Source organism: Schistocerca serialis, chromosome 8 (assembly GCF_023864345.2).
Source record: "Schistocerca serialis cubense isolate TAMUIC-IGC-003099 chromosome 8, iqSchSeri2.2, whole genome shotgun sequence".
NCBI lineage: Eukaryota > Metazoa > Arthropoda > Insecta > Orthoptera > Acrididae > Schistocerca > Schistocerca serialis.
Window position 1 is genome coordinate 192,939,443 of NC_064645.1, and position 72,089 is coordinate 193,011,531.

The following is a 72,089-nucleotide window of genomic DNA, read 5'->3' on the forward strand; positions in this document are numbered from 1 at the left end:
ACGGTCGCAGGGTCGAGTCCTGCCTCGGGCATGGATGTGTTTGATGTCCTTAGGTTAGTTAGGTTTAAGTAGCTCCAAGTCTACGGGAATGGTGACCTCACAGGTTAAGTCCCATAGTGCTTAGAGCCATCTGAACCATTATGGATTTGCTGCTAATTCTGACTGTTATGGCTAAGCAGGTCATTATCAGAACATTGCCAGACTTCTTAGGAACCATCTTCTGGTGTACTTTATTCCATCATACTGCAGCCGAATAACTGGGGCTTGGACTCTAGTTTTTACTACAGGCCCTTCTAGTACACAAAACAGTACCTTTCGCCTTGTAACACATATTCCTTACGTGTGAGATCCCAGACAGTTTCTTATTCTTGGTAAGGTCCAGATATTTCACTGTCCCCTCTACTGATAGAGTTTCGTAGAAGAGTTTTAGAGTGCGTGTTTCGTATATTCTTCCTCTTAACTCCGATGAATTAGTTTTCTTGAGACTGAACCTCATATTCTCTTTCCTGCTACAGTTGTGCACAATGTTCAGTGCGCATTGTGCCGTTGTTCAAATTCTACTAGGAAATTTTCCAAGTGTTAAAACAACTAAGTTGTTTGTGTACCCTTGGTAAAAGTAACCTCAAGTATTTAACTCTTGCTGAGCTCTTTCACTGTTAGATTCCAAATAAGTGCAGACGGAACTGCTCCTTGCGGACTCTTTCCTGCCATGGATTCGAAGATTGTACTGCTAAAAACCCCTTCGATGTTCAGTAAGATGCGGAGAGCAGTTTCCTGAAAGTGTAGTGGTTTTCTCACCTTCCCAGAAAGTTGAAAGATACATACAACAGAGTAAATAAAAGTCTATATCACTAACAGTGGAGGCGAGTTGTTCAATGGAGCTGTTATAGTTACGGCACATCAGGAAAAACTAAGTGGGCACACAGCCGAAGCGTTGATGGGCGGTTACAAGCGTGGTCTTCGACATTTGAAAGGCCCAGGTGAAGCAGCCTCATTACGCCTTACTGAGGTTGAGGCTATGCATCCTGTATTCACGCGTAATTTGTGATCTGCAAACATTTGTCCAAGGACATGGCCGACATTCTACTGCAATTTCGGCAATACTGGCTTTTTCTACGTGTCTTAATGATCTCCATCATCGGCATATGAAACACAGATCTTCTGTTTATCCTTTCGAAGGTCAAGGAAAATTTTTATTTAAAAATATAAATTTATCCATTGACTTACGGCAGCATCTATAGTGGATATAATCTAAAAGCACGGTGGCGGAACTTATCAATACATTGACGAACTTCTCGGAGGACGTCCTTGTGAAATACATTAGTAATGAATTTCTGTACGTTATAGTCAGGCAAGCAAAATTTACACGCAAAGTATTCACTCTTTCTAACTATTGCGTATCAGGGAGTTTTAACAATTTAGAAACGTAGAGGAGCACTTTGTTAAAGTCCAGTTCCAAAAAACAAGAAATATTCAGTAAAAGACTTATATCCCCTCAGTCAGGGCAAGATAAAAAAATCATTACAATAAACGACTGGAACAGGTTGTTGAATAGCGCGGAGTACGACGTGTTCCGTACTTCCACCATGCGACCAGCAGCCTGTTCTTATCGCCTGTTGATTACACGACGGCCCTCCAGGTGCCTGGCCGAATCCATCCCGCCCGCTTGCTTGTTTGTACCTCTTGGTCCGCACTGATATTCGTGGCTCTGTAGTACTGCCAGTACTATACTCGTCACTCTATCCGTCGTGTGCCTCATTCTCTTTCGCCGTGCCTAGCTGGTCTCGCACGCCGATTCACACGATCGTGCAGCAGGTACGATCGCTCAAAGCGATCTCATGGAGTCGCGCCGAAACAACCGCAGCTCTATTTGGTTTTGAAACTGTACCTCTCAAAATGAACTTGTCCTCTCCTCCACGTCGCGTGCACATCGATTAGAAAACATAACAATACTGGAAACGGATCTCGATATTGCCCATGATCGACTAAATATTTATTTATGTACGTAATGAACGGTATCGTAAACATGATAATTATATGCCTCCACGGCTGAATAATATAAATGTTGATAAAAAAAACCGTGTCTGTGTTTCAGGTGAGATCAGTCGGTTTCGATCCAAATGAACTTCTTTAGGTGACTTACAATGTGGCAGACGTCTGCTACTTCGTGAGAATTAGTGACCTTCAGATGTTCATTTAGACAGAAACAGGCTGTGGCGTAGTTAACGCTCCTGAAATATATCTGTGATGGTTTTTCTTAACATCTCATACGGAGTGTGTCGCCAGATTAAAATTGCTTCCGAAAACACTAATTATTTGTCGTGTTGGTATGTGAGTTCTGAACGCTTACCACCTTCCTGGTGCCTCGCGAAAGTCTTTTGATCCACATGACATTCGTAATACTCAAGCGTTCACTATGCACAGACTATGTAAATAACAACAAACGAATAACAGCTGTGCTTTGTCTTGCTGCAAAGGTATTAACGATCACAGTGAGAATATGTAGGGGAGAAAGTCCAAAATTATATCATTTATGAGGTTTTGTTTGATATATCCTGAACACTCAATTACAAAATTACTTAAACATTGCCATCGTCAAATGTAGGATGATGTTCTAGGCATCTGATTCAAAGAATGGAAATTCTCAGAAAACTTAACACTCTACACGTAATTTTCTAAACGACACCAAGGGGTAAAAATTACGAATCTGGTTTCCTAAATTTTGGCGGTGAGTTCATAATTTGTACAACACTGACAAAATATGTTCCTGAGGTTAAAGACATCTGCAGGTCTAAGTTTAAGGAGTAGTTCCATATTATAGTTCTCACATCATATTCCGCCGCCATTGGAACGTAAGTTTTTCCTCATCTTTTCCCGCCCCTACAAACTATCCGTAAATCAGCATTTTCAGTTCCATGCATCTCCCCATTTCCTCCATTCCATCTTCCGCGCACAACTTGCTACACCAGTACTTTGTTCTGAGGATGAAATCCTGTGGTGTCGTTCCGGCAGAATTTTCAAAACAACTTCTTTTGTGAGATATAGCGGTGATTGTAGACTTCTTCTCCCTCGCTTCGCCTTACTTTTCTTTGCATGGGATGATTGTCAGCATATAGGCTCCTTGGCTACGTCTTGAAGTTTTGCTTGGAGCTTTAATCTCCCTATCCCACAGATTTTGGCGATATTTCTTGGATGGGCAACTTCATCCCACGTTTTGCCATGGCTTCTTCGGCGATGAAATTCTGTGGCAAACCGGTTTTCTTTTCTTTTTTTTTTTCATCAGTCTACTGACTGGTTTGATGCGGCCCGCCACAAATTCCTTTCCTGTGCTAACCTCTTCATCTCAGAGTAGCACTTGCAACCTACGTCCTCAATTATTTGCTTGACGTATTCCAATATCTGCCTTCCTCTACAGTTTTTGCCCTCTACAGCTCCCTCTAGTACCATGGAAGTCATTCCCTCATGTCTTAGCAGATGTCCTATCATCCTGTCCCTTCTCCTTATCAACGTTTTCCACATATTCCTTTCCTCTCCGATTCTGCGTAGAACCTCCTCATTCCTTACCTTATCAGTCCACCTAATATTCAACATTCGTCTATAGCACCACATCTCAAATGCTTCGATTCTCTTCTCTTCCGGTTTTCCCACAGTCCATGTTTCACTACCATACAATGCTGTACTCCAGACGTACATCCTCAGAAATTTCTTCCTCATATTAAGGCCGGTATTTGATATTAGTAGACCTCTCTTGGCCAGAAATGCCTTTTTTGCCATAGTGAGTCTGCTTTTGATGTCCTCCTTGCTCCGTCCGTCATTGGTTATTTTACTGCCTAGGTAGCAGAATTCCTTAACTTCATTGACTTCGTGACCATCAATCCTGATGTTAAGTTTCTCGCTGTTCTCATTTCTACTACTTCTCATTACGTTCGTCTTTCTCCGATTTACTCTCAAACCATACTGTGTACTCATTCGACTGTTCATTCCGTTCAGCAGATCATTTAATTCTTCTTCACTTTCACTAAGGATAGCAATGTCATCAGCGAATCGTATCATTGATATCCTTTCACCTTGTATTTTAATTCCACTCCTGAAGCTTTCTTTTATTTCCATCATTGCTTCCTCGATGTACAGATTGAAGAGTAGGGGCGAAAGGCTACAACCATGTCTTCCACCCTTCTTAATACGAGCACTTCGTTCTTGATCGTCCACTCTTATTATTCCCTCTTGGTTGTTGTACATATTGTATATGACCCGTCTCTCCCTACAGCTTATCCCTACTTTTTTCAGAAACTTGAACAGCTTGCACCATTTTATACTGTCGAACTCTTTTTCCAGGTCGACAAATCCTATGAAAGTGTCTTGATTTTTCTTTAGCCTTGCTTCCATTATTAGCCGTAACGTCAGAATTGCCTCTCTCGTCCCTTTACTTTTCCTAAAGCCAAACTGATCGTCACCTAGATCATTCCCAATTTTCTTTTCCATTCTTCTGTATATTATTCTTGTAAGCAGCTTCGATGCATGAGATGTTAAGCTGAATGTGCGATAATTCTCGCACTTGTCAGCTCTTGCCGTCTTCGGAATTGTGTGGATGATGCTTTTCCGAAAGTCAGATGGTATATCGCCAGACTCACATATACTACACACCAACGTGAATAGTAGTTTTGTTGCCACTTTCCCCAATAATTTTAGAAATTCTGATGGAATGTTATCTATCGCTTCTGCCTTATTTGACCGTAAGTCCTCCAAAGCTCTTTTAAATTCCGATTCTAATACTGGATACCCTATCTCTTCTAAATCGACTCCTGTTTCTTCTTCTATCACATCAGACAAATCTTCACCCTCATAGAGGCTTTCACTGTATTCTTTCCACCTATCTGCTCTCTCCTTTGCATTTAACAGTGGAATTCCAGTTGCACTCTTAATGTTACCACCGTTGCTTTTAATGTCATCAAAGGTTGTTTTGACTTTCCTGTATGCTGAGTCTGTCCTTCCGACAATCATATCTTTTTCGATGTCTTCACATTTTTCCTGCAGCCATTTCGTCTTAGCTTCCCTGCACTTCCTATTTATTTCATTCCTCAGCGACTTGTATTTCTGTATTCCTGATTTTCCCGGAACGTGTTTGTACTTCCTCCTTTCATCAAGCAACTGAAGTATTTCTTCTGTTACCCATGGTTTCTTCGCAGCTAACTTCTTTGTACCTATGTTTTCCTTCCCAACTTCTGTGATGGCCCTTTTTAGAGATGTCCATTCCTCTTCAACTGTACTGCCTACTGTGCTATTCCTTATTGCTGTATCTATAGCGTTAGAGAACTTCAAACGTATCTCGTCATTCCTTAGTACTTCCGTATCCCACTTCTTTGCGTATTGATTCTTCCTGACTAATGTCTTGAACTTCAGCCTACTTTTCATCATTACTATATTGTGATCTGAGTCTATATCTGCTCCTGGGTACGCCTTACAATCCTGCATCTGATTTCGGAATATCTGTCTGACCATGATGTAATCTAATTGAAATCTTCCCGTATCTCCCGGTCTTTTCCAAGTATACCGCCTCCTCTTGTGATTCTTGAACAGGGTATTCGCTATTACTAGCTGAAACTTGTTACAGAACTCAATTAGTCTTTCTCCTCTTTCATTCCTTGTCCCAAGCCCATATACTCCTGTAACCTTTTCTTCTACTCCTTCCCCTACAACTGCTTTCCAGTCGCCCTTGACCATTAGATTTTCGTCCCCCTTCACATACTGCATTACCCTTTCAATATCCTGATACACTTTCTCTATCTGTTCATCTTCAGCTTGCGACGTCGGCATTTATACCTGAGCTATTGTTGTCGGTGTTGGTCTGTTGTCGATTCTGATTAGAACAACCCGGTCACTGAACTGTTCACAGTAACACACCCTCTGCCCTACCTTCCTATTCATAACGAATCCTACACCTGTTATACCATTTTCTGCTGTTGTTGATATTACCCGATACTCATCTGACCAGAAATCGTTGTCTTCCTTCCACTTCACTTCACTGACCCCTACTATATCTAGATTGAGCCTTTACATTTCCCTTTTCAGATTTTCTAGTTTCCCTACCACGTTCAAGCTTCTGACATTCCACACCCCGATTCGTAGAACGTTATCCTTTCGTTGATTATTCAATCGTTTTCTCATGGTAACCTCCCCCTTGCCAGTCCCCTCCCGGAGATCCGAATGGGGGACTATTCCGGAATCTTTTGCCAATGGAGAGATTCTGCAATACCGAACGCAAATTTTCTCATTTTCGACAAGCTTAAACAAAATTCCATCTCTTCTGATGTAAGAATGTGACCTTCCAATTCCTTTTCAAGTTTATAACTACATCTCCATATTCATTTACATGTATACTCCGCCAGCCACAGTATGGTGCATAGTGGAGGACACGCTATTCCACATTATTAATGATTTCATTTCTTGCTGCACCCACAAATACAGCGAGGGAAAGACGACTGTCTATGCGCCTCCGTATAAGCCCTAATTTCCGTTGTCTTTTATTCGTGGTCCTTATGCGAAACGTATGTTGACAGCGGTAGAATCGTTCTGCAGTCAGCTTCAAATGCTGGCTCTATAAATTTACTAAATAGTCTTCCACGAAAGGAACATCGCCTTCCCTCCAGCGATTCCCATTTAAGTTCCAGAAGTATCTCTGTAACACTTGCGTATTGTTCGAACCTACCAGCAAGAAACCTAGAAGCCCGCCTCTGAATTGCATCGATGCCTTTCTTTAATCGGACCTGGTACAGATCCCAAACAGTCGAGCAGTACTCAAGAACAAGCCACTCTATTGTCCTATGTGCTGTCTCCCTTATACATGAATCACACGCCTTAAAAGTCTCCAAAAAGTCTAAGTCGACTATTCGTCATTCCTACCACATTACATGATTGTTCCATTTCATATGGCTTTCCAACGTTATGTACACATACTGAAACGACGTGGCTGTGTCAAGCAAGACACTACTAACGCTGAATCCTAACATTACGGATTTATATTTCCTATTAATCGAAGTAATTGACATTTTTTCTATATTTTAAATTACCGGTTGTTCATCACACCAACTAGAAATTTTGTCTATGTCATCGTGCATCTTGCTACAGACACTCAGCTTCCCGTACACGCAGTTTCAACAGGAAATAACCACAGATTGCTACCCACCCTGTTCGCCAGATCGTTTATGTACATAGGAAATAAAAGTAGCCTGTCATCCTTCCCTGGAGCACTGCTGGCGCTAACCTTGTCTCTGACGAACACTCGCCAACGAGGCTAACATATTGGGTTTTACTACTTAAGAAGTCTTCGAGCCGCTAACATATTCATCACAACCATAGGTGGAAGCATAAGCGAGCAAAGACACGCAAGCCCCTGCATATCAGCAACGTTGACTGGAAATTACCAGCTGCTACTAGAGCCGACCAACAAGCGACGGCACGGAACTGACGAGCTCGCCCACCGACGTACAAACAAATCGCCAACATTACCCTACACTGTGCATCCGATATGTGACCTATCGGACACAAAAACGATGATAAACATAACTGTTGCAGACGCTGATCGAGAGTTCAACACCGGAACCCAGCGGCGGCCGCCGAGCAACAGCACCGCGCAGCGTCAAAGGTATCGACCTGCATGATACCCACTACTAACAAATCCTACCCTTGCAAGATCTATCGCAGGCAGCAGGACATCCGTTACCGATCTTACCACCCGACATAACAATCGCAGAGGTCTTTTTCCCTTGGCTTTTGCCTTGGCGCTTCTTTTCCTCTGCCCTTCAAACCGCTACCCTTCGTTCGACTTCGACCCAATCTATCTCCAGATGAGCGCGTATTAATGCTTAACCTTATCCAGACGTACGCAAACATCGCAGTACTCACATCCTACAACACCTCACTCTAGTGAAAACTAACCCCTATGCAGGGATGACAGTAGAAATTTTCAGTTGGCCATCATGGAGGTGTGGGCGTGGAGGGGCTCCAACTATGTTTTAGTATCGTATCCACTCGTTAAGCATTATCGTCATCACCGTAATCCTCATGTACATATTCCGCACAGTCGAGCTTATAAGGCTCCACACATTCCACTAACTCATCTTCTACATCTACATCTACATCTACATTGATACTCCGCAAGCCACCCAACGGTGTGTGGCGGAGGGCACTTTACGTACCACTGTCATTACCTCCCTTTCCTGTTCCAGTCGCGTATGGTTCGCGGGAATAACGACTGTCTGAAAGCCTCCGTGCGCGCTCTAATCTCTCTAATTTTACATTCGTGATCTCCTCGGGAAGTATAAGTAGGGGGAAGCAATATATTCGATACCTCATCCAGAAACGCACCCTCTCGAAACCTGGCGAGCAAGCTACACCGCGATGCAGAGCGCCTCTCTTGCAGAGTCTGCCACTTGAGTTTATTAAACATCTCCGTAACGCTCAGCAACGTTGACTGGAAATTACCAGCTGCTACTAGAGCCGACCAACAAGCGACGGCACGGAAACTGTCTTGCTGAGAAGCTAATATTTGATCTGTCTCTTCTCCTTTCTGAGGAAATACCAACATCGGCAACTGTTGTAGTAGATGTAATGAAATTTTTTCTTTGTCTGTCGTTGCCATTGTTCTGCTTCCTATGAACACCAGCAGCACTCTAACACTACTGTGAGTTAACCGTCGAATAAGACGCTCAACTATGCTTCGTAGCCTCATGATGTGCTCATCAGTCCCGCCCCCTGTTGCCCTGTTGCCATTGGTGGCAACAGGAACCAAGTACTTCATCATCCTTGTAGGATAGGGAACACCAAATCCCGTCTTCAGTGAAGCGTAGTAAAGGACAATCGTTGTAACAGGAGCGGGTAGTAAACATATTTAGATACATAGAAGTTCGTCCGCAATATAGTAAAAGGCATAATTATGAACAGACTTCGAAAAAGTCTGCAGCAGTACGATCGTGTAGTTCATGAGAAAAGCTACAGATATTCATGGGAGGACAGCGCTCACTTGTTACAAAAACAGGAGTTTGCACGTTTCAAGGATGCTCGATACAATTTACACGCTGTGCATGGTGGTGACGTACAAAGTTATGCACATCAAACTCTGTGCGACATTGACTACAGTGATTTCACGCGAAGCAGTTGATGGTTGCGTAACTTCAAACAGTGCTACAGAATTCGAAGACGTAAGATAGGGAAATTTCAAACAAAGCGTCAACTTACGATGCACACCAAACTGCGGATTGGGTACGAAAATTTGTAGATGAGATAAATAACGTTATCCCATCCTTGTGTAAGGAATTTGTTTTTAACTCTGACCGGGGTTCAACGAGGAAATGCATATGGCAGGAGCTCTGGAAATCAGTGGTACCAAGATAGTTGTGTCAAGATCAACTAACATCAGTGCCTTAACGCATCCGTATAAAATAATGCCGCGGTTAGTCTATATGATAAATTTGCAGGAAATTTATTTATTTAGCGGTGAGGAGCTGCAGGTGCTGTGCCCCCTACGGTTCTTTGTCGTGTGCTTGATTTTGTAAGGTCGATATGGAATATTTACGTCAGATCAAGCAAGAGTGGAACATTGGACGTAAGAGAACTACAACGGTAGCACGAGCACTGCTTTTGGCCAATAGCTGATAAAAACTGTGGTGTCACCGCCAGACGCCACACTTGCTAGGTGGTAGCCTTTAAATCGGCCGCGATCCATTAGTATACGCCGGACCCGCGTGTCGCCACTGTCAGTGATCGCAGACCGAGCGCCACCACACGGCAGGTCTAGAGAGACGTACTGGCACTCGCCCCAGTTGTACAGCCGACTTTGCAAGGAAAGGTTCACTGACAACTACGCTCTCATTTGCCGAGACGATAGTTAGCATAGCCTTCAGCTACATTTGCTACGACCTAGCAAGGCGCCGTATTCAATTGATAATTAATATTATGAAGCATGTACCGTAACGAGAGATGTTCTACAATTGTGGATTAAAGTTAAGTATTACATCATCTACGTACTTTATTTATAATTCTCAAGATATTGTCCTGTTCCAGACCTCACGCCAGTCAGCGTGTAATTAAACGCGTGCATTTCGGCCTCCTCTAGAAAAACAGTGTTGGCTCTTCTGCCAACACTACAAAAACAAGTAGCTTTTGCTTTTTCCGGGTCTGCGTATAGAAATCTTACTACTTTAAGATAAACTGTCTGTCCAGAATAGTGTATGACACTTCGTTTCCTACCGCCTGGAACCACTGGATAAATTCATCCTCTAGGTATTTGTTTTTTCCATGCCTGTAAACACATTATCTCAGCTTAAAGGATAGCCAGTTTCACGACTGTGTTTCGCATTCTCTTGCATGCTATTACATTTCATCAGTTCTCATCACCCCGTTACACCAAACGCCAATACGGTTCTATACACATTTTTTAAGAATGGATACCTGGCTGAACATAGTGCATGGTTTCTAACTCCCAAGGAGTTCGCCTTCGACCTTTGTGACTCAATCTTTGTGCTCACTGTGAGGCACTATTTTTTCATTCAGTGTTCATAGTAGAAGTTAATGGTTAGTTTCGATCACTTCTCGAATGTCAACCATGTCCATTTTGAGAAATGTAATACATATAGCGCATAGGAAGGTGATCTCTGCACCTCCCGGACACTCAGTTTCTGTCGCCCTCCTGATGCACACTGTGAATTATCAGCAGCTAGTATTTTTCCTGCCATAATTGTTAACACAACAATTCCAAATGAGCCTTATTAAAGACTCGGATTGCGATCTCGCACTCAAAGGGTTCCTTTTAGGTAATGGGAACAATGCCGTAGATTACTCTTTATAAAATCGAATTGGAGTTTCACCCGGAACTGGCGGATTTTTTTGTTTTTAACTATTTCAGTAGTTTCTCTACGCCAGGGATGCATACCACTATGTCGTCCATACGGGAGTCTGTTCGATCGCCAAACGACGGTATGTTTGTACGATTGTTGGCGTGAACGATTTCTTAAACGCATGCATGTGAGTGTCATTATGAGATTTTATTTAGAATAACGTCATCCCAGTAGCTCTTGCACCTCAGTTTACGGTGCAATTAGTCAATTTCTTCCGATATAAAATAGTGAGCAGCTGAGTACGTTCATATCCTTAACACTTTAAATATTTTGCATATCTTGCACTAAACTTACCGGGTAATTGTCAGCTTCAGATGCACCTCTGCAAAGTCTATTAAGTTTCGCTGCTCCTCTTAGCCCGACACCCATATTTACAACGCCTCAGTGCCATAGTTCCGCCTGGAACAATATAACGACTGAGTATACAGTTACGAATTCCCTGTGGATAATTGTGCTCCTATGGCAATATGGACGACTTTGGTAGATGCTTGGTGGGCAGCAAAGCGTATTCTGTTTTTTGGTCGAAACTCGATTGTAGAGTGGCGCTGTATAGGGGCCCTGCTCTCTGGTCACTTTCGATGGAGGGATAAACCCCGGTTTCATGGGGGGAGTTCGTCGTTGCTCGGTGGGAGCTTGGTAACATCGGTTTCTCTAACAGTATGAATTTAAATTAAATGTATTTCTTGGCTCATGTTTTGATCTTCGTCCATATATGCCAACGGTTTTATTTATTCCGCATGTGAAAATCGAGGGAGCAGCATATCTTTCCTAGCCACGTGTGGTCGTTGTAGTGGGGCTTTGCTCTTTTTCCTTTCTCCTCTGTGCGGACCTCATAAACTGCAAGTGGGTGTTAAGTGCGTCTATTGTTAACCTATCATTTGAATATTCCCGTTCTATGAAACACTAGTGAACTCCGAACTAAGGTTTAGGATTATGGGACCATATGTGTAGAGTGTTTCAAAATTACACCGACCAACTTCGAGGTGTTGGAGAAACTGTCTTACGGAACAAAGTGAGCATTGGGACCTATGTTCCGAAACGACATGGAACGACTCTACAGTGCGTCCAAGTTATGGGCGCCGGTATATATGGACATCAAGGATGATTCCGTGATTACGTAGCAAATTTTCAGGGAAGCAGGAGGAGAATAACGGTATCAATTTGAGTTTAGGGACCCTGGTCCGGAAAAGAATGAGTCGAAAGTTGTAAGCGAAAATCGCTCCAACACCTCTCAATACCTCTGTCAGTGGAATACATGGACCGGTACTGCAATTGCAAAGATTGAAGTATACGCTAGTTGCACAGGTTCTCGTGAAGACCAAAACATATATTCGACTGACAGAAAAATCAGAACAATTTTCGGTCATAAGTTTCGAGTCGTTCGTTTCCTGTCAGGGTTCCTTACCACAAACTGATACATTTATCCCTCTCCACCATCCCTGAAAGCCTGTAAAGTCATTATGAAAATGCTCTGTATAGTGCATACATAAATATACGTGCGCCGGTTCCTGTAAGATCGACTCTCTTCAAATGGTTCAAAAGGCTCTGAGCGCTATGGGACTTAACATCTGAGGTCATCAGTCATTTAGATTTAGAAATACTTAAAGCTAACTGGCCTAAGGACAACACACACATCCATGCTCGAGGCAGGAGTCGAACCTCAGACCGTAGCCGCAGCGTTGTTCCGGACTGAAGCACCTAGAACCGCTCGGCCACAGGGGTCCGCCAATTCGACTCTCTGCGGCGTCGTTGGAAGACATGTCCAGACACAAGTTCCTGTGCTCATTCTCATCCTCAAGACACCTTCTACATACCCTCGAAATTTACGGTATATTAAACACCAGCAACGGAAACGTTTTATTATATTCAAAAATGTCTTTAGTTCAGTTACCGAAGTCAGTAAAATTTCATTATTAGGCGTAATTGTATTAAGACATTCATGATAGAAATTCGTCCCACGCCCCATCCACTCTGATTCAGGGCGCATTCTAAAGCACTTCCTTTTGCAGTAATCGAATACAGACCACAATGTTTTAATGAATTACGGATTATTTAAATCATCCCCATGTGAAATAGGTTTGATCTTAGATTTTTAGATGCACGACCTTAACTACCAAACCTGAGCCAAGACCATTAAAGGCTGCAGCCGCGGTCATTAAGTGAATAAATTTCCGCTACGTACGGGACCTAGTAGTAACAGCACTGATCATTCTGTTTCCCTATTTAACATTACAATTCCTTACATCCATCATACCAACGTTCTACTTCTGGTGACATACAAGTTTATATCCCTGTTTGTATTTTTGTTGTTATTTCCAGCATATATTTTTATGCATGCACATACATTTAACCAATGATCCCCACTTAGCTGTACTGTTACAGCTAAAAGCAATGCATCAGCCTTCCACATTCCATAAAGTCTTTCTGTTGCCGTACTGTAAGAGAAAATATTATTTAATTAATAACTTAGGATAAGCCACCATAAAATCGTCACATATTTTCTAAACAGTATTTTGCACTAGTAACGGTAAAAACATCTTCAAAGCTTGGTATACAAGCAATTTTCATATACTCTTCCGGCACAGCAACTGAATCTTACAGCGATACACAATAAGCAACGTCACAATTTTCTCTTTGTCAGTTTCATTCTAACCACAACGCATATGGATTCATGACTGTCTGAAAACTGACAGAGGGAGGCCACGACGTTCGGATCACGGATTTACTTTGTAGTCCATTAGGATAACATGATGTGCTAATAGTAAAGCGTAATGCTTAGGCGATTTCGCGAAAATCGGAAGAGAGGTTTTACGTGTCAGTGATGTGTGGGTGCGTTGCGATCCAGAACCGTGGATGGTGGCAGTCATTTGGTTAGCGTTCAAGCTCCGTAATTCGTCGACATTGCATCAAACCGGGCACATGGTTCATTTTAACTAGCAGTTCTTCAACACTAGTCACATTGTAAACATTACATTTGAAAGATGTGCCATGAAAGGGTGCGTGCATTTGAATTTCCATTGTTATTTGGTTGTTTGCTAGTTTTTATTACAACAAATGTTATGTTTATAACTATCGCCAAGAAAACGACCAAACGCATAAAGAATTCCTGAAGATGTATACCTGAAATCAGGTAAGGTATCGTGATCTGCTTGGCATCGGTGCGCTTCGATCTGCAGACACAGGTTTCAAGGATGAGGGGCAGGTTTGGAAGGTCCAAGTAATCAATAAACAAAGGTATAAACAACTTTATTCTGTAATACAATGACTTGCAATACACCAGAATCTGAGGATAACGTACGATTAATCGTCGGATGCGCTTTCGACATTAAAAGTTTCAGGACTATATTTTTCATACAGGAATGGAAAACATCAATTAAAATGACATCTACTATATACAAAGGTCGCAGTATTCGCACACGCGCAAGGAATCTTCAGAGTTTCTAAAGAAAGACCAAGTTAATTGTGATTTTGAAAAATTCACCTTTATTCCGAAATTGGGATGCAAACCATTTACATATATTTCAGTGCCGACAACTGGCGATGTATGACTGAAACCGTATTAATAGCATCTTCACGAGAAGCAGTCACTCTTTCGTTGTAAATCAAATACGAATACGTTTGAAAGCTCATGACAGGTTTTTAACTTCCCTATACAGATAAAGGTCGCATAGGAGTTGCAAAGCACAGGAAAGACAGGGAGCCCAAACTTTGCTACCTTACTAGATCAGGATCTGTATAAGACTTTGAAGGGGCTGAAAAGTCTACAGATTGGTATAACTTACACGAGGATGAGAAATTTGATAGTGCCAACTATTTATCTGTAGCTCGTACAAAATAGATACGTGTTTCAAGGTTTTACTGACCTTCAAAGTAGTCACCAGCATTGTGTATAACGCGATGCCAGCGATGTGGAAGTCGTGGAATACTCTTAGCAGTGCCAGTAGTGTTGACATTTCTAGCGGCGCGCTATATTGCCCTACGAATTTGTAGCAGTTCTGAAGACAATGTCGTGAAGTGTTTCCTTCAGCCGGCCTTCTAGGCGCTACAGTCTGGAATCGCGCGACCTCTACGGTCGCAGGTTCGAATCCTGCCTCGGGCATGAGTGAGTGTCATGTCCGTAGGTTAGTTAGGTTTAAGTAATCCTAAGTTCGAGGGGACTGATGACCTCAGAACTTAAGTCCCATAGTGCTCAGAGCCATTTTTTTTCCTTTAGTTTAGAAATTGAGTTAAACTGACAATGACTTAAGTCACGGGAGAGCAGTAGGTTGTCTAGCACTTAGCAGCCCCATCAGTCAAACAAATCAGTAACAGCTTGCACTGTACGCCCTTGGGCATTGTCCTGCAAAATGATGGTCAGGTCCTGGAGAAAGTATCATCACAGCCGGCTCTGTGCTGTTCATTTTTGGAGCACAACCTACGACCAGCTTGGAGACGGAAGTGATGACACTTTCTGCAGGACCTGACCATCATTTTGCAGGACAATGCTCAAGCATGTACAGTGCAAGCTGTTACTGATTTGTTTGACTGATTGGGTTGCTAAGTGCTATACCACCTACTGCACTCCCGTGATTTAGGCCCTCGTGAGTTCAACTCGATTTCTAAACTGAAGGAAACACTTACGGCATTCTCTTCAGAACTGCTACAAATTCGCTGTGCCATAGACCGCGCCGCTCGAACTGTCAACAGAACTGACACTGCTAAGACTATTTTACTACGACTTCCACATCGCTGGCAACTGGTTAAACACAATGCTGGTGACTACTTTGAAGGTCAGTAAAACTTTGAAACATGCATCTATTTAGTACGAGCTGTAAATCAATAGTTCCCACTATTAAAGTTTCAACCCTCATATATTCCTGAGTTCCACATGTAGGCAACTTGCAATTAAATTGTTATAGCATGGAACATATTGAAGCAAATATTTGACCTAAACCTTAACGATGCAGAAACAGAAATAGAAAAACAGTGTTCGCATTTTCGTCCCCATAAAAATTCCAAAAAATACAATTATTTTAAATGTATTTTTCCATTATAACATTGTCATACACTTTCGATATACTACTTGTAAGAACAATGTTTTCAATTTATTTTCAATCTTCTAAACAGGTTACATGTGAATTTGTGTATCCTGGCAGATGAGGAACATGTTTCGTAATAACAAAACAATGCGTTTTCTGAAACGAGACAATTTCCCTGCGATTGCTTTTTTCAGTAGCAGTAACTAAAATAATATCTCTAAATAGGAAATAACTTGAATTATTAACGACAGTTGCAAATTTCGTCCCCGGAACGACAATCGAACTGCAAGGGGGACTAAATTACGATTATCTTCAGGTTTAATATAATGGCCTGATAGAGAAAGACAGGGCAAGACGTTGACATTAACGATCACTCTCCAGAAACTACAGCACACTACTGAAATAAAGCCTAATATTTGAACACAAACCAGTGTTAACAGTAGGAGTTGCAGACTATTGATTTTGCTGCTGCAGTAGCTCGCCTGGGGGTTAAAGACGAATTCCCTCGTACAGGGAAATTAAACGTGCTGCGCACAGGAGACCATATTACGGAAAGTATAGACTGAAGTCACGCTTGCACGCACAGTTAAGCATTTCTTACACACTGTGGAAACCAGAAATTGCTTGGGGGACAAAGTTAGGAGCAGGGCCCGTTTCATTACATCACTGACATATGAAACGGCTCTTTCAGTTTTCCCGAAATCGCCTAAATATCACTCCCTGCTACTTGTACGTTGTGTTGCCCTAATGGAATTAATAGTGCACGATGTTTGAAGTAAATCAGTGATCAGCACGTCGTGGTCACCGTTTGAAAGATTATTTCGTTTATATTCATCCACAAATAAAACATAACGTTGCAACTGCCCTTTTGAGAGTAATTCCCCTAGCTACGTAGATAAACGCTTTTGTAAAGCCTTGTCGTCAGTTTTATAAAGCCCTTGTCACTACTGCTGTGGAGGCCGAGTTGCCACACTTACGATAGGCCGAGTTTGTGAGTTAGTGAAACGGCTTCGGGTGCAGTATACCGCTAAGACGATTTCTCCCCGCCACTGTTACTCGGCTATGTCCTAGGTCATGTAACGGGGTAGGAGAACGAAGGCTCTACAGCACTTTAACAAATTAGTAACAAAGTCAAACAAATGAATTAAAAATGTTTCCTTATATTTTGACTTGTTGAATAATTATGTCTGCAACACTGCTTGTAATATAACACAAAAAGGTCCACAATGGTTAAGTGCAAAAACACGTAGGTAAGCAGTACATAGCAAATACAATAACAACAACTGTCTGTTCAATTCTAAGAGTTTACTGAATGAGGTTCCCTGTCTGAGTCAGCACTGGACGATGATCTGTAACCAAGTGGGGGAGAGCTGCTCTTCTGTCTTCCGAGTAGGCTTCTGCCCGTTGTCATCCGGTCATTGGCGAATTGTACTCGGCCACCAATTGGCCGAGGCGAAGTCGATATCTTCATCCTCAGCGCCGCCCGTGGCGCTGGTGGAACTCGCGCAAGTGTCGAGTCTCTATGGCACTGGCAAAAGCTCTCATGTTTGCGCCTATGGTGCTTCTGCCCTGACTGTGTGTTGTTCGGACGACACAGTAAAACGTTTGGTGAAAACAAATAAAAAATTATCGCTGCCTTCAGACGCTATGTTCCTCAACACTCAGAGCTGGAAGATGACAATATGGCTCCAATAAGCACTTACGTAACCCTGACCTGACTAAGCACAAAGTGCGCGATGTTTTTAGTGAATTTTGGACGTGAGCATACAGTGTAACACCCCAAATATAGAGCCTATAACAACCACCCTTTTGTTGCAAAAGAAAGAGCAAAATTAGTCATCCTCTCAGTGACGGCAGCTACTGACAACAGAATTTACACTCTTGTCAATTTGATTAACCGGGATGTTACATAAATAGTAATGATTATCACAAAGGAAGGACTGAATAAAAGAATACCATGTGAAACAAAACAGAAACGTTAAGAAAATAATTCAAAAACTATGATTTACGAAGGCTAAAGCCCGGACCATAAATCGAGCAAAGATAGCATTTATCCTAGAAGAGAGTTGCAGCCGCATCGAACTGTAAGTTCGCTGTGACTACAATATAACTCGGCAGTGGAGATGTCCACTTCTCTCATGTATTCTGCAACAGCAGTACTCATGTTAAGCGCTGCTAGATTGTTTTAAAACTGACTTGAAGTTTAAAATTTTGCGATATAGCCGGGTAATATTTCTCAGAAGTCGGAATAAAGTAAAATCATCTTTAGCGTTAGACAAATAACGGGATTTTGAGGTATGTGACAGAAAAGTGATGGAACTTAGCCTTCGTGGTACTTAATAGTCGTGAACTTCAAATGACACAGAAAGAAACTGATCGCCGACATAAACTCGATTATTAGACTTGAGTAGGCCACAACTAAACGCAATCACAAAGAGACTACAATTTCGCCGTATGGTCAGAAGCTATCGTCAAAGTCAGGGTTATTGATGTTAACGGATATAATTCCCTAAATGACATATCGGCGAGTGTGCTGAGCGTGGGGACACACGGTAATTACGAAGAACAATAAATCTTAGTTTAACTTTAATTCTCCGTGTCGCCTACATCATTTCATAGACATTCAAAGGGTATTTGTGAAATTAACTAATTATTCTGGTAACTTAAAAGTGCCAAGTGAATTAGTGATAATTTAAAGGTGGAAAGCAATAACTTTACACAAAAATTATGACGCATTCTGAACATTACTCAAGGGTATGTTAACTCTGGAGTCACGTAGTGCAGTTGTTGAATACGCGAAGCAGTGACGCCTTGGCGACGGAATAATAATTAACAGCTTAATATCCTTGCAAAATTCACAATGTGGTCTCGGATTGGGTGATGGAATGATGATTCAAGACACTATTTGTTAACGTTTGAGTAATCGTTCTCAAACCGGGCATAAGATCTATAGTCAGCAAGATAGCATAAACTGAAGGGTCTATCGCTAACACGCAAGGGACTTTTGGTTATTTCAGGTCAATGGAGGCATCGCGTTATCGATTGGTGCAGTTGCTACATTTATAAGTGAAGAAATTCGACAGACAACGAACACAATTGCTTTCGTTACAAGCAAGGGCGGCGCACACATCCCGGCGTGCTAGTCCATGGAGACAGTGATATTATTTTCGAGATACAGTATCTGAAAGTAACCAAACCAGGCAAGGAGTTTTTCATAATAGTTAGATATTGCCCTTGTCGTGATCGACGGACGCCGTTCCACGTCATCTCGACTGGGACACCCATCACCATCGAGCCGAGAGACAACAGCACCGCAAAAGCCATCTTAGCTGTCATGACGGTACGAATGGAAGGACAACATAACACCCAGTTTCTGAGCGTAGCCGCGCGGGATTAGCCGAGCGGTCTCGGGCGCTGCAGTCATGGACCGTGCTGCTAGTCCCGACAGAGGTTCGAGTCCTCCATCGGGCATGGGTGTGTGTGTTTGTTCTTAGGATAATTTAGGTTAAGTAGTGTGTAAGCTTAGGGACTCATGACCTTTGCAGTTAAGTCCCATAAAATTTCACACAAATTTGAATTTTTTTTTCCTGAGCGTAGAGAATTTCCGACCCTTCTTGCAATCTTACCTGGGCTCCGTTGGATAGCAGCTCGCCGAACTGGTCGCCCAGTTGTGGAAAGTCAGTTGTAAGAACAAGAACGTACGGACAAAACACCCATTTCCTGAGCGGAGAAAATCTCCGACCCCTGAGGGAATCGACCCTGGGCCCCTTTGGTTAGTAACCCGCCGTCCAGATTGCCCTGCTACCGAGGCGGACAAGGCGTGTATAGTATAGAAGTGGTACAGTTTAGGTGCGGTACGATGTAGGCGTCTCTCCCCGGACGTATGTGCACAGCATGAACTCGAACGTGGAGATGGTTGACTGTTGCGGAGTATTTCCTGGAGGTCGCATCCGCTCTGTATTTCACGTCACGAATGCCGTATCCGTGACGACAACCGGCCGCTGACACTTTCGCCCCTGCAGCGGCCGGCAGACGCAGCGCGCTGCCCGAACCAAATCATTAGCTCCGGCGCCCGCGTTCGCCAGGAAACAGTAATTTCGTTCGCAAATTGAGCGTGTCCGATGCGCGGGGCGACCGGATCACGCACGCTATTTTGTCTGCGAATTAGTTTTAGAGCCGGGACGCCGTTCGGCTGCTGGTCGCCGGGCCGGGCCAGCGCGCCCCCATCAGCACGGCTTGTAATTAACGCGGAAAGGTTGCCCCGGGCCGGCGTAATGGGAAACGCCACAGTCCGTTGTGTCGTGTCCCGTCGTGTCGCTTCGTGTTGCATCGTCGTCCGTCGCTGTCCGCCCCTGTCCGAGGAAGCGAACGACCGACGGCTGTTGTCCGATGCTAATATTTGTCCTCCCCGGGACACAGCCTCTGCTGATTACCTGTCGTTTGCTAATTATATCGCAGCACCCAGTGTGACAGTACACCAATGTGCGATTGATTGCTTTCGCTGTGGACTTATTGACCATTAGGGTGATGAAACCGAAGTGACACTAGGAAAACATCTACATCTACATCCATACTCCACAAGCCACATGACGGTGTGTAGCGGAGGGTACCTTGAGTACATCTATCGGTTCTCCCTTCTATTCCAAACTCGTACTGTTCGTGGAAAGAATGATGGTCGGCATGTCTCTGTGTGGGCTCTAATCTCTCTGCCGCGCGGGTTTAGCCGAGCGGTCTGAGGGACACTCAGAAGATGGGCTGTGCGGCTGGTCCCGGCGAAGGTTCGAGTCCTCTCTCGGGCATGGGTGTGTGTGTTTGTCCTTAGGATAGTTTACGTTAAGTAGTGTGTAAGCTTAGGGACTGATGACCTTAGCAATTAAGTCCCATAAGATTTCACACACATTTTTTTTAATCCCTCTGATTTTATCCTCATGGTCTCTTCGCGAGATATACGTAGGAGGGAGCAATATACTGCTTTACTCGTCGGTGAAGGTATGTTCTCGAAACTTCAGCAAAAGCCCGCACCGAGCTACTGAACGTCTCTCTTGCAGAGTCTTCCACTGGAGTTTATCTATCATCTCCGTAACGCTTTCACGATTACTAAATGATCCTGTATCGCTGCTCTCCGTTGGATCTGCTCTATCTCTTCTATCAACCCTATCTGGTATGGATCTCACACCGGCGAGCAGTATTCAAGCAATGGGCGAAATTATTCAAGCAGTGGGCGTTGTTTGTTTACAAACTGACGGAAAAAAATTAATGACGAATAACGAAATGTCTTCAATATATTTGTCTACGTAACGTATTAGTGATTAACATTCTAAGATCACGGTTTAATGTAAGCACGAGATAAGCCAATGCGAATATGAAATGCTGGTGCATTAACAGCCGGTGTAACAGCCTGAATGTTGAATACTAGCATGCGAACATACATGCATTGCTTTGTACAGGTGCCGGATGTTAACTTGTGAAATGGAATTCCATGCCATTTGCACTTGGTGGGTCAATCCAGGGACTGTTGATGCTATTTGTGGAAGACGCTGAAGATGCCGAACGATAACGTTTCATATGTGCTGGATCAGAGACTGATCTGGCTGTCGAGCAGGCCAAGGCAACACTCTGTAGAGCATGTTGCGTTACGACACTGCTATGTGGGTGATTGGTGCCCTGTTTGGTAACAGCCCCTGGAATACAGTTCGTGAATGGCAGCACAACAGATCGAATCAATGGATTGCAGTGTTAATTTGCATTCAGGGTGCGTTAGATAACCAGGAGAGTGCTCCTGCTGTCACAGAAAATGGCGCCCCAGACCGTAAGACGAGAGGTAGGACCACGGTGTATAGGCCACAGACGGGTTGGGTACAGGTCGTCAATGGCCTCATTCCAACCAACACATGGCCATCATTGATACAGAGACAGAACCGGCTTTCATCAGAAAACACAACCGACAGTCATCCTGCCCTCCAACGAGCACTTGTTTAACACCACTGAAGAAGAAAATTGTGTTGGTTTGGAGTCAGTAGAAAGAACCCTGCAGGACGTGTGGTTCGGAGCTATCCTTCAGGTAACCGATTTTCAACACTTCGTTGTGACACTGTGGTGCCAACTGCTGCTCACATTGCTGCTGCATCTGCAGTACTATGCGCCAGAGCCATACGCCGAAGTCGATTATTTTCGCTTTGGGTAGAGGTACGTGGGCGTCTGGAGCCTGGTTTCCTTGCAACCGTACATTGTCGTGTCCACCGCAGCGAACAATCATGTACAGTGGCAACACTCCCGCCAAGTGTTTCTGCAGTATCGCAGAAGGAAGATCCAGTTTCTCGTAACCCCATACACGACCTCGTTTAAACTCACTGAGGCCTTGATAATAGGCCGGAAAGGCATACTTGACTAACATCAACTCACCACGTCCAATCTCGAAGGTAACCCTCACAACCGTTACAGTATTTAAAGCAAACCTCATATACATTCTCATAATGGCGCTACTACCGCCACTCTTCTGCGACTGGCGAGAAATCTGAATAGAAATCATCTTTCAGAAGTAAAAACAAGTTTACCAATTGGCGTTTATACTGCACAATTCCTTCTTGCTGTTGCGATTTCTTCTGTCAGTGTAAGAATCCATCTAGAAACCTTGCCATAAATTAGATTTATACAAACTACATATTATTCTAAGCTGAGCATGTCGAATTAAGAAACCAGTTATCGGAGGAATACCAAACGCTTAATTGCCAGGTGGCTGCAGTTTTCGTTGTGTTTACATATATACCACTACAGCGTTAGCTACTGTTTACTAACTCTACCGTACACAGCTGAAGTGAACATACACTTGGGGTGTGTCACTGCGGAAGCTAGGTGATGTTGGTAGTAGCTGACGTCAGAGGTTTTCGGCCACGTTAAAGGGCAGGTAGTACTTGGCAAGGGGGCACACTTGTTCCTGCGAAGCCGCGTGGTGTAGATCGCCTATTCCCATTCCTCCGGCTACCTATGCACTTGAATGTGGTAAGGTGAGTACATCGTTTAGCGCATGCCACCATCTCTAGTATTTTGTAATATGATTGGGACACAATAATAATATTGCTACTTTTTCTTTTAATATTTGATTCGTGATTAGAAAATCGTTGGCTAGGTAGCCGCTTCAGGGTAGCCACGTGGAACTCAGCATTAAATTGAATAAGTCTATTTGGGCTTTTAGCTCGTTTTCATACTAGAGTTTATTATGATATTATTACTTGGACTCACTTATCATTGCAAGCACCCACTGATGTTACTTGGCACGTCGTAATAGCGCTCATATGCTGTGAGCTTAATGTAACCTTAGTTAGCGGACGACCAGTGATTCCTTGCTCCGCGTTTATTCAGAAAGTGGGTGTTTCATTTAAGAATAGAATGATGTTGTAAGTAGAAAGACGAATATGTGTAGTGTTGTGGTGTGGTGTGCTGTGTTCCCAACTTGGTTTCACATATTTCTCTAAATGAGGCATGCACTTGATATTTGGAATGCAAATTGTGGCCTTTAACCTTGTATTTGTTTTCTACTTTCAGCACAAAAGTTGAGTTCAGTTTTAATTGTTACTCACATTACCATTCGACTCAAAACTTCCCTCTCGCAACTGAAAACCCATCGTGCCAAATTAAGTTCACTCACTTTGCACAGCATCGTGATTCTTTTTAGTTGGAGGTGGACACGACTATATACTAGGTACTGTAGCAGAACGGGACAGATTTTCCGTTGCGTTGTTCACAGCATGTGGCGACTCGCATGCCAGGTTACTCAAAAGCGAGGTCAGCGGTCATATATCAGCCAGTCACACTGGTGGCTGGGGCAGAAGGAACACGGCGGCCAAGATGCTGCTTCTGGCGTGGCGAAGAACGGTACGGCTCTACCGATTGACGGTTACAAGATTCCAGCATCTCACGGGCCACTGGGATGCAAGTAGCTACAACCGAGAGGCGACATGGTGCGTGGTGTTGCGATAAGCGATGCTCTGGGCGATGACTGACACTGTAAACTATCTCATTGACAGAGACGTCAGTGATGCACACGTTAGACATCCTAGCATGTGATGGTCAGAACCTCGACCGAAAACCATGGTTACCTTCTGCTATTTACGGTACATGTGTAGATCGTCAGTGTTCGGGCTAGTTTGGTTGACGCCTGGACCTGAAATGATTTAACAGACAGGTTGATTGATGACCCCTCTAAGCTCTTTGTCAGATATATAGGATGAGTCACTAACTATTGCCACAAAGAATAACTCCAAAAATAAGGTAGTAGCTGAAACGTTTGTTGGACAGAAGTTACATGGGACAATGGGGGCCATAATATGACGTTGGTTATTTGTTGCTTGGTGAGATCGCTTCGAAGATATGAAGATCAACCCTGTTTTTTTTGTTTTTTTTTTTTTTAATGGGATGCTATAGTTTCATACTTATTTTCTGTTAGCGGCTATTGAGACTAATCCAATGATGAGCAAGGGTAAGGACTTTGAAGGTCGACGAAGGTCGAAAAGGTGACATAAACGTCCATTTATAGAAGTTATTCAAAGTGACGACCATTGGTATCAATGCAGTGCTGAAATCTTCTTAGCATGGAATGAGTAGTATGATAAATGAAGAATAAGTGGATCTTTAATGCATCGGGAACATATCTGGCAAAGGAAAGTTACTAAAAAGGAAACGGAATTTGGTACTCTCGATATTGTGCTTTGCCGCGCGGGATTAGCCGAGCGGTCTCAGGCGCTGCAGTCATGGACCATGCGGCTGGTCCCGGCGGCGGTTGGAGTCCTCCCTCGGGCACGGGTGTGTGTGTTTGTCCTTAGGATAATTTAGATTAAGTAGTGTGTAAGCTTAGGGACTGATGACCTTAGCAGTTAAGTCCCATAAGATTTCAAACACATTTGAACATTTCTTTTTGATACTGTGGTTTCAGATCCTTATGTTAGTTCGCGTCAAATCGCAAGGGAATTTGGCAGGAGCCAGAGTATTGTTGTTCGTGTTCTGCATCGAGATAAATATAATCCTTACCATATTAGTCTCCACAAAGTATTAATTGGTGCGGATCTGCATGCGTCGCATTGAATTCTGCCGATGAGCTCAACTTCAGATTCAGATGGATGACATATTTATTAATTTGATTTTATTTACTGATGAGGCTACATTCACAAACTATGGAAATGTTATTTTGCATAATATGCATTACTGAACAACCGAAAATTCATGTGGCTGCGGCAAGCTACACACTAGAAACGGTGGTCGGTGAAGGGGACTTTGGAGGACAGAATTATAGGCCCCTATTTCATCGAAGGAAAACTTAATGGCAGGAAGAAATCCACATTCCTGCAAAAAACATTAGGTCTCTTATTGGAAGAAATGCCTTTAGAAACAAGGAACAGAATGTGGTATCAACTCCATGGGTGACCAGCACATTTTTCCCTGATGGCTAGAAATTAGTTGCAGAGACAATTCCCCACATCGTTGTATTGGACACGGAGGAGATGTATCGTGGCCGGCTCGTTCGCCAGACTTAACACCTCTGGACTTTTTCTTGAGAGGATTCGTAAAAGACATTCTTTATAAAGATTTCCAACGACACCTGACGATATGCGAGAGAGAATTGTCAGAGAATGTGCTGCGATAAGTGCCGAAGTGATAAGGAATACCAGCCAATCCATGATAAGAAAATTTGAGCACTGCATTGATACCGATGGTCGTCACTTCGCACACCTTCTTTAAATGGACGTTTATGCTACCTTTTTCACCTTAGTTGACCTTCGAAACCCCTACTGTTTACACATCACTGGATTCGTCTCGATAGCCGCTATCAGAGAATAAGTACCAAACTATAGCATCCCATTTAAAAATCAAAGCTGACCTCTCTGAAACGACCCCACCTAGCAACAAAATACCAACGTCATACTATGGCCCCCGTTATGCTATGTAACTTTTGTCCAACAAACGTTTCAGCCCTATCATACATTGGAGATATTCTTTGTGGAATTGTTAATGACTCACCCTGTATATGCTGCTATAAGCACGGCACAGATACTGAATCCGGCCACGTGCTCATTAATCCTGAGGAGAATTTGGCAAACCTAAAAGTTCATAAAAATTACATGAAGTGTCAATACTGTTTCGATATAAGTGATTCAGCATAAGTATGAGTGAATATGAGCTCGGGAAACATCTCTGCAATGTGACGTTCCACACTTTTGTCCTATCTACTCCTGACGTTTCTCTACTGATGACAGCGGTGACATATAGTTTTATGGAAGCGGGACTGCGAAAGCACTGGAGAAAAACCTGTTCTGACTGCTTATCTACCGCCTATGAGTCACGGAGATAGTAGGAGTTGTATTCAAGACTTTCTAGGTCTCGTCTGCGGTAATAGATGACACCGTTTTCTATCTAAAGATGGAAAACGTTTACAGATGGCTGTATGGGATGTACAATAGTGCAAAAAAAAACAGATTTTGGTATCGTAAAATAGAGGCGATTCACCGATTTTTTTAAATTTCAGTTAGGTGATTTCTGGGAACCTCAACACCAGATGCGGCACGTTAGCGTGAATCAGATTTCTGAAAGAAAATTTGCATTTTATTGCAAAATAGTTATCTAATGTTTCCTACAATTGTACTTAAAATTTATTGAAACACTTGTAACCTCCCAACAGAAATATTTAAAATAAATATGAACCATGTGTAACCTCCCCACAAAATTAATACTTAAATGAATTTTTCAATATTGTAACCTCTGAACAAAATTGGTTCCCATTTATTATCTATGTGCAGAAACGCATTCACATTTGATGTACCCACAAAATTCTTTTCTCATTTAATGTTAAGTTCGAAACAGAAAAATTCCAAAAACCCCGAAATAGAAAATATTCAGTAACCTGGTAAATTTTATGACGACAGCAGCGCTGCGCCACGGCCCTGTACTCCGAATAAAAAGCAAAAATTCTTATCTCAATAAAAACTGTGAATATATCTGCTCTTACCTAAAATATTTTCGGCACAGCTCCGTGCAATGCTGGCCTATGCTTTCTGACTCGTGAAAGGAGTTATCATGCATTGAAAAAAAATATTTAAATTGAAATGAATGCTTCTTTTTTTTAAAAAAAAATTACTTTATATCATAAAAATTATTATTGGGGAATTTTTTAAAAGAAATTGAGTGACAGTTAACATACATTACTAGATATGCGCAAGGCTGATTCTTTACCTTCTACAATAATACCCATCCTCCAGAGTCCCGACCAGATCAGACTGCCGACAAGCGCCGACAAGCGCCGACTACTGCCGACCAGTGCCGACTCACGCAGACTACTCTAGACTACTGCTCAAGACTAATGCCGTCTACTGCCGACTACTGTCGACTACTGCAGACTCACGCAGACTAGCGACAAGCAACAACTAACTACATACTGCTCTCTGGTCAGAGACTCTCCTAAGTCTTGCCTGTTACAGGCAGCGCATATAGCGCATACCTCTTACACACTCATTTTTGTCTTCCACAAAATTTAAAGACAAATAGTGTCTGCCATGAGCCCATACCTTTACAGTGTATGAAAAATGAGATTCGTCCGATTTTCTGCGAGCAAATATGTTGCCATTGTTTCTCATCGGGGTAATAACAGGTGAAGGGGCCCGCGTGGTGTATTGCCAGCTATCCATAGGGTTAACTTAGCGATTGATTTAAGCGGACGCATATCGTCGTGAAACAAGGAATGTACCGTCGGCACACACTGTATCGACACACACTGTATCGATATTAACATTGCAATTATACTCCACAGCCAGGGTATGAGGTGTGGCCGAGGATAATTTTTGTACTTTCCCCTTCGTGTTCTAGTCGCGCGTGGTCACGGCGAGAAAGAATGTTGCGGAGACCCTGTGAGCTCTAGTCTCTCTAATCTGACGTTCATGCTCTTTTCACGAAATATGGTTATGAGGAAACAGTATAATGGTTGACTATTCTAATAATGTACGCTCTCGCTACTCTAACTGCAAGCGACACCGTGGTGCAGAATGTCTCTCTCACTGCGTTTGCCCTTGTGTGGCTCAGCGTCTAGGTGACGCTTCCACACTTACTAAACGAACCTGTAAGTAAACGCCCTACTCTTCTTTGGATCTTCTTTATTTGCTTTCAGTCCTGCATCAAGCAGCTGCCAGAACGATAATTCTAAATCCTGTCGAAGCAGATGTTTTTAAGGTGCCTTCTTCATGGAGAGACTGTACGTCCTCTAAATTTTTCCAGTGACTCTCAGTCTGGCGTATGCCTGTCGTGTAATTGGATTTTTGTTGTTGTTGAGTATTCAAATCAATTCGTACGCACGGTAAACGGTATTTTAATTGCGGTATCTTTACTAGCGTACCCACGCGGTCTTACGCGCCTAGCCACGGTCCGCACGGTTCCCCCCGTCGGTGGTTCGAGTCCTGGCGCTGGCGTGTGTGTGTGTGTGTGTGTGTGTGTGTGTGTGTGTGTGTGTGTGTGTGTGTTGTCCTTAGCGTAAGTTAGTTTAAGATATATTAAGTAGTGTGTGAGCTTAGGGGCCGATGACCTCAGCAGTTTGGTCCCAAAGGAACTTAGCACAAACTTCCAATTTTCCAATAACTTCCCTAGTTCTTGTTTACCAATCACGTACTCTTTCTGTCTGTTCATGCGAAGTATGGTTCAGTTGTTCAGGTAATGAGCCACCTGCCAATAGCTGGACGAATCGTCGATACACAGCAGGTCTTACTACAATTTTCTAGCGGTGTGACTTCCGTGTGTAAAACAGAATTACATATTGTGTGTTTTACTGATAAGATCTCTCCATTCTGATAGCAAGCCAGTCTAATATTGTGCCCTACTATTGTTCACTAAGTGCCAGCGTGGAAATAAAGGTTTCAACCTGCAGGCCCGTACCTACTGCTTTAAGAACGTCGTACACTAACAGTTCGAGCTAGGCTTCACGCAATCGTTAACTGGGAATCCATCTTGATTCTTGCAAGGAGAATTTTAGTCTCCAGAAAGGTCGAAATACGCAATCCAGAATGAGATTACACTCTGCAGCGGAGTGTGCGCTGATACGAAACTTCCTGGAAGATTAAAACTGTGTGACAGACAAAGACTCCAACTCGGGACGTAATATATTATTGCAAAGGTCCCGAGTTAGAGTCTCGGTCCTGTACACAGTTTTAATCTGCCAAGAAGTTTCATAATACGCAATCATAAAACGTGATCAGACATTCTATAAGAGATGAACGTCAGCGATGTAGGACTACAATTGTTTTCGCCTGTTTGATGACATTGGAAACGGGAATGACTGAACATTCTCATATGAAATGCAACACTTCTGCAACGACCTTATGGTAGAAGAGAAATCATTCCGGTCCTCATATTAATTATATACGAAGATGGTATCTGTTCTTTCGGACATGTCCGAAAGAACAGATACCATCGGTAACCACGCAGCTCGTTAGAATGAAATTACAATAAAATGAACATCCTTAGCTACTTACAGGCGTTGACATACCATCCTAGATGAAAATGATACCATCCTAGTGTATATATAGTTAAGGCTCACCGGCCACTTGACCATCTTCTTCTTCTGTGCGAATGCAGAAACAGTGCCCGAACTCTTACGGGAATCGGCAACGCGCCGCGAGTAATGAGTATAATGGGCGGGGGCACTACGAACGTAGTGCGGGACAATACGTTGAGAATGTGGATTTCGCGGGAGGCGTCTCAGAAATAAATCCCTGAAGTCGCGCTATCCTCTGTGTCCTCCGTGGCTCAGATGGATAGAGTGTCTACCATGTAAGCAGGAGATCCCGGGTTCGGTCCCGGTCGGGGCACACATTTTCATCTGTCCCCGTTGACGTATGTCAACGCCTGTAAGCAGCTAAGGGTGTTCATTTCATTGTAATTTCACTCATATTAATTGCCTCACATAAAATTCGCCATCCTATCGCAAGCAGAAGAAGCAACGGTTGGTATAGGCATTTACACTGAGGCGCCAGAGAAACTGGTATAGGCTTGCGTGTTCAAATACAGAGATATGTAAACAGGCAGAATACGGCGCTGCCATCGGCAACGCCTATGTAAGACAAGTGTCTGCCGCAGTTATTAAATCGGTTATTGCTGTTACAATAGCTGGTTACCAAGATTTAAGTGAGTTTGAATATGGTGTTGTAGTCGGTGCACGAGTCATGGGACACGGCATTTCCGAGATAGCCATGAAGCGTGGATATTCCCATACGACCTTTTTCGGGGGTACCGTGAATATCAGGGATCCAACATGAACCAACGGTGACTGAAGACAATCATTCAGCGTGACAGAAGTGCAACCTTTCCGCAAATTGCTGTAGATATCAATACTGGGCCATCAACAAGTGTCAGCGTGCGAACATTCAACGAAACATCATCGATATAGGTTTTCGGATCCGAAGGTCCGCTCTTGTACTCTTTATGACTGCACGAAACAAACCCTTACGCCTCGTCTGACCCCATCAACACCGACAGTGATGGAGGCCCTCAAATAGCGTGCAGATGGAATGATGTGAGACCCCTGATACGTCTAGATACGACTTTGACAGGTGACACGTACGTAAGTATTCTGTCTGATCACCTGCATCCATTCATGTCCATTGTGCATTCCGAAATACTGCGACAATTCCAGCAGGACAATGTGACAGCCCAAACGTCCAGAATTGTTAAAGAGTGGCTCCAGGACACTCTACTGAGTTTAAACACTTCCGCTGGCTACCAAAATCCCCAGTCACGAACATTATTGAGACTGTCTGGGATGCCTTGCAACGTGCTTTCCAGAAGAGATCTCTATCCCCAGCACTCTTACGGATCTATGGACAGCCCTCCAGGATTCATGGTGTCAATTCCCTCCAGCAGTACTTCAGACATTAATCGAGTGTATGCCCCGGCGTGTTGCGGTACTTCTGCGTGCTCGCGGCGGCCCTACACGATATTAGGCAGGTGTAACACTTTCTTTTGCTCTTCAGCGTAGTTAGCACTTTAACCTACACAGTATTATAAGATTATTACGTGTAGGCTTGGGAAAATGCTGGATATACACAGCGAACTTTTCGTGAAGCGTATTTCTCTACCTTGCGGACTTTTCAGTAAGACGTTAGGTCTGAGGGTATGAATTAATGTGAGATACGTTTCGACTTCTAGGAATGGATTTTCACTGTAAAAGATGTATGTGTTTAAAACAAATTGAACGACAGAGAAACACAAGCGCACGTAATATATATTTCAGAGTATATACACTGTTGCAGGAACATTTAGATGAAAATGTTTGGTGAGGATAAGCAGATGTACAGGCAGAATACTTCTGTAGAACAGTCAAGACTAAATCATCAATACGTAGTTCATCATAATTGTTTCAAGTACTTGTTAAAATCAAAACAGGTACGCCCATGTTCGTAACTGCTTGAGGCTCGAGATTAACTGCTGAACTTTGGACAGTTGCTCGTATGATCGATAAGGTCTGTCTAAGACTTCGCTCACATTTAAGATTGATGAATAATGTTTCTTGAGTATTCAGGTCTACATTTTTCTTTGGTGCACTCATATTTTTCACAGATAGCTTATGATTTTTGAGTAATGAGCTGAATGCAAACTATAACAGTGCTCGTTTATGTAACAGAAACTCAGGAGCTAGAAAGAAGAAAATAGATTGATTGAAATTAATACCTTGAACGGAAGCTACCAAAGACAAATATCCTCGTGGTACTTACCCGCCTACACATTGTGAACTACTGCTTATTCCACCTCACGCAATGGTTTGCAAAAATAGCAACGTAACATTACACGGGGACCCGTAAATGTGTGGTACCTACTTGAATTTGTTCCTCAGAAAACTTGCTGAAGTGGGGTGGGGGGATGGGGTGGGGGGCACAGTAACTTTTCGGTAGCTGGTCGCTGTCCGTACTTCTCCGTGGACAACTTATGATTATACAGGCAACACAGAGAGGCGGAGCACTTCTTCCGATTGCCTTCCACAAGCCGGGCGTCCGCCTGTTTGTTGTCGCTTCCGTGTGAGAAACTCTTTCCACTAAAGGCTGCGTCTGCACGTCTTATTTCTCCACCCCACCGTTACGTTCATACACACAGTTAATAATATATGAGTGTCATGGCACTCCCTTCCGTACGTCGAAGTTCCACTTAAACAAATGAAGGCAAAAATGGAGTACGAAAAGCTGTTTCTAAAACAAAGTAATGACATCAGATATGGTGCACGACACTGTTTGGCTTTTCGTTGAAATGGAGTCGCCTAGCAAATGTTCCCAGGCTAGTAACGTACGCGAATACGACAGTGCAGTTCATATAGGCTGATGACTTATCGTTAGTGACGTATCCGTAAGTTACAGCTACAACGAAACAGAAACAACCGATCAACACATTTTTTTATCACTGTTCTACAAATAATGAATTGTGAGCATCATTACTTCCCTGTTTCATTATTGTATTCAAACATAGCACACGACAAATATTGGCTTCATTATCTGTTCGTCACAGATATCGAAGATACCGCAAGACTATCAACCGTCAAAAAAGATAGCATCCTCACTCAGTACCGATGTAGAAAAGAATTTGTCGATTTCTGATATTTGCTTTTCACGTAATTTGATAAGATTCTCTGGGAGTGCATCAGACATTGACGTAAAAGAGCACACGCAGTGTCACTCAACTACGGCATTATTAAACTTGGACTTTGAGGAAACACGTGATACCGTTGAAAGAAAAGCGTAGCACAGTCAATGCTTTCAGGACAGTTGTGGATATACCATCAGTCCCTATTACGCACTGACTCACAATTCGTCGATCGAAGCGCTCTCACTGCGGTCGACTAATAAATTGTGCCACATGTTTTCAATCTTAACAAATAACGTGTTGGAACCAACGCCCCAAGAGAAAGAGTGGTTCCTTGGACGCCCTTTATGCCCCCCTCTTGAGGCCTTTCCGTATCGAGTCTGAGCTGCGATGTGTCTGAAATGAACTGCTTAGTCATCCATAAAGAAACGCCTAATTTCAACGCTGGGTGTCGAAATCTTGACCTCCAACGAATATGCTTCAAGCTAAGGGGTGAAATTGAGGTAAGAGGGGCTGTAACGGCGTTTCCATCATGTGACACGTCCACGGTGGCGCTGGTAAGAATTTTGGGGAAATTTGGTGCCAACGTGAGACCATTTACCTACCTCAAACTTCACATGAAATTCTGAGCTCTGACCTCTATTCCGCTTTGTGTCACCGTCTTGCTTTTTGTTTTTCCACCGAGTCCGAAATTGGCGGTAAAGGGCGCCACCATATTGTACCATCAGAGGTGGGTTCTAAGCACCTTTGAACCAAATTTCAAACGTCTGCGTTGCTGTGAGGTATACATAATTTTCTCGTTTCAAAGAAGTGGTCATTTAATTACGTAGCGCAGTGTATGTGCTGAATTAAGATTTGGGTGCACTTACAAATGATGATACACTGTAAAGATCATTCCTTCATTTTGTAAGCCGAGTAAGGGCTAGTCGAAAATTCCTTACTATGGCAAGGAATTACTGTTGTCAGACACCACCTTATTTTGGTATATAGTTTCTATTTGCCAACCCCTTTGTTTAGTACTTTCCTAATGGACTTACACAGCGAATTTCACATTCCAAGTAATATTTGGTCCCTAAAAAGGGGTGGTAGTCTTTTCAGTAGTTGTAAAGGCAACAGTTTAGATGATGTAAAAATCTGGATTTCTAATACTAGTCGTCCTGGCCTTGCTGTGCTGAGCGCTAGGGCAAAGATATTAAAGCCGTAATGTTTCCAGAGGAAGTACGGGTATACTTTTACCGAAGATGGTGTTCTATTGTGTTAAACATTCTGGAGATAAAACAGCCTCCATTCAGAACTTCTTGTGGGGACCACTCAGCAGAATGATACTATAGGGAAAGCGAATGAATGCAACATCCCGTAATCAGATAGGTAGGTTAGAAAATTCAAAACTTTAAGTGGATGGTCTGAAGTTATACGAGGGTTGTCCAGAAAGTAACTCCCGATCAGTCGATAAATGGAAACCACAGTGAAAAGCAGATAGGTTTTGTTTGCAACAGGTAGGTACACCTCCCTCCTACTTCTCTACATAGTCGCCGCTCCAACTTTGAGTGTTGTCGTAGTGTTGTATCAACTTTCCAATATCGTCGTCATAGAAAGCAGCCACCTGTGTTTTCGGCCAGTTATCTGCACTGGTCTTCAGTTCATTGTCAGTGGAAAAATATTTCTCTTCATGGCCAGGGTTTCTTGTGAGCAGAGATGAAACTCTGGGGGAGCAAATTACGGACTGTATTGTGGGTGGTCAAACATTTGTCGTCGGAAACGCTGCAGGAAGTGTCTATATTGCCCCTGCAGCGTGCGGCCGAGAATTGCCATGAAGAAAGAACTGCTCGACATTTGTGTTATGTGGGCTGCATGACACATGTGAAATCTAACCAGGCTCTCATACTTGGCGGGGGACACTATCCTCTAAGCATCTTTACGTGCTCACTGTTCACTCAAAACTGAAAAGAGCGACGCAACACGATGGACGGGCATACTGGAGACACTGCCCATCATATCTGTGCAAAGCTTTACCGGATTTTCCCGGTGGTTTCCATTTCGCAACCGATCGGAACTTACTTTATGGACAACCCTCGCTTAAAGTGGTAAGAAGACAAGACCTTGGGTCCAATGAATATAGAGTCGCCATTACAAAATCAAATAGGAGCGATGCAGAAGTGAATCTAATAACGAAGTATAAGTTTGAAATGAGAGTGAGCTACATTGAACATTACAATGAATGTATTAAACTAACCAACAAAGGTACAAAGCCAACTCTCACCGCAGTGGTACAAACTTATGTGACTACTAGCACTATAAGTGATAAAGGATTGGTATAATGGGCGATTAGGTAAATTTCAATAGTCGGATCGTTAAGGTAGACAAAATCTTCATTACGGTGGGAGAGTAGAATACAATAGCAGGAAAAAGAAAACCAGGAAAAATAAAATTTGTTCACGGAAAGAGGAGAAGAAATAAAAGGAGTATAAACGTGGTACAATTACATACAGAGTATAATTTCGTCATTACTAATATTTGTATTAAGAATTATGAAAGAATGTTGCATGTACAGCAGATATGTATCGACGCCGCAAGGTTGAATACAGATTATATAATGTTATGAATCATAATGTGAAAGCAGATTCGTAACTGCAAAATACTGTCCAAATTTATTGGTTATGAATTTCATACTGAAACGCAATAAATGGCAGAGAGGTAAAAAACTGAGAATATGAGACCTACATACATTGACGAATTAGAGACTACTGAGAGTTTAAAATGGAGCAGTATGTTGTATGAAACATGCAATGAAATACAAGAGAAGTCGATAGGTTAGCAGTGAAAAGATTGTATAATGAGAACAGGTGAACAACGAGGCGAAAAGACAAGGCCCTTGCTATCGTTGGATTTTTTTGTTTTGAGTCCTAGGCCTTCTGAGTGGTTTCAAGCTACCTTCCCAAAAGTTCCCTCCTCTGACAACTTTTCATCTCAGAGTAGCACTTCCAACTTAAGTTCTCATTTATTTGCTGGATGTAATCCGAGCTCTGTTTCTCTCTGCAGTTTATACACTCTACAGCTCCCTCTAGTACCATTGAAGTTATTCTCAGATGTCTTAATAAAGGTCCTATCATCCTATCCCTTCTTATAGGAAGTGTTTTCCATATACTGTTTCCTCGACCATTCTGTTGAGGTCTTATCATTGTGTACCTCATAAGCCCACCTAATTTTCAACATTCTTCTATAGCATCACATCTGTTCTCTTCTGTTCCGATTTTATTACACAGTTCATGTTTCACTACCATAAAGTGTTGTGCTCCAAACGTGCATTGTCAGAGATTTGTTCCTCAAATTAAAGCCTGTGTTTGATACTAGTAGATTCCTCTTAACCAGTAATCCCCTTTTGCCTGCGCTAGTCTGCTTTTTGTGTCATTGATCCGTCTATCATGGGTTGTTATGCTGCCTCGGTAGGAAAATTTCTAAACTTTATCTGCTTCGTGATCCCCATCTCTGATGTTCAGTTTCTCACTTCACATTTCTGATACTTATCATTTCTTTCGTCTCTCTTCGATTTACACTCAGTCTACACTCCTGGAAATGGAAAAAGGAACACATTGACACCGGTGTGTCAGACGCACCATATTTGCTCCGGACACTGCGAGAGGGCTGTACAAGCAATGATCACACGCACGGCACAGCGGACACACCAGGAACCGCGGTGTTGGCCGTCGAATGGCGCTAGCTGCGCAGCATTTGTGCACCGCCGCCGTCAGTGCCAGCCAGTTTGCCGTGGCATACGGAGCTCCATCGCAGTCTTTAACACTGGTAGCATGCCGCGACAGCGTGGACGTGAACCGTATGTGCAGTTGACGGACTTTGAGCGAGGGCGTATAGTGGGCATGCGGGAGGCCGGGTGGACGTACCGCCGAATTGCTCAACACGTGGGGCGTGAGGTCTCCACAGTACATCTATGTTGTCGCCAGTGGTCGGCGGAAGGTGCACGTGCCCGTCGACCTGGGACCGGACCGCAGCGACGCACGGATGCACGCCAAGACCGTAGGATCCTACGCAGTGCCGTAGGGGACCGCACCGCCACTTCCCAGCAAATTAGGGACACTGTTGCCCCTGGGGTATCGGCGAGGACCATTCGCAACCGTCTCCATGAAGCTGGGCTACGGTCCCGCACACCATTAGGCCGTCTTCCGCTCACGCCCCAACATCGTGCAGCCCGCCTCCAATGCTGTCGCGACAGGCGTGAATGGAGGGACGAATGGAGACGTGTCGTCTTCAGCGATGAGTCGCTTCTGCCTTGGTGCCAATGATGGTCGTATGCGTGTTTGGCGCCGTGCAGGTGAGCGCCACAATCAGGACTGCATACGACCGAGGCACACAGGGCCAACACCCGGCATCATGGTGTGGGGAGCGATCTCCTACACTGGCCGTACACCACTGGTGATCGTCGAGGGGACACTGAATAGTGCACGGTACATCCAAACCGTCATCGAACCCATCGTTCTACCATTCCTAGACCGGCAAGGGAACTTGCTGTTCCAACAGGACAATGCACGTCTGCATGTATCCCGTGCCACCCAACGTGCTCTAGAAGGTGTAAGTCAACTACCCTGGCCAGCAAGATCTCCGGATCTGTCCCCCATTGAGCATGTTTGGGACTGGATGAAGCGTCGTCTCACGCGGTCTGCACGTCCAGCACGAACGCTGGTCCAACTGAGGCGCCAGGTGGAAATGGCATGGCAAGCCGTTCCACAGGACTACATCCAGCATCTCTACGATCGTCTCCATGGGAGAATAGCAGTCTGCATTGCTGCGAAAGGTGGATATACACTGTACTAGTGCCGACATTGTGCATACTCTGTTGCCTGTGTCTATGTGCCTGTGGTTCTGTCAGTGTGATCATGTGATGTATCTGACCCCAGGAATGTGTCAATAAAGTTTCCCCTTCCTGGGACAATGAATTCACGGTGTTCTTATTTCAATTTCCAGGAGTTTATATTCTGTAGTCATTCGACTGTTCATTCCATTCACCGGATCCTGTAATCCTGCTTTTCCGCTGTATGAACAATATCATCAGAGAATCTTACCTCTTGCCCGCATCTCGTGGTCGTGCGGTAGCGTTCTCGCTTCCCACGCCCGGGTTCCCGGGTTCGATTCCCGGCGGGGTCAGGGATTTTCTCTGCCTCGTGATGGCTGAGTGTTGTGTGCTGTCCTTAGGTTAGTTAGGTTTAAGTAGTTCTAAGTTCTAGGGGACTGATGACCATAGATGTTAAGTCCCATAGTGCTCAGAGCCATTTGAACCATTTTTTAGAATCTTACCACTGATATTTTTCACAGTGAATTTTAACTCACTTTTGATCTTTTCATTTCCGTCATTGCTTTTACGATGTATAGATGTTACGGTTTACAGTGTCCTGAATGGTGAGTTGGGCATCAGTAAGGTCTCTTCGTACTTGTTCGGCCCATGTCATACATTTAAGGTTTTCAGTGACTGTTTTATAGATATACAGGGTGTTACAAAAAGGTACGGCCAAACTTTCAGGAAACATTCCTCACACACAAAGAAAGAAAATATGTTATGAGGACATGTGTCCGGAAACGCTTACTTTCCATGTTAGAGTTCATTTTATTACTTCTCTTCAAATCACATTAATCATGGAATGGAAACACACAGCAACAGAACGTACCAGAGTGACTTCAAACACTTTGTTACAGGAAATGTTCAAAATGTCCTCCGTTAGCGAGGATACATGCATCCACCCTCCGTCGCATGGAATCCCTGATGCGCTGATGCTGCCGTGGAGAATGGCGTATTGTATCACAGCCGTCCACAATACGAGCACGAAGAGTCTCTACATTTGTTACCGGGGTTGCGTAGATAAGAGCTTTCAAATGCCCCCATAAATGAAAATCAAGAGCGTTGAGGTCAGGAGAGCGTGGAGGCCATGGAATTGGTCCGCCTCTACCAATCCGTCGGTCACCGAATCTCTTGTTGAGAAGCGTACGATCACTTCGACTGAAATGTGCGGGAGCTCCATCGTGCATGAACCACATGTTGTGTCGTACTTGTAAAGGCACATGTTCTAGCAGCACAGGTAGAGTATCCCGTATGAAATCATGATAACGTGCTCCATTGAGCGTAGGTGGAAGAACATGGGGCCCAATCAAGACATCACCACAAATGCCTGCCTAAACGTTTACAGAAAATCTGTGTTGATGACGTGATTGCACAATTGCGTGCGGATTCTCGTCAGCCCACACATGTTGATTGTGAAAATTTACAATTTAATCACGTTGGAATGAAGCCTCATCCGTAAAGAGAACATTTGCACTGAAATGAGGATTGACACATTGTTGGATGAACCATTCGCAGAAGTGTACCCGTGGAGGCCAATCAGCTGCTGATAGTGCCTGCACACGCTGTACATGGTACCGAAACAACTGGTTCTCCCGTAGCACTCACCATACAGTGACGTGGTCAACGTTACCTTGTACAGCAGCAACGTCTCTGACGCTGACATTCGGGTTATCGTCATCTGCACGAAGAGTTGCCTCGTCCACTGCAAGTGTCCTCGTCGTTGTAGGTCTTCCCCACTCGCGAGTCATAGTCTGGAATGTTCCGTGCTCCCTAACACGCCGATCAATTGCTTCGAACGTCTTCCTGTCGGGACACCTTCGTTCTGGAAATATGTCTCGATACAAACGTACCGCGCCACGGCTATTGCCCCGTGCTAATCCATACATCAAATGGGCATCTGCCAACTCCGCATTTGGAAACATTGCACTGACTGCAAAACCAGGTTCGTGATGAACACTAACCTGTTGATGCTACGTACTGATGTGCTTGATGCTAGTAGTGTAGAGCAATGAGTCGCATGTCAACACAAGCACCGAAGTCAGCATTACCTTCCTTCAACTGGGCCAACTGGCGGTGAATCGAGGAAGTACAGTACATACTGCCGAAACTGAAATCAGCTCTAACATGGAAATTAAGCGTTTCCGGACACATGTCCACATAACATCTTTTCTTTATTTGTGTGTGAGGAATGTTTCCTGAAAGTTTAGCCCTACCTTTTTGTAGCACCCTGTATATATGAGTCTGTTATTTCTTACTTAATTTCTTACACGACCAAGAGAACAGACACCATTTTTATTCAGCAGCCAAATTATAATTGCACCATGTGTTCCTATATATCGACCTGAGAAAAGCGGTGGATAATGTTATAAAGTGAAAAAGTGGTGAATGTTCACTCTGACCACCAAGAGCCAAACAGGCAGTGCCATTGAAGAAGAATATTAAACACTCGTGGTGGGACTCCATATGTGAAGCACTGGAAGGACGAAAGAGTGCTTTCCAGAAACATAACTCTAAGAGCTCACTCGAGAGTCAACAACGTTATCTTCAGACCAGAAAAGTAGCCTCAAAAATTATCAGACAAACAAAGAGGAGGCACGTGAATATCTTGTTAGAGTCGATAGAACAGGACTTCCGAGGTCAGAATACTCGAGACTTTTGTACGACGTTCGCAGGGAGTATTCGAGGATACACCCTTCCGAACTTATGTTTTCGAAACCAGACGGCAAATTCGCGCTGACCAACCGAGATAATTGTAGAGAATTAGCTCGATATTTCCTAGAGCTACGCAGTTGCCAGGAGTCCACATCAAGACGACCGAGAGAGACTCCCGCACAAGTAAATCCAGAATCTCCAGTACCTACCAAAGAAGAAATCCATAGACACATCTTCGGACTCAAGAATAACAGGGCATCAGGAGAAGATGGTATAGCTGCAGAACTATTGAAGAACATAGATCCAAATACACTTGAGTAACTCACACAAATCATCATAGACATCAGGAAAACGGGAAAGGTACCTGAAGAATGGAAATGTGCACTTATCCATCCGTTACACAAGAGAAGTGACACAACAGATGTCAATAACTGTAGAGGAATTTCTCTCCTTGAAGTCACCTACAAAATTCGGACCGCATGCCTTCTTCAAAGAACACAAGAACAGAATGAAAACAAAATTGGTGACATTCAAGCCGGTTTCATACCTGGTCGTTCATGTATCGAAGAAATTTTCAGTTTGAAGATGCTATTGAAATATAGAGCTACCGGAAGCTCTCTGATAATCTGTATGTTCGTTGACTTCAAGAAGGCATATGATTCGGCCGATCGAAAGGCCAAAGGTACCGACAGGCGTCACTGGATGCGGATATGGAGACGCATGTGGTCAGCACAACGCTCTCCCGGCCATATGTCAGTTTCCGAAACCTGAGTCGCTACGTTTCAATCAAGTAGCTCCTTAGTTTGCCGCACCCCTCTTGCCAACATGGCTCGGCGGACCGGATGGTCACACATTCAAGTGCTTGCCCAGCCCGACAGCGCTTCCCTTCAGTGATCTGACGTGAACCGGTGTGACCACTGCTGCAAGGCCGAACTTATGTGGCTCACGGGGAGCTTCCACAATTCTTCCTGCGGTTTTTCCATGAGACCTTCATTTTCTCGCTCATGCCCTTCTGTCTTCCATCCGTCCACTTTGTACATGTCTTTTTGGATGTTGTCTCTGGCTGGATTTCCCACTTGTCTATTTGCTTCTGTAGGTGTTACTGCTTGCAGTGTCCTCAATGGTGAGGTGAGCATCAGTAAGGTCTCTCCGTACTTGTCCGGCCCATGTCATACCTTTGAGGTTTTCAGTGGCTGTTATATATATAGGGTGCTCCATTGATAGTGACCGGGCCAAATATCTCACGAAATAAGCGTCAAACGAAAAAACTACAAAGAATGAAACTTGTCTAGCTTGAAGGGGGAAACCAGATGGCGCTATGGTTGGCCCGCTAGATGGCGCTGCCATTGGTCAAACGGATATCAATTGCCTTTTTTTTAGATAGGTACCTCCATTTTTATTACATATTCGTGTAGTAGGTAAAGAAATGGGAATGTTTTAGTTTGACCACTTTTTTCACTTTGTGATAGATGGCGCTGTAATAGTTACAAACATATGGCTCACAATTTTAGACGAACAGTTGGTAACAGGTAGCTTTTCCAAACTAACATACATAACGTAGGTACCTTTGAACATTTTATTTCGGTTGTTCCAATGTGATACATGTATCTCTGTGAACTTATCATTTCTGAGAACGCATGATGTTACAGCGTGATTACCTCTAAATACCACATTAGTGCAATAAATGCTCAAAATTATGTCCATCAACCTCAATGCATTTGGCAATACGTGTAACGACATTCCTCTCAACAGCGAGTAGTTCGCCTTTCGTAATGTTCGCAGGTGCATTGACAATGCGCTGACGCATGCTGTCAGGCGTTGTCGGTGGATCGTATCAAATATCCTTCAACTTTCTCCACAGAAAGGATTCCGCGGACGTCAGATCCGGTGAATGTGATTCGACGACCAATCCACCTGTCATGAAATATGCTATTACATACCGCTTCAACCGCACTCGAGCTATGTGCCGGACATCCATCATGTTGGAAGTACATCGCCATTCTGTCATGCAGTGAAACATCTTGTAATAGCATCGGTAGAACAACACGGAGGAAATCAGCTTACATTGCACCATTTAGGTTGCCATCGATAAAATGGGGGCCAATTATCCTTAAAAAAAAAAAAATGTTCAAATGTGTGTGAAATCTTATAGGACTTAACTGCTAAGGTCATCAGTCCCTAAGCTTACACACCACTTAACGTAAATTATCCTAAGGACGAACACACACACCCATGCCCGAGGGAGGACTCGAACTTCCGCCGGGACCAGCAGCTCAGTCCATGACTGCAGCGCCCAAGACAGCTCGGCTAATCCCGCGCGGCAATTACCCTTCCCCCCATAATGCCGCACCATACATTAACCCGCCAAGGTCGCTGATGTACCACTCGTAGCAGCCATCGTGGATTTTCCGTTGCCCAGTAGTACATATCATGCCGGTTTACGTTACCGCTGTTGGTGAATGACGCTTCGTCGCTAAATAGAACGCGTGCAAAAAATCTGTCATCGTCCCGTAATTTGTCTTGTTTTTAATTTCACTGAAGGTGGTTCTCGCTTTTCTACATGCTTAGGCAGTTCTTTCGACAGTCTTTCCTTTTTCGGTTTCTATAAATTTTTCATGTAGCCATTTCGCCTTAGCTTCTCTGTACTTCATGTTTATTGCATTCCTAAGCGATTTATATTTTTGTTTACACCTCAGTTTGCTTAACACGTTTTTACTTTCTTCTTTCGTCGATCAGCTGAGATATTTGTTCTGTTACCTATTGTTTCTTCGCTGTTTCCTATCTTGTACTTACGTTTTTCTTTTCAACTTCTGTGACTGTCATTTTTATAAATGTCAACTCCTTTGAGACTGAGATGCTTACTTTGGTTTCTCTTTTCGCTATATGCACATCCTTAGCGAACTGGGAACGCGTCTCGTCATTCCTCGGTACTTCAGTATCCCACTACCTTCCACACTGATTATTTTGGACTCTTCTCTTAAACTTCAACCTACTCTTCATCCTTGGATAACAAACGAGTTATTAAATTTGACTGATGAAAGAGAAAATACAGAAACCAGCCAGTGAATACTGACTCCAAAAAATGAGAATGTCAGGAGATGTACAGACAAACCAGTAATTCCTCGCGGACAGTTTCCAAGCTATAGAAATATTCATTACTATACAATATATGGATAAGGTCTATAGGAGAATGAAAGAAATCCTTATGCAAAAAAGAAGCACCTCAGCTCAGGCGGTAAACAAGTAACAGCAAAAAATAGGAACGCTGAAATGTGGAAGGAGTCATACACAAAGGAAACAAACGGAATACAGTAGCGTTGAAATGAGAGATTGTATTATGAGAGAAAGTTGATCGTCAGCGAAAGACTTAAGTGGAAGCAAGGCGCCTGGAAAGGACGACATTCCTTCAGAATTGCTGAGATATTAGTTAATTAACAGCTAAATACCCACAGACTTCTGGAACAATGTAGTATATTCCAAACGAGGTAGGTGCTGACAGGTGTGGATGTCAATTTAGCAAGTCATGGCGGCAAAATATTGAAAAAGTTGATTTCGGAGACATGCAGGAAAACACGAGGCAGTAGTGAACCTGCAACTTAGAAGGCAAATTAAAAACGGGCATATGTAGATTCAGAGAACGGTTTTGATAGTGTAGACTGGAACACACTCGTTCAGATTCTGGAGGAAACAAGTATAAAACACGTAGCGTGAAATGTAATCTCTAACTTCCATAGACACCAAACTGCAGATTTAAGAGTCGAAGAACACGAAAGGGATATAGTAGTTGAGAAAGGAGTGAGACAGGGTTGTAGAGTATGCTACATATTACATGTTAATTCCTGAACTGATTACGTTGTTAAGGAAACCACGAAGAAATTGTTGAGATCAATAAAAGTTGAAGGAGAAGACAATGTAATTTTTCTATAGACGGTAAAGGACTACGTAAACCGGCTGAACGGTAAGTTTAGCGTCTTGAAAACAGATTATAAGTGATGAGATAGGATTTGTAGCAACAGAGGTTGAGGAATGGTCGTGGCTGGGGGTCTGGGTAGGCGTGTATTTTCTCATTAGAATACACAATCTATTCACAAAAGAACCACAAAAACCAATTTGCAAACATGATACAGTTCACTATCAATATGGAACCATAAATGAAATCTTCAAGAACCTACCAAGAATGGCAAATTTCAAGCCACATATTCAGGGACAACAATAAAGGATAGACAAATAATTCAGATTAAGAAATCCAGAATGACGATAAATTATACCAACAATACCAAACACAGTACAACTAATTTACTCTAGTCTAAGTCAAAGAATTACAATGAACAATGACGAAATGAAATTTAGTAATGACATGTCAGTACTCATGGTATGCGAAACACAATTTAATGACATTAGCCCCTCGCGATCAAATGAACATAGTGTTTTGTCATGGTCAAAAGCGTGGTTCAATGCTGAAGATGGGATCGACGTGCAGCAACAGAAGAAAATATTGTTAAGGACAGAATAACTTCTTTATTAACTTTGTTAATTTATTCATCTTAGCTTCAATATATAACTGATCAGAAGTGGCTGTGGGCAGACTTTAAGACGAACACAAAAATATCTTTAGTTAATCCGTTCACCTCATATGGTCATCTAAGAATGTCTCCGGCTTCCAAGGTTACGAACTACTGGCACTGTGGTACGCCAACTCAGCGTTCTGACTCGACAGGGGCGACATGGACACTGCTCGTGACTCTGATATGGTGCAGCGTGAGGCAGCCAGCAGAATCCAGTGTCTTGTACTCTGCGGTAGACTGTGCCTTCCCAATGACACGGCGATGGCACTGTCCAGTGCCATAGTCTGGAGCGACAGCTGGAGAGGTGGGAGGGAGGCTGGCTCGGTGCTGGCTGCCCAGGATAGGAAAACAGTTGGAAGCCCATGGGTTGGGGCAGATTTACACTGAAGTTTCTATGGCTGCATCTGTAGACTCACAGTGATGACTGACACAGAGCTGGTGCTGTCCGTTTGTTCTGTTGTCAAGCAACAGTGTGTCAAACTGATGAAACTTCCTTGAGAATGGTCAGCGTCTCAGGTCATCGGCATGTCCAAGACACTATCTACTGCTTCATTGTCAAACGTAAGGAATCCTTAAATCTGTCACTCTGCCCTGATCGCCGACTCGCCGTGGCGCAATGGTCAGCTTCTTTCATGCCTCGTGTGTGCCCTCTGCTACCGCAGGAACATATTGCTTCAACTGCCGAGCGGTGAAATACTTTAACTGTGCTGTGAGCCGTTAAATCACCGAATATATTAGGAATCTTGATACTAAATGATGTAAACCACTTCTGTTATTTGGTCGAACAGTAAACTGCCAAAGAAAAGATCAAGCAGAGACTTTGTAAAACAAAAGTTTGCTAACATCGAATATATAGTTTCCAGTTACAATGTGGCCATCTGCCAAAAGCCTTAGTTTTTGGCAAAACGGACTGCTAACTGTAGTGAAGAGATAGACAGAGAGTCAAGAGTTTCTGAGATGTATCGACGGGGATGTGAAGCCATACCATCTGCACTAGATTCCTTGGCTAAGAATCCAGCCAGAGAATAGCCTGATGGCCGTTGTCCCACAGATTCTCTAATGTGCTTACATCTCGTATGGTACGTGGCCAGGGGGATGAGATAAACTCATCCTGGTGCTTTTAGAATCACTCATGTGCCCTGTAAGCTCTGTGACATATTGCATTGTCCTGCTAATACATGTCATCGTGCTTAGGAGAAACAAACTGGATGGAGGGGCTGACATAGGCCCAAGAATAGATACGTACTTGTGTTCATCCAGTCACGGGATCACCCAGGGAACGCAAAGAAAACTTTTTGCACACCATAATTCTAATTCCACCGCCTTGACCCGTTCCAAGAAGGATGTTTGCTTTCAGTGCGATTGAGCATAAAACATGATTCTGCTGCAAGGGCCACCTGTCGCCAGTCTTTGTTGGTAATGAGCAGCAGTCAGCATGGTTGCATGAATCAGACACTTGTTGTGGAGGTTCATACGCAACAAGTTCCACCGAACAGTCCTTGAGGAGACGCTGTTTTTAGCTCGTTAGTTAATCTGAGTGGTCAGGGGCTCAACAGTTGCACGTCTATTCGCCCGTAGATACTTCCACAACCAATATGAAACTTCCTGACAGATTAAAACTGTGTGCCGGACTGAGACTCGAACTCGGGACCATTGCCTTTCACAGGCAAGTGCTCTACCAACTAAGCTACCCAAGCGTGACCCACGATCAGTCCTCACAGTTTCAATTCTGCCAGTACCTCGTCTCCTACCTTCCAAATTTCAGAGAAGCTCTTCTGCGAACCTTGCAAAACTAGCACTCCTGGAAGAAAGGATATTGCGGAGACATGGCTCAGCCACAGCCTAGGGGTTGTTTCCAGAATGAGATTTCCACTCTGCAGCGGAGTGTGCGCTGATATGAAACTTCCTGGCAGATTCGCACTTGGCCGCGAAAGGCCAAGGTCTCGAGTTCGAGTCTCGGGCCGATACACAGTTTTAATCTGTCAGAAAGCTTCACATCTGCGCACACTCCGCTGCCGAGTGAAAATCTCATTTTGGACCTCCACAGCCGTCGATTTCTGTTGTCGTCTATCGCCTGTGGTGTACAACAGTTGCATCGGTGCTGGCTTCTGATAGCCATGCAAGTTACATCTTAACCACAATGACACGGAAACATATAACAGCTGTTTTGGAAATGGCTCCACCCTTGTCCCGAAAGCCAATGATCATGCGATTTTGGACTTTAGATGAATCACTCCGTTACCCTATTATGAAGACGTCTGCGCTTTTTGCCGCGTCACTTTGACACGCTTTATATACCCTCCCCTGCTAATGACGTCATGTGCCGTCCGTGTGTGGTTACTGCACTACCAGTTCTGCGCTCATAGGTAGCACACCGCGCCTAGTACACGTCCACTGCGGCGCTCGGGGCCCACAGCACCCGTTGTAAGTGTCCTGGTATTATTTGTATATTTCCCAACCCAAAATATTGTCCGCAGTGCAGTCTGGTGTCATTTTCGCAGTGACGTAGGCTTCACAGCACCTAGCCCGACCGGCCGTTTCGAAATGCTTTTTAAAAGTTTTTTAATCTTTTTTATGAATTTATATGTTTTTACGTGTTGCGGTGTGTGGAAATTATCTCCCGTCTCTTATTATTACCAGTACGACACCTGAATATGGGCTTATAAAAGCCCGAAACCGGTAGTGTGATAATAAAAGAAATTTACAACTGAATCAGTATTTTCATCCTCATTGAAGTAAAAGCTACCGATTCCTGAGGGGAACCCAGCGGAACACATTCTGGATAAGCTAGAACGTCGACCGCTCCGGACTCCAGCGTCCAACATCACTACCCTTGTGGTATTGATAGCAAGGATGCCATGACGTAGCTGCCAGTTAAGTTGGCACTACGACAGACAATGACGACAGCGCCCTCTAGCAGGTGCAGTTCAGCTGTACGAGCACCACTGGAGATTTACCCCATTTTCTACGAGAGCAGACGGCCGGGACACTTCGCACCTCATTGCAAATTTATGAAACTGTTTATCAACTTGTTTTTGCCATTAGTAAACGAATATAATTTGACAAGCAGTAACGACGTGTTTTACCTTTTCTTGCTCCTACTCACTTCCTTCATTCGGCCAACCTTTCAGTTTTCCGTGAGCAGACCTACGCGCCGCCTTCCAGGCGGGATACAAAAACCTTGTCTTGTTTCGGCTCTTTAGGAAGCTTGCTTACAGACACTCAGATTCCCCAACTAAAGAGTATTTCTTGCAGAGTTAAAGCGAAGGATTGACATACACCATATTGATATCCACAAATAGGTATTCAGATCATATTGTGTGTATCTTTGTGTTTGTTTGTTATTAAACTACAGATCAATGAAGCTAGAACATAATGTGGTAGGGATGCAAAAGTCATCAAATTGCGGTTGTATATGAAAATAATTGCCATTTAGAGCAACAACAGGAAAGATGTATTGGTAAACAGATCTACATTCTACACAATTCACGTCTGATAAAGGGGTCAATAAGAGTGTTCTACAAGTTTACTCAAACAAATGTTTAGAGCAGATACAATTAACGAATGCGTGATTGCAGTGTCAGTTGTCTTAGTCAACTGAACTTTACGAATGAGTTAATGTCGAGGTGAGAATTTCGAATAAAGAATGAAAATACCTTTGGTTAATAAGAGTGATAGGAGATAAACTGCAGAGCACCTGAGTACTAATCGTCAACAATCGACACTCCTCTATAGTGACTTTCAAAACTATTTCAGCACATAAATGTTCTTCTGAAAAATCTTCCAGTGCAAACGGTGGAATTTCTGAGAGAAACGTATAAAAGATATGGGATTTATAAGAGCTACCAGCCGAGGAATTTTTCATCTGTTACCTATTGAAGAATGAGCGTGCACCTCGCTTATTGTGATTCTATAATCAAATGTGTAAGAGACGGATACTTGGCTATTTGGGGCAGATGATAATGAGACAGCCAAGGACTGATGCAACGGCCGCTTCCTTGGGGCGCCCACAGTGATGTCCTCCAGAACTGGACCGTCAACACACAACATGGAGAAAGCGGCTGCTCGGACTTTTGTGTAGGCGCCGGACACCTGCACACTCCTACTTAGGACAATGTGACCACACGAAACTGTGGTTGTAAAAACACGAAACCCTCAGTGTTTCTGCCAGCACAGCAATCAGGCAACATAGACCGTTCGCAGGAGGACGAAAAAAACATGGTGGTGGTGTGAGGAACTTCGGAGAAACGTTTTTCCGGTGTACAGCGGTATAGGGTGATAACATTTGGGAATGCCGTCCACAAAACACCACGAACTGTGTCGTCATAACGGTGCTGGTTTCTTTCCAAGGCGATGCTAAAGGAATAGAACACATTTTATTCTTTTATATTCCGACGTTGGCCAAATGCGAGTGTAGGAAGAACACACCTTGTCGTTGTTGGATGGACCGTGACGTCTAACTTACTTCCCACTATTTGAACAGAGAAAAACGATGAAGAAGTGGATCCATAACACGTTGTTAGCATTGTACTGAGAGGAGAGATCTGCACCCTACCAGCTCATCCACGATCGACATTTACAAGTAGCGGAGGAAGACTTGCAGATAACTTTGTTTTGCACTGAAAGTGACATTTCCTTCGTTGTTGTCCTGTGTCACGTTCCTCTTAAATATGATGAGCAGCTTTTTCGGCTAGTGGGCTGAGCCCTGGCACAAATCACAAACAAAACCATTTTTCGGCACGGTAAAGGTATAATTATTATTTGGTGCAAACTGTCAGCATATGCAGAGACCCAGAGAATTTCACATATTTACGAATTCAAGTTGTCACTTAATCATGGCTTATTTAGCAACAGCGAGTTTTAAATCGAAAAATCTTTCCAGGACTGCCCCTTGACTTAACCACCGTACTTTGCAGTAATACATGAGGTCTCAAAACTATCTTTTCCACTCCATGGAAAACGATTGCAACTGGCAGTATATAATAAAGCCTCCAACCAGGAATTTTACTATCCTTACCACCAAGTGTTGCGTGCCTGCAACTTTATCACGAAGTTCTTCTTGACGTACTCAACAATAATCCCATCAGTCGATCGTTGCTGTTTTTTGCTCTTTCGTTGTCAACTAAATCTTTAAATACTTTCTGCATGAAATTGTATTGTCATATGATAGCAAATTTGCAGTACCCACCATATATGTGATGTACAATGTATAGATAGAATTCTCATCCCTCTCTTCTGCCATTGCCATTTATTTTTATAAGCTTGTAACGATAGAACTCTAGACTGCCTCTTTTTGTGCAAACATCCACCGGTCCTGTGCACGTTCCTCATACCACGAACAAATAGCGAAGAGTAGAATCCGCTGACACCAAGATTCTGCCGAACTGAAGAGAGTTGTGAAGACGGAAAAATGGCACACAGTAGTACTGCTAGGTACTTCTTCTGGATCTTCTGGTATTCAAAACTTTTGTCTTTATTATTATTTCATCCCCCCACGCCATGTGTGGACATTGGTTGGCGGGGGGGGGGGGGGGGGGGGGGAAGGGGTGCGGAGGGCTGTCAGCAGTGCAGGTAACGCGCTCTTCAAGCTTATTGTAGATGAAAAATAAACAAGTGTGGGGGACATTTTTACATTGAATTTAAAACATTTTAGAGGCCAAGAAAGGAGCTGTTAGACATATGAGACATATTACCTCTTGCACCTGTAGTTCAAACAGTAATATTTAACTGTAAAACCAAACACAATAACCGCACATTTAGAAACAATTACAATCAATGATATTTAAAGAAACACTTTTTTGTCACTAAGAACAGGAAGGACACCCTTAAGATAGAAAGGCTGTTGTTGAAGGGGAATTCGCTGACCAAATGTTGAAATGTGTGTGAAATCTTATGGGATTTAACTGCTAAGGTCATCAGTACCTAGGCTACAACACTACTTAACCTAAATCATACTAAGGACAAACACACACACCCATGCCCGAGGGAAGACTCGAACCTCCGCCGGGACCAGCCGCACAGTCTATGACTGCAGCAATATGCGGACCAGTGAGGGAGATACGAATGTGGTGATACAAGGATGAAGGACTGATGCATAGCAGCGGTGGGTAGAAATGGCTGTTGGGACGGAAGATGGGGTGGAGTAGAAAATGAATTGATGATACTAATAGCAGCAGGGTAAAAGGAAAGAGTGGGACAGGAACACAGATGGGAAATAAAAGGGGGGTAAGTAAACGTAGAGACAGGAGGCAGAGGATGCTCTGCTGAAGTGGAATGGGTGTTGTGTAATTATAGCTCGTAGGACGGGTAAATGTTGGTACAGAGTTCGCGATCTGGGAAAGGGTGATGAAGTTTCCTTGGGAGAGGAGGCAGAAGCATAAGACGACGGAAAAGTAGAGAGGGAATGAGAGGATTATTACAGTCGAGATTGTGCATGGTGTAGATTGTTCGGAGTTGTTTCTGTGAGATAGGAGAGGTGGGAATTTGATGAGTTGGTAAAAGAGACTTGTGGGGAAGGTAAACAGATGCGGAAAACGTGGTGGAGTCCATGGCGTTTGAGGATCGGGAGCGTCTTATAGAACTTGCGAGGGGCTGGTGCCCACAGCTGAGTTACATCCACTCTTCAAACAAGACCATTCATGGGTACTATGTTGAACATCCAGACATCGACACAGCGTGAACGAGTCCGCAGCTCCACTTTCAGAACATTGCTCTCAGGCACCGAGAGGCCGGCAGTGGGCCGCAGTACGGGCTTTTGTGCAGCTCGGCCGGAGTTAATTCGTGAGACGGCGACTTACTTGTGGCCGGCGAGTCGTCCATTAGGGGCGAGGGCCTTCCTCGCAGCACAATGGCGCGGCCAAGTCCAGGCGCCGCTCATAATCAGCGCTCGCCGCCTTACCTCGCGCTGCTATATTACCAACTTAGATAACGCGCCCGGCAAGTCCGCAAGTGCCGGCGAGATTACCGGGCAACTTCTATCAACGACAACAACGACCCTCTCGCAGCAGCCGACGAGGCTACTGCGAAGCGGCGGGGTGTGTGTGCCGGCTACTGTGCAGCGTTTCCGGAAACCTCCGTCTCGAACTTGAGAGGAGCTCTGGGCTTTCTGTTGTAGGCAGGGAACTAGGTGCAGCAGACGTCTTATCAGGGTCATTTGATTCCACGCGCTGTTTCGCAGCGAGGCTAACGAGTAATATCAACAATTTCTAGGCGGTGTACTGTTCTGTGATCTGCCTATCTAATTCACTGTTGAAATGGAAAGTGTCTTGGTGTCACTTGGGGAATGCATACTCTCATCACGTTCCCCAGGCCTCCATGTTTCAACTTCTGTAATATGTCTTTTTCCCTTAAGAAAATCACATCTACATTGTTAAACGGCTAAAAACAAGCATTTCTAGCGGCAGTTGTCTGCCTAACGATTTACAGGTGCAACAAAATCTCACTTTACGTCTTTTATATACTACACGCGGAATTCAAAATTCTTAAATGCTGTTACAATCTACGCATTAAGACCTACGAGGGGTGTTCAATAAGTAATGCAAAACATCTCATTCTGGCCGGTTTTGGTAGAGAAAATGCTGTATTTGTTATGTCACATCTTGGAGTATTTCTGCGTCTGGCCCTAGAGTTTCATGAAGTTCTAATGGGTAGTAGCGCTTTACGTATACTTCAAAATGGCGTCTGTGCCTTAAAAGCAGAGCGTCGTCTTTCAGATTCTTTTAGCAGAAAAACAGAGCATCGCAAAGATTCGTAATTGCTTGTAAGATGTCTACCAGGAGGTGACAGTGTTGGGCGACGTCTCTCACCACCACAACAAGACCTTGCAAATCTGACCGATCTCCCGTGTGCTGGCCGCCAGCACACTGCTGAGACTTCTGTAACGTGTCCTTCGCCACAAAAATGCTTACGAACTGTTTGGTCCAATGAGGGATCTACGAGAAGCGGGGGTGGTTATTGATGTAGTAAAGCAGCGGCTCCGACGTCGACCATTCGTGTGGCATCTTGCAGGCATGCGGGACCTCTCATTAAAGTGGCGTAGGGCCGTCACATTGAACGGAGATTATGTTGCAAATCAGGATTTGGTAGCCCAAAGAGTGGTGAATAATATGGTGCATTTGAATCCTGAATAAAACCAACGTATTTTCAGAAAAAAGGGTTGCGTTACTTAAAGAACCCCACTCATATAATGATACGTTAAAGGTGTAACAAAAAATGGCGAATTTTAAAGTTAAAAACTGTTGTACGTCTTGAGACAGCTTAATTTACGTTGTGCAAATAACCTAGTATTGAAGAAAGAGAGGAACTTTACACAAACTTTCAAACACTTTCGAAGTTGTTTTTTTTTTTTTTTTTTTTGCCCATCACCCCCTTCCCCTTCTCCTCCTCCACGCTCAAAATGAGTGAGAGGAAAAATTTTTACCACTTATCACAAGTTCGTTGATCATGCACTAAAACTCCAGCATCAGACGTAGCGTTTTAATTTACTATTTTTTACTGATAACTATGTCGCATGACGTTTTCAGACATTATCCACATACCCCATCGAATGCACCTGCAGAACTATATTATTGTACAATACGTAGCTTAGTTACACTGAGGTACGAGAAAAACTTTATTTTCTTAAAATACAGTTTTGGCTTTGAAGTTTTATTCATTTCTGGATGAATAATCCGGAATAAAATCAATTTAATTAGGGTTCTTGCTCATTTCACAATAGTTTTACAAGCTTAACGTCAAATATTTAACACATTAACTCTGTTTACTACTTTAAGGATACTTAGTATTACGAATTACCTTAAAATATAGCCTTTCTGTGCTTTAAATTAACTGGATTCCGCCCCCAATCAGGGAAATACTCTGGTGCAAAACTTAGAGGCAAAGGAACCTCTCAGCATGGCGTGTCACTGCCACCTTTACAATACATAAGAAAAATATTTAACTGAAAGAATTACACAAGAAGTTGAACAGTAATAACACTTTTATTCAAAGGTAATGTACAGGGTGTAAATTTTAAGATGCCAAACCAGAGTAACTCGAAAAATAAGCTTCACACGAAAAAATGTGTAGAATCCAAAGGTGATTATTTTCGAGGGGTACATCTGCTACTGTTAAAATTAGCCCGCCACCCAAACCCCCTGGGAGTGGGGCGGGAGACAACTTTAAAATTTCAACCCCCATTTTATATTGCAGAATCAGATTCTACATAGAAAAACTACGTACATATTGTCTTAAAAATTTATTGTGATTCTTTGTAGTTGGCGCTGTAATTCAAGACAATACATGCATTCATTTTAGGGTGGAAAATGGTTACCGATAAACAAAAAGTACTTATTTACTTCGTAAATTTTGATTCGTTAAAACTAAAGCTCTCCATCTCTACACATAGGGTGGGGTTTGAGAGAGAGGAAGTAGAGTGTTACAAATGTTGATTCAAATATTAATTTTTTCAACACATTCCGATAAGTTATGTTTGTTTCGTGGTCACGAGTCCACGCAACTTTTAATTATCAAGCAAATCATCAGACTAGCTAACTAGGTGACCAGTTACGACAGCAACAAGCTGTCATCCTCAAATTATAAGATCCCCAGAATTATAATTACAGATCATTCTCGTCAACATTTTTTCAGTATGTTGACGGGAGATGTGTAATTGCAGTCCATGGAATCTGATAACCTGAGCTGAGGATGACAGGTAGTTACTGTCGAAACTGATCATGAAATAAACTATTTCACATTGAGCGATCGTTGCTTCTAATACTACGAATTACAGGATTAGATCGACCCAACAGCATGTGTACTTTATTACAAATGTATTGCACTACTGGCCATTACATTTGCTACACCACGAAGATGACGTCCTACAGACGCGACGCTGTAATATGCAAATGATTAGCTTTTCAGAGCATTCGCATAAGATTGGCGCCGGTGGCGACACCTAAATTTGCTGACATAAGGAAAGTTTCCAACCGATTTCTCATACACAAACAGCAGTTGACCAGCGTTGCTTGGTGAAACGTTGTTGTGATGACTCGTGTAAGGAGGAGAAATGCCTACCATCACGTTTCCGACTTTGATAAAGGTCGGACTGTAGCCTATCGCGATTGCGGTTTATCGAATCGCAACATTGCTGCTCGCGTTGGTCGAGAACCAATGACTGTTAGCAGAATATGGAATCGGTGGGTTCAGGAGGGTAATATGGAACGATGTGCTGGATCCCAACGGCTTCTTATCACTAGCAGTCGAGATGACAGGCATCTTATCCGCATGGCTGTAACGGATCGTGCAGCCAAAACTCAATCCCTGAGTCAACAGATGGGGCCGTTTGCAAGACTACAACCATCTGTACGAACTGTTCGACGACGTTTACAGCAGCATGGACTATCAGCTCGGAGACCATAGCTGCGGTTACCCTTGACGGTGCATCACAGACAGGAACGCCTGCGATGGTACACTTCACGACGAAGCTAGGTGCACGAATGGCAAAACGTCATTTTTTTCGGACGAATCCAGGTTCTGTTTACAGCATCATGATTGTCGCATCCGTGTTTGTCGACATCGCTGTCAACGCACATTAGAAGCGAGTATTCGTTATGGCCATACTGGCGTATCACCCGGCGTGATGGTATTGGTTACACGTCTCGGTCACCTCTTGTTCGCATTGACGGCACTTTGAACAGTGGACGTTACATTTCAAATGTGTTCCGACCCATGGTTCTACCCTTCATTCGATCCCTGCGAAACCCTACATTTCAATAAGATAATGCACGACCACATGTTGCAGGTGCTGTACGGGCCTTTCTGGATACAGAAAATGTTCGACTGCTTCCCTGGCCAGCACATTCTCCAGATCTATCACCAATTGAAAACGTCTGGTCAATCGTGGCCGAGCAACTGGCTCATCACAACACGCCATTCACTAATCTTGATTAACTGTGGTATCGTGTTGAAGGTGCATGGGCAGCTGTACCTGTACACGCCACCCAAGCTCTGTTTGACTCAATGCCCAGGCGTATCAAGGCCGTTATTACGGCCAGAGGTGGTTGTTCTGGGTACTGATTACTCAGGATTTATGCACCCAAATTGCGTGAAAATGTAGTCACATGTCAGTTCTAGTATAATATGTTTGTCCAATTAATACCCGTTTATCATCAGCATTTCTTCTTGGTGTAGAAATTTTAATGGCAAGTAGTGTAAATGGCCCCGTGGACATTAGAAAAAGGAGGGAGGGGTGCTTAATAGGTCGTGCGATGTCTATGTATTAGAATGCATGCTCTGGAACGTGGTCCCGTGCTGGGTACAAGTTTGTTAAGGGCTTCTCGAGGGAGGGCGTTCCATTCCTCCTACAGCGCTGAAGGCAGCTGCTAGATCGCCGTTCGGACGTGTGGACGTGCTACATTACGACTACACAACTCATCTCACTGCTGCTCTTGGGATTTAAGTCGGGGAAACTGACCTGTTCGCCCATTCGCCGAATCTCCTTTCGATCCAAGACTTGCTCCACCTGCACAGTTCGATGTCCTTAGGAAATGTAATTCATCAACAAATGAGGTGGCTTACAAATTACTCGTTCGACCTATACTTGAGTATTGCTCATCAGTGTGGGATCCGTACCAGGTCGGGTTGACGGAGGAGATAGAGAAGATCCTAAGAAGCGCGGCGCGTTTCGTCACAGGGTTATTTGGTAAGCGTGATAGCGTTACGGAGATGTTTAGCCAACTCAAGTGGCAGGCTCTGCAAGAGAGGCGCTCTGCATCGCGGTGTAGCTTGCTGTCCAGGTTTCGAGAGGGTGCGTTTCTGGATGAGGTATCGAATATATTGCTTCCCCCTACTTATACCTCCCGTGGAGATCACGAATGTAAAATTAGAGAGATTCGAGCGCACGCGGAGGCTTGCCGGCAGTCGTTCTTCCCGCGAACCATACGCGACTGGAACAGGAAAGGGAGGTAATGACAGTGGGACGCAAAGTGCCCTCCGCCACACACCGTTGGGTGGCTTGCGGAGTATAAATGTAAATGTAGATGTAGATAGGGCATAGCGCCCATAAAAGTGAAGTCGGGACCGAATGCACCCTGAGAAGCACATGGGATGAGAGCACTGTCATAACAATGCGGCCGGCCGGGATCGCCGATAGGTTCTAGGCGCTACAGTCTGGAGCCGAGAGACCGCAACGGACGCGGGTTCGAATCCTGCTTCGATCATGGAAGAGTGTGATGTCCTTAGGTTAGTTAGGTTTAAGTATTTCTAAGTTCTAGGGGACTGATGACCTCAGAAGTTAAGTCCAATAGTGCTCAGAGCCATAACAATGATATCCGCAGCGTAAACTGTGTTCAACGAAAAAAAGATCATTACGTCCACACAACATTATGCCTCTCTACGTCAAACACCTTGACTACCAAATCGATCATGGTCAAAAACACTGGACGTACTCTAGTATGACGAGAGATAGGAACAGGTAATGCGCCTGGAAACATTGTCGAATATGATCGTCTTGAAGGTCGTATGGTGTGGGGAAGAATATTGTAGCAAGGGCGTACCGACATCTAAATAGCTGATCACGAAACAATAAGAAGTCACCATTATCGTAAGACTGTACCCTTTTCCCATGTGCGTCTTTTCAGATATTTATTTGGCACTGACCTTATTTTTACGGATGACAGTGTGCGAGTACATCGAACAGGACATGTGGAGAAGGTCATGCAACGACACGATGTTCGTCGAATGGACTGGCCCCGCACATTCCCCTGACTTAATTCCCATCCCCATATGTGCTGCCTGAAGGGGGGGGGGGGGAGACGAATTGCTGCTCTCCCACATGTATCGACGACGATCCATCAGTTATTAACCGTGCTGGTGGAGAGTGGAATGCATTACAACAAAAATAATTGGCCAACCAAATGGCCACAATGGGTCAGGTTGCTTAGCATGTGTAAGTAGCCTGTCTAGGTTTTTGTGTTGTTAACGCCACATAGTGCTCTGTATGAAAATCAATGACTGTGCTGTGTGCAGTCTGTGGCTGATTTGCATTGTTGGAATTTGCTATTGTAGTGTTGGGCAGTTGGCTGTTAACAGCGCGTAGCGCTGCGCAGTTGGAGGTGAGGCGCCAGCAGTGGTGGATGTGGGGAGAGAGATGGCGGAGTTTTGAGAGCGGATGACCTGGACTTGTGTCCATCAGATACAGTAAATTTGTAAGACTGGATGTCATGAACTGATATATATATTATGACTTTTGAACACTATTATGGTAAATATATTGTTTGTTCTCTATCAAAATCTTTCATTTGCTGACTATGCCTATCAGCAGTTAGTACCTTCAGTAGTTAGAATCTTTTATATAGCTGGCAGTATTGTCGCACGCTGTACTGCAGTAGTTTGAGTAACGAAGATTTTTGTGAGGTAAGTGATTCATGAAAGGTATAGGTTATTGTTAGTCAGGGCCATTCTTTTGTAGGGATTATTGAAAGTCAGATTGCGTTGCGCTAAAAATATTGTGTGTCAGTCTAAGCACAGTCATATATAATTTTTCTAAGGGGACGTTTCACATGTATTGCCGTCCGTGGGGATCACGACTTATTAAAAACCATATACCGAATTCTGTAATTGCCACAGCCCAAGGGGCCATAAGATGTCACATTGACTGTTATCTTTTAATAAAAGTGTAATTTCTGATTGTGTTGTTGCGTAATTCTTTGAGCTACGTTCTGTAGTATACTGTAGTAGTTCTATCTATGTATGATCCTAGTTTCCTTCATCTATGTCCCATGGCAGTCGCACATCATCCGAAAATTTGCTTTTACCTTAAGTTTTGCACACAATTGCGCAATAAAATTTTGCACCACACTTATAAATGCCACTGCAGCTCTGGGAACGCATTTAAATTTCACTGTGGTACAGTTTTTGTCACATTTACTTGTAAGACCTATGACGGTAGTCTACTGGCCTCGCGACTATTAATCACAACTGGTTCGTACTTTTATTTTATTCTGCCTGGCTCTAACCTTTAGCGTAACACTGTACATATTATTCGTGTCCTCATCGCCAGTTCAGTATCCTGATAGGTTACATAACAGCAGTGCCTCCAGAATATACAGGTCTACTGATATACTGCAGTCTATGGAAGACGGTTACCTTTTTTTATTGACTGGCGCTGCTCGACATGTGTTAGATTGATAACAGGAAATATATGACGAGATTAAAAAAATATATGGGATGAAAATTATTTAAACCGACAAACTCTGTGAGGCTGCTAGGGGTATGAAATAAATATCACATTCAAGTCTCATAATTTCCTGTCATTACTACGAGGACTATTCGGAAAGTAATGAGCGATAGGTCACGAAATGGAAACCACACTGAAAATCAAAACTGTTATATTTGCAGCAGTTAGCTACAACTTCCAGCTACTTATCCCCATAGTCGCCGATCCGACTTAGAGGTTTGTCATAGCGCTGTATCAACTTTCCAATACCCTCGTTATAGACGGCAGCCGCCGGTGCTTACCGCCAATGCTCTAAGCTGGCCTGCTGCTCGTTGTTTGTCCCAAAATGTTGTCTTCAAAGCCAGCGGTTCATATGAGCAGAGCTGAAACTCAGAAGGAGACAATTACGGGCTGTATTGTGGGTAATCAAACATTTCCAATTGAAAACGATGCAAGAGCCTCTTCATTGCCCCTGCAGAACGCGGATGAGATTTGTCTTGAAGAAGAAACCGTGCGACAGTTAAGTAATGTTGGCTGCATAGCTTCAGGCGAAATTTCTCACCAGGCTCTCGTACTGGCGGGAGACACTATAGTTCTAGTTATCTTTAAGGGCTCCCTGTGTGCTCAGAACTAAAAAGAAAGATATACCGTGATCGACAGGCATACTAGAGACACTGCCCAACACACCTGTGCAAAAATTAATCGGATTTTTACTGTGGTTTCCATTTCGCGACCGATCGTTCCTTACTTTCCGTAAAACCCTCGTATTTAGTCCGTAAAAATGTTCGAATGTGTGTAACTTCCTAAGGGACCAGACTGCAGACGTGATCGGCCCCTAGACTTACACACCACTTAAACTAACTTATGCTAAGAACAACACACACACAGACACGCACACACACACACACACACACTCACATACCCGAGGGAGAACTAGAACCTGAGGCGGGAGGAGCCACGCAAACCGTGACATTGCGCCTCAAACCACGCGATCACTCCACGCGGCTAATCTGTAAGAGTGCTTATTCACCCATCAGTTGTAATGACTGATGTGATGTTAACTGTTTCTGTTATATCGGTAGAGGACTTACTTCACTCTTAAGTTGTAATAGCTGTTTCACAATTCGTATTTAGTTGTACTCTAGTCCTGATATCATACTTGTATACAAATAAAGTTATGCATCTGGAGAGCGTACACTGATGTTGTGGGTGCTTACTACATAGCGATAGGGTCTTCATCATCCACAATGCATATGCTTGCTGTGAGCCTACTCCACCTGCCACATTTTTTCGCGCTCATGAAGAGTGGTACTACGTGAATATTTGGACAGGTTATGATGGTGACCGTTTAATTGGGCCATATCTCCTACCTATGCCATTAAATGGCACAGATTAATACATTTCTCTGGCTAGAGCATTGCCATATTGCTGGATGGTTTGTCATTCGCCACAACAAAGCGCACGTCATCCCAGCATGATGGTGCGCCAGAAGGTTTCAATCGAGTCGATTCTTGAACCGACAGTTTTCAGAAATGTGATTTGTAAGAAGTGGTCCTGTATCACTACGTACTCAATCCCCTGATATGACTCCACTGGACTTTTTTTATGTCGGGAGAGATATGAAACCTTGTTCACAAAATCCGCTGTCATGAGCGGTGTATCTGGTTGCCCGGATAGCAGCAACAGCAGAATAATAGTATTAGAATGTGATCCGCCTGTGTAAACTTTGTTTTAAGTCAACGGAGACATTTTTGATGTAACTGTGTTGTGTTCATAGTTTTGTCTCTATGTAATAAAGAATTAAAAGTTGTTTTCGTGTTACTTTTTGTCTACTGTAAGTAAGATCTGATGTCATCGTACAGTGGTGCCTCCCAGGAAACACATTACACAAAGTGTTTAGAATTTCTGATGTAACCTTACAGAGTTTATTAGTTTAGTTAATTTTCATACAGAAAAAACTACTTTTACTGGTTTAAAAAATTCTCACAGTAAAATATGACATTGCAGCAAAATATATATTTTAGTGTCCCGTCCAAATACCCTACGTTTGCCGGTTTAAGTAATTTTGTGCTGTACAGGTATTTGTTCTTATGTGTGCGTGCTGAAAAGTAATATCTACGAATTTTGTACTGTTGTCAATATCGGTTAACGAATTACATGTCATATACTTCAGTCGGTTGGATAAGTCAACCGACTTATCCACTTTGCTGACGCAAGTTGCAGCTGTTTGCGGCTAGAGGACCCCGTATTGTAGTGAGTAACAGAGCAATGGGTAGTGTAACTATTTAGGTGTATGAGGAAAAGCCTGTTGTAGTCAAGTTTCTAGCGGTCCACTGTACTTTGTTTCTGGTCCTTCTTTCACCCCTCTGCAGTGAACGGTCACACTGAACTGCCTATTCTTTCCACAGCCTCCACGGCGCCATCAGTGTGAGTGAGACTACGATCACTGTTTTTATCCAATAACACGTGGAAAAGAAAAGTACTAATACTAGTATTAATATCTGACGCTGCATCACCACTAGCTTATTAAATGTTTGAAGTACTAGAAGTGTTAGGTAACTATCTGGCGATAACTATGTCCTCCATTACACAACAAAATGGCCACAACGAAGCTTTCAGTTATCCGTTAATCCAATCAGCTAACACAGAACAGTAGCTGTTAACTGCTTCCAGAGAATGTTGATGTTATGTAAAATGATGAAGACTTGATACATTCCCCATCCATTCCAGTTTCAGTTCACAGCAAACTGGGTCAGCCGCTATCAGTTCGTGGGGCTGATAAATAACAGTCTAGCGAATAGACGTCGCATTGCTCTCGCACACTGCGGCAGTTTCGAATGATAACACCAGGTGTCCTCTTAGCCTTCTGCCATGCTGCGCACTTAATCACACAGTGCAAAATATTTAGGGTACATGATAGTCATGGAATAAAGAGCAAGCAAAGATCCTTTAGAACCTCTCCAATACAGCTAACTAGAATCTTTGAGCGAGATAGGAAAACAAACACGTAAACCTGAGCTACCATCGATAAGTGAAACACGGTCTCCAACTTCCAGAAGTAAAAATAGAAAATAAATCTCACATCTTTGACACTGGAGGGCCAGATATACTGTTCGTAGATAGCCTTCTTCTCGAAAACAGTTGTGGATACAAGGCAGTTTTTATCTTTCACCGTCATCATTCCAAGAAACATTGGTTCGGTCTGCCGACAACTTTGCTTTACCAGGAAGGATAGAATAAGAATTATACTCTTCTTTTTGGTTCACAGTTTTTAATCATATTTCTCGTATCCTCAGAATTTCGCAGTGTGCAATGAGATCAGTCCAGGACATTCTAAACCCATGTCTGCCAGCTCACGCGATAACAGCTTCTAGCGTTTTCATGGCCTCAGTATTTCTGAATAGATCTGAATCCCTCAGGATGCTGTAACAAGAATTGATTGTTATCATTCGGAATTCAAAATAGCGCAAAAAATTACTATTTTATAGCAAATAAATGTATATAAACATTCTTCTGCCATCTTCACTCGACAATGTCTATTAGGATATTTCGTAGAGAATGATAACGCTGCATTAATTACTATAACGGAACGGGATATCGTTGGTAGTGTCCCATCTGACATGCTGAGTCACGATCACGCAAATTTCTGTGCTGACAGAGCTAAAATTTTGGTATATTCCACTTGAAATGAAAGTGATGACCAAAATCGGAACAGGGTCCACTCGCTACACCTTTCTATCGGCCAGGAGCAGCTAGCTAATAAGCGTACAGAAGAAGCGAGTGAAACGAGTGTCCTCTCTTTTCCCAGAGCCACATCATTCCCAGCCAATCAGAGGCGGCCTCTTCCCTCACTGGTCATGGATTTCATTTGATTTCTGCAATTGCAAATCTAATTCCCGATACTGAAAATTCTGTTTAGTCTGCCTGACATGACAATCAGGGTGCCCTCCCTCCTTTCCTATTGTTTCATATTCACTGTACTCTTCACAATACCTAATAAAAGCTTTTTAGAGTGTTCGTACCGGATTCGTTGTTCAGATTTCCCAATAATTTCTTTCATGCTGCTCTTGCACTTCAGCAAAACTCGGGGATCCCGTCAGGCTTATCCCTTTCATAGCCCGTTGGCCCTATGATAAAGCCGGGGTGAGTCCTGGTTTAGCTTGCCAGCAAATAAGTTCACCGGACAAAATAAGTCACCGATTTAGAAGGCCCACTGGCCGCTCTGGATACGGCGTAAGGCTTGTAGCAGGCGGTCATGTGACCATCCACCGCTAACTAACGACTGAACCATCAAACCTGTTAATCACAGATTTTTATGAGTCTTAGCTATGTTACAGAGGTACCTATCCTGAGTACCCGGGTATCGGCTTTTCACGAGACGGCCCGTAGTTTCCGACAAAATTGATGTTGAAGTTCTACGCCTGTCTCCACCATCTGTAACGGTAGCCATGTTTAGACTAAGCGAGCCTAGCCTAGCGGCTGATGTTCACGGCTATCTTGGTGGCGGTACAGGTTAAAGTCCTGTCTATGAACTTCTTTGTTTTAATTTTATAGAACGATTATACAGCGAATGTTATGCAAAATTATTCAAAAATAGCCACTTTCGCCATAGTAATTTCACTAATAAGTCAATCATTACAGCACAAGTTCTTCAAATGTGTATTCCAGTTTATTGTTCGTAGGTAAAATTCTAGATATTTGGACAGCTCCAAAGAGCTGGCACTGACGGACGAAGTATTAGCAGCTGTGGGAGGACTCCAGACAAAACTACTGATCTCTTATGTAATTAACGCCGATCAAACCCGATGCCACTACGAACCGACGTACAATGGGGTCCTAGCAGAACAAGCAGCGAAAACGCCGGCCCAGTGCAGAAAAAAGATTTCAACAAGATTAATCAAAAATTCAGAGCACAGCATTCTACATCGGCTTCAGAAAAGATACTCCCTTATGTTTTCTTACGTATACAAGAATCATCCGAGGAAGTTGACACTTGAAAAAAGAGTTGACGAGTTGACGCACAAGTTAGGATGTGCTGTATGAAGATTTTTTTTATCTCTGGTTCTTCCATACGACTGAACAGAGAAATTCCTTTAAATTATCGCTTCGTGAGGAGAGCAGACTGATCAGATACTTTATGATCAAACCTTTCTATGTGACACAAAAGCATACAGTCGCACCGTAAAAAATATCCCACTTAAGTGTACTCCATTTTAACAAACCTGTGACATATTTACATGCAGGTTAATAATTACAGGAAAGTAATTCAAAATGTTCCCAACTTGCTGGAGACTAGTAGAGGAATCTCTTCGAGAGGAATTCCCTAAAAATACATTCTTTAATTCTGCATCAATATGCTGGACCTCCTTTCACAAGAATGGTGAAAGAAGTGTGGCTCACATCGACGTTGTTCGAAGAAAGAGCAATCTTTTTGAATTTAAATGCACTGTGTTTTTTCGGTATCGGCGTGCATGCAAGGCAGCAGCGTTCGTTACGAATATTTGTTTGCGTTGCTTCTAGGACAAATACTATCTAGAATTCCATTCTAGCATAGCGATGCAGGCGATAGCGAGTAAGATAATTATGTAATCTATTCTGCAACATACGGTGCACACATTTTGAGGAATTTCACTGTAACGACTGATTTGAAAATGAAATTATTGCGGCGAAAACGACTGTTCCTGAAAAAGGTTTCTTGTCGTATACTATTTAATTATATTGTGTTCTATGAAACTAAAAATAAGGAAGTACATAGGCAGGATTTGAGTCTGATCCGCCGCCATTGCAGCTAATAAGCATAGCCGCTGCGCTACGATGACTCGTTGGCAACGTCGCTAACATAAAACGTATATAAAGTATGAATAAAAAAACTTCAACATCGATGTTTCGGTGACTACAGGCCGTCGCGTGAAAAGCCGCTAGCCTGGTACTCAGGACCCGTGGCTCTAAAAGTAGCTAAGATCAATAAAAATCCAACAAGTCTCATGGACCCTTGTAAGTCATGGCAGCTTAATTGTGTGTACATGGCAGTAGGTTGTACGGAATCAGGGCAATAAGTTTACCATTTGGCCGTGAGAAAATGGAACAAATGAGCCACCGTATTTGAAAGTGCGCCTGGCAACACCGTAAATGTAGTTGTCCGATTTCGTGTGTCAACGCACAAAGCCCAACGTCTACACAAGGAATGACGTAACATTCGTTGCCATGTGGCAAGGCGTAACAGCAGAGTTCGAAAAAAGATCCCAGGTAACATGGACCTGATACGAATGTCACACCCCATTACTGGCAATCGGTTTCAACACACAAGACAAATTAGTGAATCCTGACATTATCAGGAAGGAGACAGGGGTCTCAATGTAATTTATTAAATAAAATACTTTATGTAAAAATGTTTAAATACCTAGACCGCAATTTTCATTGCACAATTAAAACACGATGACTAGTTTCGGTTGCTTTTTACAACTATCTACAGATCTGTAAACAAGTAGAGAAAAAGTAGCCTAGGAAAACTTTGTACAGTGTAGTTGGATTAAAATCGTATATATCTGCTGAACAAAATATACGTAGAACGAAAATCAACTATAATAGTAAAAATGAACTTGTAACAATTACAATTAAGAGTGTTATAAATGTAATAAGTAACTGTTTTTAAGATGGCTTACTGTTCTTTTCTACGATTTTAACGGTGGTTTACCTTAAAAGCGGTAGCATGTTACACATACAACACAGTTAAGTGGATTTGTTACATGTTCATTGCTGCTATTGGAGTTGGGTCTCCTTACATATTTTTCATTTGTTTTAAATACATTATTTTACCATTTTTCTTAGGCTATTTTTCCTTTGCCTATTTACAGACGTACAGCTATTTGTAGGAAGATACCGAAACTATTCATCATACTTTAATTTCTTAGCGAAAACTGCGCTCTGGGTACTTTTTTTGATTATAATTTTTTATTTAATAATCGAGTAGATTTGCTGCTGTCATGAGTACAGATATATCTCAACCAGTTTCCGAGCGAACTGTGTGAATTGAACCGCATAAAATAATTACGAGCCGACTACCTCGCGGGCGTCTGGTAGCACGTAATTTAGTACAACTAGTCGCGATTTACGTCAGGTTCGGTAGCTGATTGGTCAGCGTAGATGGCGGCTATGCGCAGGGACCTGGTTCAAAATGGTTCAAATGGCTCTGAGCACTATGGGACTTAATCTGAGGTCATCAGTCCCCAAGAACATAGAACTACGTAAAACCAACTAACCTAAGGAAATCACCCACATCCATCCACGAGGCGAGATTCGAAACTGCGACCATAGTGGTCGCGCGGTTCCAGACTGAAGCGCCCAGAACCGCTCGGTCATTCCGGCCGGCCGGCCCTGATCGATTCCCGGTACTGCTAAGGATGTTTTCTCGTTGGGAAAACGTGCAGGAAGCATTCAGCCACGTGATGCCAATTGAATAGCTACCTGACCGAGTAGTAGCGGCTCCACAGTCCGGAAAGTCGCAAAAAAGGCCGATTCTAGTACTGGATCCCCTATCTCTTCTAAATCGACTTCTGTTTCTTCTTCTATCACATCAGACTAATCTTCACCCTCATACAGGTTTTCAATGTATTCTTTCCACCTATCTGCTCTCTCCTCTGCATTTAACAGTGGAATTCCCGTTGCACTCTTAATGTTACCACCATTGCTTTTAATGTCACCAAAGGTTGTTTTGACTTTCCTGCATGCTGAGTCTGTCCTTCCGACAATCATATCGTTTTCGATGTCTTCACATTTTTCCTGCAGCCATTTCGCCTTAGCTTCCCTGCACTTCTTATGTATTTCATTCCTCAGCGACTTGTATTTCTGTATTCCTGATTTTACCAGAACATGTTTGTACTTCCTCCTTTCATCAATCAACTGAAGTATTTCTTCTGTTACCCATGGTTTCTTCGCAACTACATTTTTTGTACGTATGTTTTCCTTCCCAACTTCTGTGATGGCCCTTTTTAGAGATGTCCATTGCTCTTCAACTGTACTGCCTACTGCGCTATTCCTTATTGCTGTATCTATAGCGTTAGAGAACTTCAAACGTATCTCGTCATTCCTTAGTACTTCCGTATCCCACTTCTTTGCATATTGATTCTTCCTTACTAATGTCTTGAACTTCGGCCTACTCTTCATCACTACTATATTGTGATCTGAGTCTATATCTGCTCCTGGGTATGCCTTACAATCCAGTATCTGATTTCGGAATCTCTGTCTGACCATGATGTAATCTAATTGAAATCTTCCCGTATCTCCTGGCCTTTTCCAAGTATACCTCCTCCCCTTGTGATTCTTGAACAGAGTATTCGCTATTACTAGCTGAAACTTGTTACAGAACTCAATTAGTCTTTCTCCTCTTTCATTCCTTGTCCCAAGCCCATATTCTCCTGTAACCTTTTCTTCTACTTCTTCCCCTACATCTGCATTTCAGTCTCCCATAACTATTAGATTTTCGTCCCCCTTTACATACTGCATTACCCTTTCAATATCCTCATACACTTTCTCTATCTGTTCATCTTCAGCTTGCGACGTCGGCATGTATACCTGAACTATCGTTGTCGTTGTTGGTCTGCTGTCGATTCTGATTAGAACAACCTGGTCACTTAACTGTTCACAGTAACACACCCTCTGCCCTACCTTGCTATTCATAACGAATCCTACACCTGTTATACCATTTTCTGCTGCCGTTGGTATTACCCGATACTCATCTCACCAGTAATCCTTGTCTTCCTTCCACTTCACTTCACTGACCCCTACTTCATCTAGATTGAGCCTTTGCATTTCCCTTTTCAGGTTTTCTAGTTTCCCTACCACGTTCAAGCTTCTGACATTCCACGCCCCGACTCGTAGAACGTTATCCTTGCGTTGATTATTCAATCTTTTTCTCATGGTAACCTCCCCCTTGGCAGTCCCCTCCCGGAGATCCGAATGGGGGACTGTTCCGGAATCTTTTACCAATGGAGAGATCATCATGACACTTCTTCGATTACAGGCCCCATGTCCTGTGGATACACGTTACGTGTCTTTAATGCAGTGGTTTCAATTGCCTTCTGCATCCTCATGTCGGTGATCATTGCTGATTCTTCCGTCTTTAGGGGCAATTTCCCACCCTTAGGACAAGAGAGTGCCCTGAACCTCTATCCGCTCCTCCGCCCCCTTTGACATGGCCGTTGGCAGAATGAGGCTGACTTCTTATGCCGGAAGTCTGCGGCCGCCAATGCTGATTATTTATCAAAATTTAGGCAGTGGCGGGGATCAAACCCGGGATCGAAGACGTTTTGATTATGAATCAAAGCTACACCTAGACCACGGTTACCCGTAAACTTACACACTATTTAACCTAATATATCCTAAGGACAAACACACACACCCATGCCCGAGGGAGGACTCGACCTCCGCCGGGATCAGCCACACAGTCCATGACTGCAGCGGCTTAGACCGCTCAGCTAATCGCGCGCGGCTTCTAAGAAACCTTAAAATTCCATTTGCAGCAAGGAAAACAAATGAAGAGGTCTCGAAAATAGTAAAAAGTGACAGAGAACAGCTAACCACAATCAAACATAAGAAAACATGCCACGTGACACGAAAGGAAAGGTATCACTTTATTCAGCTGATAATCGAGGGGAGGATTGAAGGCCAGAGAGGAATTGCTAGGATGAGGACGTCATGGCTCCGCAACGTCAGACAGTGCGCAGAAATGAGAAAAAGGCAGGTGTAGGAGGACTTCATCCATGCTGAAAGAGATAGACAAGACTGGGTGACTGGGCAAATGTGATCGGATACATCCATTATTCGATATGCAACCGAAGAAGAATTGGATGTTACGCAATTTGCAGAGAAACCTAATGAATCGAGGATTTATTAAGACACCTAATAACAGACAATTATTTATAATTAAATCAGTAGAAGTTACTCAAACATGTAAAACATTTGTATGAAGCCAATACGGTGGAGTGCTGTGCTTTTGGGAAGGGTACGTCTGATTTCCGTTCCTCTACTTTTGTAATCCAAATTTGTGCTCCGGCTCTAACGAACTATCTATTGGCGGCTCGTTAATCTCTAGTCTTCTTTCCCCTCCCCAAGGATTCGTGCTGTCGCGAGACCTACCGAACCAAAGACTAATTGGAGGGATAATTATACTTGTACACTCCTCACTGCACTGCCGCCACGCTTTGGTTGCATTTATACACGAGTTCTTGATAACTCCACGTGAAGCTGAGTATCTTTATTATAGAGTGCTTGCCCGAATGTGTGCTTTAGTTGTTCATCTTGCTAAATTGTAATTATGTCTGCCCATGTGGGGCGCCGTTAGTTCCACTATTTCGTAAATGACTATTTGTTTGTTTTAAGTGTTCATGTTAGAAGGTTGTCACTGAGTTAGCCTTGGTGGAAGTAATTAATTTGTAAGCATTTCTGGAAACAGTGGTAACTGATTTATGTTTCTGGTCCTATCACACCAATTCAGTCATGTGTGTAGTGTATTGCCGGGAAGTGCCTGCAAGACTGACGTGTGAAATAAGATTGCAAGATTACGACTCCGTAAACCCACTGAGGTATCAGCGGATGAATTCTAGTGCTGCTAATTTGATCTTGAGTAAAGTATATACCTTTTGTAATTGAACTGCTATTGAACACGTCTCTTAATTTTGAGTTCATCTGAAGAGTTTTGCAGCAAAACGTATTTTGAAATTGTTCGTTACCCCTGTACAGTAAATCAGCCTATTTTAAATTGTGGCGCGAGAACTGCTGGTGTGGACAAAAGTTGTGATAAGGGGTCACGCTGGAATTTGTTGTTGTGTAATTCAAGCGCTTTCACTAAATGGGATTTACCTGAATATTGTCTTTAGGTTGAAATTGCTATCAGTTAGTTATCATAAATTTGTTTAAAGGTTATTACATGCATTTTTAAGATAGCATTAAGGAATTTAAATTTTATATCATAAGTAGCTACCGAGCTTACATTGAACTTTTAACTGACATGATAATTGCCTTGGGCTCAAATTTGACACTACTGTATCATCGGCATTTTACTCTTGATACTGAATCAGTGTAAGTATTATCAATTAAGAGTAAGTCTTGTAAGAGCACCCATTATAGAGGAAAGAAGGAGGGAGGACAATAGTTTCTTTAATAACTGTTGAGTATGAATGGTTTGTTAATAAATTTGTTCTAAAGGATGTCTAAATTAATGTTAGCCTGGCACCTTACCAATCCTTCATAGTTTCTACCATACCTCTACTATCAGAGTTGTAGGACTTCTAGTTTATTTTTGATATTCAAGGAAAGTTAGTGCGCTTTAGATTTCAATGAGATGTGCCATATTTCATATGAATAAAATAAATATGTTTTCGAACAGATGATTTCAGTGGTCAATATTCACGTCTTATAGGTTGTGAGTACAAGCTCTGTGATATTTGGTAGCTAGTAGCATTGTCGTTGTATCAGCACTCAAAGAGAAGCTATTGAATGAGTCTGGTGTTGGCCGTGCTACTTAGCGCTCTGAGATACTTTGTAGGCCACAGAGGTAAAGACACAGAGAGCGATGAATTTTGAAATGCGGTTTGGTAAAGATTAACTTCAGAACTGAAGATTACCAGTTACAGTTGTTACTGCACTGCTTTCGTGTGCGTAATTATGATGTTTTGAATAACGGAAAGTTGTAGTGCGATTTCTCATCATTGATTTCAGTTAGTTAATTTCATTGTTCAAACCTGAATAAGTAAAGTCACCTATCCACATGGATTACATACAGACGTTGTAGATTAGTCTCTCCTTTACCAAAACAATAGCTAATTTCATGACAGAGTAATATTTGTTATAATAAGTAATCTTAGTAAATCTCGACGTAACTGTCAAAATACTAATTTTAATTTTCGCAGTACACCTTTTTACAAGATCAAATTTCACTAACATCTCCTAACGAAACATTTAATTTTAATAATTACGTGGGTCGCCGTATTGCACTCTGCGGAGCACAATGTTTAAGGTCAAAGCATGATGTACTTAGTTGCGCGCTCTTGTATTGAAATGCACAAGGTTTTATTTTCTTTTAACTTTTTTGCTGCTGCCCTGTATTCTTTTATGTTCACCATTTCGAGCAGTACTGGGTTTCCATTGCCACAGCTAAGCCATGGGAACGAGTTACGGTCAGTTTGCATTACAGTAGAGACAGTTATACCCAAGGTCCGTAAAAAAATAAGGTTGAGCAGTAAGCGTTCTGTCCTGCCATTGGCTGAGGCTGTGACGTCACGAAGGAACCGCCGCTGCCTCTGAACAGCGCTACAAGACGCAGTCCGCGCATTTAAGCGAAGTATTTGTGAAATGTTTCAGATTCTACAGAAATAGTAAAAGGTAAATTGTTATTCTGCTATTTCTAGAAAGTTACTGCTATAATCTGTAACTTGTCCAGCTTTTAAACAGACACTGCTGAGTGCTGACTTTAATAAAATCAAGCGTCTATAGATCAAACTATACAAAAATAAGTGCAAAGTACAGTCTGTTTTGCAGTTCTCTACGAAGTAAACGTTCGAAATGAGCATTCGATTTTCTAACTTTGGCTCTGGGAAAAGTGTTAACTTGTAGACAAGCTCTATGTAACGCTCATTTATATTCTGTTTACATTATGTCTACAAAAACACTTTCATTTTCACTCAAGAAATTATGCAATTGCCTTATTTGTAGGAAGCATTTGAATTACCTACCTGAACTGACACACACACACACACACACACACACACACACACACACGCACACGCATACACACATTCTTAATTTTCTCACACCTCAAACCTTGGCTTATATTTTTATCAAGGTGGCTGTATAATGTTTGCCCTAGTTGTTAAAATTCACTTATATAAAAGAGCATTGAATCAAAAAAAGTGCTGCAAAATACGATTTACAGGAAATAGTGGTAAATTAACTTACCGAGTCCGCCGTTCAGCAAAGTTGGTATGTAGTGTGGGAAACAATAAGCCAATCCTTGACACTGTCAGTGTAGAGTCTTGCTTGTTGTGAAACACACAGTCAGAGGACCTTCACTTCTATCACTAAGTTTATATATTATTTAACTTTCACAAATAATGTTTATTTCCATTCTAAAGCGATGACAAATACCACTTCCTTGCTTTCCGTTGCTGAGCGGCAACTGCTTTCTTCGACTTGTCCTTTGCAGACAGCCAATGCAGTCGGATAAAGGTTCTCGTCCTAGCATAAATCTTAATGATTTCTGGGTGAATAGTGGGGAATCGCTCGGTAAGTATAGCACACAGGTTCTTGATGACACCAGTTTCCCTGGACAAA